This window comes from Rosa chinensis, chromosome 3, assembly GCF_002994745.2.
Source record: "Rosa chinensis cultivar Old Blush chromosome 3, RchiOBHm-V2, whole genome shotgun sequence".
In the NCBI taxonomy this organism is placed as follows: domain Eukaryota; kingdom Viridiplantae; phylum Streptophyta; class Magnoliopsida; order Rosales; family Rosaceae; genus Rosa; species Rosa chinensis.
This window is the reverse complement of record NC_037090.1, coordinates 20,300,369-20,370,294: the sequence shown is the minus strand read 5'-3', so window position 1 is coordinate 20,370,294 and position 69,926 is coordinate 20,300,369. Positions and strand designations below refer to the sequence as shown.

Sequence of the window (69,926 nt, the reverse complement as noted above, 5' to 3'; positions counted from 1 at the left end):
GCAACCTTTGATGCGCGCCACACGGCACTCTTCTTCACGAGTCAGGTTGTAGCGCAAGCCCACTGCAAAACAAGGATAAACGTTAGCAAGGTTCAAGACTAAGCACAACGTAAACCGCCAGCATTATTCAGCGGAGACCGACAAACCACCTCGGATAGGTTGGAACTCTGACTTAATCCTAAACGCCGGTTCCCCATCATTGGATTCCGCCTGGTATTCCCACCCCGTCGTGGCAACGCAAAATGTGTCCCGCCAATACGACATAGAATCCCTCAGGTTCTCTATCAACTTGGGGGCTCCCTGGAGGCGACTTAGGTTCACTTGGCCTCCGCAGCCCTGACGCTTCACATACGTCAGCTCATAGAAATGCAGCACCTCCGCCACGGTTGGTCCCTCACAGCCGGACAACCGCCACAGCGAAGTCATCGCCAACATCAATCGCCACATGTTGGGGCAGACTTGCCCAAAGGCTAGGCCGAACTCGCACACCAAGATCTGAAGACTGGGCACGAGCGGTAGTGTCACTCCCTGGCGGAATATTGCCTCATGCACAGCGGCAAACCCCCGGGGAAGAATTGAAGCCTTTTCATCCACCGTCGGGGGACGCAATTTAACCGCGCCGGGCAACCGAAACATCCGCTTTATCCGGTTGACATTGGCAACGGTCATCCGCCCTCCCGCCTCGTCAACAGGAATCCCATCCGGAAGAACCCATGCCGATTCGGTATCCTCCCCTGTCGCATCTCCCCCGTCAGCGGAGCCACTCGCAGCGCTATTACTTGCCAACCGCTCCTCACGCCTATTCTGAGCAGCGGCAGCCTCCCTGGCCCTAAAACTCTCGGGGCGCGAAGCACGACCCATTACTACTTCCCAGGGTATGGTTTGTAGCGGCTCGATGTCTAGCGGTTCTGGCAGTGAGGTTCCTGCACGGGCAGACGGACGCAACGAGTCAATAAAATTCCTATCCGCCGCGCTGAACGACACGTCAGACCCGGAATCCTCACTGCTCGAAATCTCTACGACGCTAGCCATCCCAAACCCTAAAACCCAAACCGGTCAGTTTACACAAGATCTAGCCTCTACCTATATTCGTTTAGTGCAAAAACATCAAGAACAATTACCCAGAAAAATACCAAAACAAGAACAAACGCACACTCAACCCAGATTCGACCATCTAGCAAAACCCAAAACCCCAACTCTCTGTCAAACACCATAACCTCCCTCAAATCTCTCTCTACACCCTCAGAGAACACCAAAGAAGCAAGATCACACCATTAACAGAAATAGCAAAACCCAGAAACCACCATTGCAGATTCAATGAAACAGGAAAAGGATTCGAAATACCAACCTCACGTCGAAGCTGTGGCATGCAACTCGTCTTCACTAACAGATATTTCGTCCTCTCGAGTCCGACAGCTCCACGCAAACCGGGGAATCTTCTTCGCAATTCACAGACGAACAAGACTCGAAGGAGGCGACTCAGATTTGAAGATTTTCCAGAAGTGTCGAAACTCGCTGAGTTCCCCCCCCTTTATGTCAACATCAAGCAATCCTGAGCCGTCCGCTAGAAAATGACATCACGTAGCAACCGTACACGTGTACCACGTCTTCACTAACTCCCCAGATTAACCGAGGCGTCGCCTCGGTTATGAAAGCCATCATTACTCGCATTAATGACGAGAAGACGGCTAGGCTTAGGAGACAAGCCTCAAGACGCTAACCCTCTAGGAGTTGGCCACGTGTCAACCGTCGTCTCCTTTAGCTTCCAAGGGAAGTAACCACTTGAGAAGAAAACCCCCAACCATTGGAAGTCTCCGCTGAGCGAAACCCCGCCAGCGGATCTTCACTTGTCATCCTCCAAGTGGAGTCTCCGCTGAGCGAAACCCCGCCAGCGGATCTTCACTTGTCATTCTCCAGGTGACGGAGTCTCCGCTGAGCGAAACCCCGCCAGCGGATCTTCACTTGTCATCCTCCAAGTGGAGTCTCCGCTGAGCGAAACCCCGCCAGCGGATCTTCACTTGTCATTCTCTAGGTGACGGAGTCTCCGCTGAGCGAAACCCCGCCAGCGGATCTTCACTTGTCATCCTCCAAGTGGAAGTCTCCGCTGAGCGAAACCCCGCCGGCAGATTTTCTCACTTGTCACCTCCCAGGTGACAGTCCACTGAGCGAAACCCCGCCAGCGGAACTTCTCTTGTCACCATCGAAGTCTCCAACGGAACATTCTCTCGTCATTCGGTAAACGGGGCGTCCTCCGCTACACAACACACCGCTAGCGGACCCCCTTTCTCATCTGACAAGCTGCGTACTTTATTCAGCGCAATACCGCTTAATAAAATACCACCAAGCACGTCTACTTGACGCTGCTTCCGGCTACATCTAGCGGGGGGACTTCCGCCAGCGGCGGATCCCGAGGCCACGCCTCTGACAACGCCGCCACGCGGAGTTACGGTCAGAATGTCCCTACGGGACACGGGGACTAGTCAACAGTCTACGACGGCCCTGATCAGGTACGTTGACCCCCGTCACTTGGGTGCTAATATTGGGCTCGCAACCCAACACCCTCTGCTCCGTGCAGCGCTGCTCCGTGCAGCTCCCCCTCAACAAACAATAATAGCGACCATCCGGAGGTCCATCTTAGCCGGGGAGTGGGGGACTCCCTGGGGGGCCTAGCAGGGGCCCACCCGAAACGGCACAAAGCGTTTGCTCAGTAAATCCATGGTTGACGACGCACTGACGCTAATTATGCTTCCGCAAAGTCTAGCGGGAGAAACGCTTCAAACCGCCGATCAACTCCCCAACCAAGATTGCCCTCCTTGACTGGGGATTTGGGGGACTTGTACATACATGTGCATTTGCAAGCATAATTAGCTATAATGAGCCACGCTCATTGTACCGCCAGGGGTACCAACGCCCACCATATGTGTGACTGGCGTAAAGACAGCTAGCCGGGTTACCGCCTGAGCCCCGGATCAACCCCAAAGCACCGCCGACGCGCCACCACGCGCCGTGGCAAGTTAGCATCAGAAGCTACTGAAACTGGGAACTGAAGCACATCAGTCCCACATCGAAAACAAGGAGAAGATCATCCTCTTCCTCACCTATAAAAGGTCCTCTCCTCTCTCCTCATTAATTACGTATTTACTACTCATTATTGTTATGTTGCCTATATGCGTTGACTGACTTAGGCATCGGAGAGTTGAAGACCGCCCAACGCGGTCTCCCTCTAACGCCCTGTCTTGTGTTTGGCAGCTAGCAGTAATCCTCAGATCGGCAGAGTAGCGGTCCGCCCGCCGGACCAGCGTTAGACCAAAGTTTGGCTACCGCCAGACTTTTGAGCATTAACAGCTATGGAATGCTTTAATCGACGGATTGATATTAGTAGTGAAGTTTGACTTGAATCTAAAAAGAATTGGAGATGTTAATTTACGTGGGATTTTCGGGTTTCAGTTTAGAATCGAATTAAGTGTCGAATGGTTGTTTACGGAATATAATTTTATACAGGACGAAGTACCGACCCATCGCTCAACGAGGATCCTTACGCTTGGGTGCCACGTTAGCCGTATACTGTGAGTGGACTTTTGATTTTAGGTGATGCATGCAATATTGTTTCGTAATTAATTATTACGTTTATTTATTTGAAAATATAAATTGATTTATCTCGGTTATAATTTCAGAATGATTTTTGGCTCTAAGTTTTAAAAGGATATTGCGAATTTCGAAATAAAGTATGATTTGCAATTTATTAATGATTTTCGACTAATTATTTTCCGAGGTGGTTTCCGAAATTAAATTGTTGTCATTCGTCGATTATGAGATTTCTGAAAGGTTTTCGAAAATGGGATTTTCGAGAGAATTTTATTCATCTATTATTCCTCACCTATTGGTTTATGAATTCGAGAATATTTTGGCGTGCGGGTCCACGTCATTGGAATATGTATTTTCTCGTGAGATATTGGGGAAGCCTTACTGATTTTTGATTTTCGTATGATTTTAACCCACAATACCTGGGTCGTCATATTTATTGCTAGCTAGCCTATTAATACTCATCCCTGCTTACTATGTGTTCGTGGGTGAGTAGAGCAGAGCATGGGATGCTCCATAGTGTGGGACACTCCGACCCGAGCCTGGGAGGCTCCCTTATTTGTATGGTGAGAACTTCTTCCCCATATTTGATTGATACCTTCAGCTAGCGGGGCTAGCTCGATTTCTTTTGACCAGCGGGGCTGGAATGTTTTAACGAATTTTCGTGTTGCGAGAAATATGTTTTATCCACGTTGCATGCAACAAGGTTTTTAAAAGATGAACATGTGGGAAAGTATTAAAGCTTTACTTTCATTCGAATTATCTTATTTATTTATTTTTGTCCACTCACACTAACGTGTTTTAAATTACTTTCCCATGGGCCATTCGATTTCAAATGCCCAGTTTGCAGGCGAATTAGTGGAGGTCGGGCGTACATGGCATTTGAGGCATAATTGTCACTACTTCCACATTGTAGGATCCCTTGATCTTTTACTCTTCTTTTTATATCCTTGTGTATTAGTATTGCTCTGATAACTTTTGGGATTAGTATTGTTAAGTTGAGTTTGGTGTTTTGTGAGAGTGGAGTTGTTGTGATTTGAGGAGCAGGGTGGCTCCAGAAAAATAAGGATGAGTTATTAGAAGTGTGAATATGTTTTCACAGATTTTGGGTAGTCCATTTTAGGGGTGACTCTGCCGAAAATTTGGTAGAGTTATTTCTAAGGTGGGCCCCACAGGGCCACCTCGGATTTCAAGGTGAAATTCAGGGTTGATCCTGTCACAAGAACTCCCCACTCTCCTCCCTACTAACCGAACCAGTTATGGGTGCGTCATTATCAATGACATCCATGAGCTAACTGGGCCCAACCCCTAACCAACTATACCACCCGTTACCTTGAGCTACAAAACCTGCCACTTCATGAGCAGCCATATTAGCCACTGATAAACCTGAATGAGCACACAAGATCATTTTCACAAGAGCAAAAACACAGCAACATAATCAATACAATCAAGTGAACTACTACTGAAGACTTTAGAACTTACCAGATTCATGAACTACGGCCATCTTCTTGAGCAATAGGAATATATGTCAACAAATAAGCTATTCAACAAAATGAGCAGCTAAGCAACTCCAAATGGTCTTCTGTTGTTCTCTGATTTCAAGCACCTTCTATGGGGCAGGCCTTAAAGCTTTTGATTGCAGAGAGAGCAGGGACCATTCTACACGTATTTATACAAGCATGACTTGAGCCTTACCCATAAAAGAGTCCAAACACACTTGTAGTTTATCTGTAGAGTTCTGTATTTATCATATGTTGCTAAATGATAATTAAAGCTTATCAAAATAGATTCCTAACCATATGAGTGACATACCAATCTCATTAGGTATCTAGGTAGATTATCCATACATATTTCCTATTATCTAGATATGTTTTAATCAACTTATTATTTGCTCAAGTGTAGATAATGTTAGGCCACAATATTTTACAATCTCCCACTTGGACCAACATTATCTACATAACAGCTGAACCAAAAACACATTTCAGAAATAGCCAAAGTGTGCACTGAAATATATAAGGCTTCAAAATCCATTCATTTCTGTCAAAAAACAGTAATCAATACAGAACCTGGAAATAAATGTGCTCATATAAACACACTTGTTCCAGATCACAAGCATCAATCCCTACATTCCACATGAACTTCAATATCAATATGACAAGATCAAGTGACAATGTATATCTATCTGCAAGTATCACTTGACCACAGTCCAACTTAAAATTTTGAATATCAAAACATAATGCAAACTTTTTTATACTTAATACCAGTGGATTATAAGTTTGCTTCTTTCTGAATACATATGCATTTACCAATCCACCTGACAACTATAGAACTGATAAAAGTAATATCAATCAAAGTTTCATGACAAAATTAACTGTAAGAAGTTTCTGAAAAATACCTCAACTTTATTCATTTGATCAAATCATGAGTACACGATATTTTTCGAACATGAACTATAATCAGAAAATCAATAATGAAAAAACAAATACAAAAACTGAAAACTGAAAATTTAATTTTCTAAACTTTTGCTCCCACTGAAACTAGGAATTCAAACTGGATAGGATTCCCATGTTCTCAACATGTTGCTTGAAGGCTGAAACTGATAAGGCCTTGGTAAAAGGGTCTGCAAGTTGTGCTTCAGTGTTAATACCAACTATGTCAACCTCTCCATCTTTCACTCTCTTTCTCACACTATAAAACTTCAAATCAATATGTTTAGAGAGTTGTTAGACCTCTTGCAATTCTTGTTGAAGAACACTGCAGCTTCATTTGTCACAGTAGACTCTCAACTTCTCATCTACAAGATTTCTCAAAACCTTGGTTTCTAGTAGAAAATTCCTGATCCACAACCCTTCACACACACCCTCATATAAGACTATTACCTCTGCTTGCATTGTGGATGTAGCTATCAATGATTGTTTCATTGTTTTCCAAGCTACAGCTCCATCTGCAAGCATGTAGACATACCCACAAGTAGACTTCATTAATGCAGGATAGTTTCCTGCAAAGTCTGAGTCTGTATAACCCACAAGTTCAAGCTTCTTCACACGCTTATAAACAAGCATGTGGCTCTTGGTCCTTTGTAGGTACCTTAGTACCTTTTTACCAGCAGTCCAATGCTTGTGTCCAGGGTCTCACTGAAATCTGGACAACATTCCTACAGCAAAAGACAAGTCTGGCCTAGTACACACTTGAGCATACATGAGACTGCCTACTAACCTAGCATATGTTATCGACTCCATCTCAGCTTTCTCAACACTGGTTTTAGGACATTGATCTTTATTTAGTTTATCACCTTTAGAAATTGGAACTTCCCCAAGGCCACAAGTAGACATTTCAAATCTTTTGAGAATCCTTGAAATGTAAGCTTGTTGAGATAAACCCAACAGTCCTTGCTTTCTATCTTTCTTTATCTCAATTCATAATACATAAGAAGCTTCTCCTAGATCTTTCATATCAAAATTTTTCGACAGAAAAGTTTTGGTATCTTTAAGCAATTTTACATTGCTACTAGCAATGCAAGGAGAATATCATCTACATATAGGATAAGAAAGATAAACTGATTTCCAACAATTTTCAGATAAACACATTCATCAACCAAGTTTTCAGTAAAGCCAAAGATGCCACAACAGAGTCAAACTTTCTATACCACTGCCTAGAGGCTTGTTTTAGTCCATATATGGATTTCTTAAGTTTACAAAATAATTTTTCATTTCCAGTTTCAATGTAACCTTGTGGCTATGCCATATAGATCACTTCTTCCAGCTCTCCATTTAGAAAAGATGTTTTTACATCCATTTGATGTACACTACAACATGAAGCATTTTTTCTGATGACTAAATTTGGTCGGAAAATGCATTTTTTGGTCGGAAATACATATTTCCGACCAAAAAGTTCCGTCGGTGGTGGTCGGGAATATTCTCGTCAGAAATGCTCTACTACCGACCAGTCGTCAGAATAACAAGCATTTTCGACCACATTTTGCCGTCGTTGGTGGTCAGAAAGATTATTTTTTCCGTCGAAATATTCCGTCAAAAATATTTTAATACCGTCAAAAATACATAATGTAAACGACGACATATTATTTCCGACAACTTGCTTCGTCAGAATAATTATTTCTAACTAAAATATTTTATCATTATTGACCAAAACGTTTGTCAAAAGTAATCATTTTTGTCATCCAAGAAATAATTAATATTTTAACAAAAAATAATAATAATAATTCCAACGGGTTGGAAATGAGTTTCTGACCACTCTTGGTTATCAGATTTATTTATTTTTTTAATTTTTTTAATCTTTTTTTATTTTTACGTCCAACTACCAAAAATAATTTTTGGAAGCATTCTTCTTGAATAAAAATATATATTAAAAAGAGAAATATTTAAAGAGTACAAAATAAAGAAGATTAAGCTACATTTGATTTGAAACAAGACATTCATCATCAAGTCTTACAAAATAGGAAAAGTCATAACAATAAGCGTAAAACTAGTAGGGAATAGAACATAAGCATACAGTACTTATTTAATATTAGCAAATGACAATAGCCTAAAAAATGACAACTCATAGATTTGGACTTTTCACAATAGCCTAAAAAATGACAACTCATAGATTTGGGATCAAGCTTTCCTGAATTGAGATTGTAAATTCTTGCCTCAGCTTTACAACCCTAAACATGACAATGATGCAAACTTGGTTGCCTACCGCACCACATTTCAAATGGTGTCTTATCCACAGACTTGCTAGGAGACCTATTGCAAAGGTAGTTTGTAGTTCTTAAAGCTTCTCCCCAAAGCATTTTAGGCAAACCAGAAATACACATCATACTTCTCACCATATTCAATAGAGTTCTATTTTTCCTTTCTGCCACACCATTCTATTGGGGATTATAAGGTGTTGTATATTGAGCCTTTATACCTATTTCTTGTAGATATAAAGCAAATGGACCCTTTTGTTGTCCTTGCTCAGTGTACTTACCATAAAATTCTCCCCCTCTATCAGACCTCACAGTCTTAATTTTCAATTCCAACTGATGTTCTACTTCAGTTTTGAAAATTTTAAATGCTTCAAGAGCCTGTGATTTTTCTGATAAAAGGTAAATGTAACAATACCTGGAAAAGTCATCTATGAATGTAATGAAATAATGGTTTCCACATATTGTCTTATGCTTGAAAGGTCCACATATGTCTGTGTGAATTAACTCTAACAGCTTATTGCTTCTGTTAGCTTTTTTCTTTCTCAAGTTTGTCATTTTTCCCTTAAAACATTCAATACAGTCCTCAAGGTCTGAAAAGTCTAAATTTGGAAGTATTTTATTCTTTATGAGTATTTGCATTCTTTCTTTTGAAATTGTTCGCTCAAAAATTGTCTCGGCCACGTGTCACTCGGCCGAGGTCTTCTTCGCTTACACACGTCCTTCTGGCTTGGTGACATATGCGCGGGCGTGCCAACTAGCGGCCGAGAGGCCAAGCGAGGTTTTGATCTAGGTTACAGAGTTTGCGCTGATCTGACTTCTAATCAGTCAACCGTGGGCCAAGGAAGATCGATCTCGGCAGTGGGATTTTCTCTGCCTTGGATGCAAGGACTTTACACGATTCAATTTTGCTAGCCGGAGTGTTCATGTTGTGCAACTCGGTGAGTGAATGTGAAAGTGCGAGTGATAATTGATAAATCTATAGGATGCAGATACTCACAAGTCATAGTAAAAACAAAATCAAAATATAAGGTGTTACCCTGATGCCTTGATTCAATACGAGTCCGGACGAAGAAACCCATGAACCCTAAAAACTTGTTTATATGATTTTCTTAATATGATTTGTGAAAAAGTAAATGCAGGAGAGTAGTTGCAAAGAAATCAAGTGCAGGAAAAATAAAATAATGGGCAAGGAATTAACAAAATAAATATGCAAGAATGGAAAGGAAATACAAGAAAAATACCATTAAGTAAAATAATTCACGAGAGATATTGTAAATTGATAGTGCAGAGATGCGATAGAGAATTTGAGAATGTTGAATTTGTATTGAGCTGTTGTGTTTTTGGTCGTGGACTTCTAACAACGATGTCTACAGCCCCTTTTATAGTACATAATCAAGATAATAAAACAAATACAATCTCAGCTTTAATTGTTGAGACTGGATTGATTACAAATTAAATTCTAAGAATAAAATTCCTTTGATGTGCATAACTGATGATCAACCATCATGACTCTTCAATGCTTATTTTTTTAACGGCCACAATTAGTGTTGTAACGTCTCTGAACGTAGAATTTGGCATTTAATTAGTAGCTTTTATATGCTCATAATGTCATGTCATCAGCGTCCCTGACCAATTGAAACGAGCATTGGATAGGACTTTCTCAGTCACAAGTAAAACATACCTCGACTCAAGTGAGCCGGACCTCGGCTGAGGTGAAGTAAGCCAGGCCTTAGTTGAGGTGAAGTGAGTCGGACCTCGGTTGAAGCGAAGTGAGTCGGACCTCGGCTGAAGTGAGCCAAGCCTCGGCTGAGGTGAAGTGAGTCGGACCTCAGCTGAGGTAAAGTGAGTCGGACCTCAGCTGAAGTGAGGTGAGCCGGACCTCGGCTAAATACTTATTATATCACGGCCCATCATGACCCAGTCCTGCCTCTTGTGGGCCCTAGCTTAATTATCTGCTACGTGGGCCTTGCCAAATTTAGGTTCAAACAGAAATATGGCCTGGTCTTCTATGCCATAGGTAAGCTAATTTCTCATTGAAAATTGTTCTTTTTACACCTGTGATGGTGTATTACATGAGGTGTTTTTACTATTTTCAACAAGTAACACATCTTGTTGAGATATAGAACAATTCAATTTCCAATAGTCATTCAATATCACACCAGAACCAAAAGTAGAATAATTCTGTAAAACTAAAGGATTTCTGAAAATCTTTATTCCACTTGAATCAATATAAAAACAGCATCCATTCCTAACCAAAAGACTAACTGAAAGCAAATTCCTCTTCATTGAGGGAATGTAAAAAACATTGTCCAAATAAAGAAAATTTCTAGATCCTAAATCTAGCTTCAAAGTTCCTACTGCCTTGACTCCTACTCTCATCCCATTGCCAACGCAAACATGGACTTCATCATTTCTGGGCACCCTCTTCCTTATGAATCCCTGCAAAGAATTCGTGATGTGTAAGGGAGAGCCAGAGTCTAACCAAAAAGAGTGAGGTTCAATGTTAACAAAATTAATTTCCAAAGAAAAGGTTTCTGAAGTATTTAAAGAATTAATCTTACCCTTTTTAACCAACCAAGCCTTAAAACCTGAGCAGTCCTTCTTCATATGTCCCATTTTTTTGCAAAAATAGCGCTTGAACTTAAAAGGCTTGTTAACTTTGGAAACTGCAGTGTTACCAGTAGGCTTAACTAGAGTCTTGTTGACCTTAAGTTTGTTTTTCTTCTTCTTAGGCTTTTCTACCAGATTAACAGTGGATGTGGGTTCTCTCTTCTTCTCCAGTGCAGATAGCTATGAGCTCATCTGTGGTCCAGGTGTCTTTCTGAGCATTATAGTTGGTTTTAAGTCCACTAAAGGAATTTGGCAGAGAATGTAGTGCAACATGCACCACTTGGCTATCATTTATGCCCATCAGTAACTCCCTGAGCCTAGCATTAATATTGATCAGCTTCATAATATGTTCTCTAACTCCCCCAAACCCATTGTACTTCAGCTCATGAAAAGACTTGGTCAGTCTTGCAGCCTCAGCCTTCTCACTTTCCTTAAACTTCCTCTCATTGGCCTCCATGTAATCAGTAGCCAAATCAGGTTCTTCTATACTACCTCTTACTATGTCAGACATGGTGTTCCTAATGGTGTTCTTGGCCATTCTATTTGACCTGTGCCAGGCCTTAAAAGCCTTAACTTCCTCAGCTGAACTCTCATCAGTTAATGCCTCAGGTTCATCTTCATGAAAAACTAGGTCTATGTTCTCATGCATCATCATGTAACGTTCTACCGAGTCTCTCCAAGCTCTAAAATTTGTTCCAGTGAGCCTCAAAACATGATTAAGGTTCATGTAGAGGTTTCCTAATGAGCAAAAGCAAAAGAAAAGCATTGTGAGTCATTTCAGATCAAGAAAATTTCAAAAACATATGGTTCTAATTGAGTGAATCTTGCATTTATGTGTTAGTTCTTAAGCAGTTCATAAACACACAAAAACATACAAAAACTCAATATGACCAGTAACATATATAGAAAAACATAATGCCAACAAAGTGCCCCAAAACTGAAATTCATATAATGCAACACCTTTATGGCAAAAGACAAACTATGCCAAAGTTTCTGAATCTTTACCCCATAACTATTGAACTCAGGTTATCCAGAAAGACAATCAACATCTTATGACAGTAGAAGAGTCTTTAAGTATCAAAATATGAATTCAAAACTATGTGTAAAGCTGTTTGATATTTAAACTATGCATTTAACACTTCTTTGGAAGACATGAGTAAGCACAGCTTAAAGAACAAAACACAAGTTATAGGAAATCTGACAAAACTTGCTAAAGCCAAAAATTGCAGAAATATGAGGTCTTCTTTTATCTTAATCATTCCATGTAAACATCAACAGGTGATTGCTTTGTGCAACATGTCTATTCATATTTACCAAAATTCTAACCTCAGTAAAGTTTGTTCATAATTCAATTCAAAAAACTATTCCAGATTCTTTGAAAAGAAATTTTACACATCCTGTAGGATTATCTTAACAAGAACAGAAAGCATGTAATGGGAAACAAAATTCATCGCATGTATTCTTATCTAGCCACAGATTCAAAAACATCAAAACGTGCAAAATTTCAAGCATACCAATTCACAATCATATATTGATCGATATGCACACCATTGCTTCAATTTCACCAAAAAAAACAAAAAAAACTCAAGAGGATCACAGAAAAGTAAATTTCGTCCGGTCCCCATCTACACTATCCTATGCGCACGTCGGGAATGCTTCTAGTGTTCTTGTGCTTTGCAATAACTTAAACAAGCTCTGAATTGAATACAGACTTTCCAAAAGGCCTAATCTTTGCATCTTTAACCCAACAGCATAAAACATCAGCTGAAGCAAAACCAAAATATTCTTGAGCCCTAAAATTCTCTTGATTTCCAAATTGCACGATGTGGTTTAGAATCCACTTTGAGTCTGTAAAGACTCGGGCGCTTGATCAAACTCATACCAAAACCAAAAGAACTGACCGTCATGAAGGAGATCGATTTCTGAAGCCTTTGTGGTAAGGTTTCTGGGTCGGGTATGGGCCTGGGCCACGCAACATGCAAAACATGGACCAAAAGTTTTTTGTTTTGTTTTAACGTAACAGCCAGAAAATTTTAGTTCAAACAATGCATATTGATTTTCCGAATTGATTTATGTTTGTGAAAAGTAAGGCTCTGATACCATTTGATAAACCTGAATGAGCACACAAGATCATTTTCACAAGAGCATAAACACAGCAACATAATCAATACAATCAAGTGAACTACTACTGAAGGCTTTAGAACTTACCAGATTCATGAACTACCGCCATCTTCTTTGAGCAATAGGAATATATGTCAGCAAATAAGCTATTCAACAAAACGAGCAGCTAAGCAACTCCAAATGGTCTTCTGCTGTTCTCTGATTCCAAGCACTTTCTATGGGGCAGGCCTTAAAGCTTTTGATTGCAGAGAGAGCAGGGACCATTGTACATATATTTATACAAGCATGACTTGAGCCTTACCTATAAAAGAGTCCAAACACACTTATAGTTTATCTGTAGAGTTATGTGTTTATCATATCTTGCTAAATGATAATTAAAGCTTATCAAAATGGATTCCTAACCATATGAGTGACATACCAATCTCATTAGGTATCTAGGTAGATTATCCATACATATTTCCTATTATCTAGATATGTTTTAATCAACTTGTTATTTACTCAAGTGTAGATAATGTTAGGTCCACAATCTTTTACAGCCACCCGTACCACATGATGGATCCCTTGAATCTCCAAAGCACCCAACAGCATGCGGATCCTTTCCACTAGCAGTCCCTCATCAGCAAGACATTCTTCAAATCCATTAACTAACCTTACAGCCTCCAGACAATCCGTCTCCACCCATAGGTCTCTCCACCCACGCACTACTGCCCATTCCAAACCTTTTAGAACACATAATAGCTCTGCAGCTCGTGGTTTTAAACTCCCAGAAATCCTCTCACCCATAGCTTCCACAAGCCTTCCTTCACTATTTCGACAAATCTAACCAATACCAACTTGGCCCCCATTTGCCATCACAGATGCATCACAATTAAGCTTTAGAAAGCCATGCATGGGTGGAGCCCACTTGCCTCTACTTTCTACCTCATTTTCACTCATGCCCAGCTGACCATTATTATGATTAGTCTCCTGTAGAATGCCAGCCCAAATGGAAGCTCCAATATCATATATAATCTGTGCAGGTCGCACCAACTCCCCAAATTGAACAGCATTTCTCTCCTTCCAGTTATACCATAATAACACGACTAGAATGCAAATAATACTTTTTTCTGAAGGGGAATGCAATTCATACTTAGAACCTCGTGGATTGTGAAGCAACCCAAAGTGGCATCAACAATACTATATTCCATGAAAATCTTCACAGCATATATATATTATGAGATAAAAGCATTGTTCTTGCTTACAAATTGAGGACTTTCATCCATGATTTTTAACGATTTTATTAATGTAATTTATAAGTATAGGGATAAACTTAAGCATCTCAAATTAGCAAGATAGGATTGCATAGAGTGAACAAAAATGGAATAGCTTTTTGTTTCTTTATCTCCAACCCTATCCACTCCAATCTCTCCTGTTCATCCCACATTGTTTCGTGAAATTTAAACACGTGATCTCTAATTATATAACCTCTATTTATTTATTTATTTATTTTTCTTTAAATCTCTCAAAAAGGAAATTCCTCATTTGCCACGTAAAAAAGTAACCTTTATAACCGTCACAAAAGAAAGTTGACAGAGGGACACGTGGCACCAGCCCACCAAAAATTCTTTTTTCACTCTATGTTCCCAGCCTTGGTTTTGAGCCGGCTACAACAACAATGGCTGCTCTCTCTCTCTCTTCCCCTCCAAAACCCTAAACCCTCAGACCACCTCTCATTACAGCCCTAGGCGCCTCTCTCTGTCCATACCTAATTGTATATAGTTATATATACAATTGGGTCTGGGAAGACTCAGGTTCTTGTGCACTGGAGACGGTGGTTGAAGGATCAGGTGCCTCCAGGTGAGCCCAGAATCATGAGAAGCCTATTACAGCTCATCAGAAATCGCTAGATGTAAAACAAGTTAGTCGCATATCTAACAGAATATATATATATATATATATATATATGTCCGCTTCTGTTATCTGCTCTTTAGTTTGGAGTTTCTCTTTGAGTTACCTCTTTCTTTATATAAAGGATTTTTCGCTTCAACAGTTTCTGGAGAATTGGGTGACTGACAATATGATACCCGAACTTACAAAGTTATCAAAGTAATACCAAGACTCAATTTTTCATATCAATGTGCTACCTACATCAATTTTCGGTCACGGCGCTATCAATCCTGACTACGTGTGACGCACATGAGTCCTGAAATAAGGGCAAAAGGAACTTTTTCACTCCTCCACCAGCCCTTCTTCCCAGTTGAATCAATTCCTCCAACCCAATCACCATCTTCCTCTAGTCCTCAACACCACCTGATAATAATAAATCATTATTTCCCTCCATCAAACCCACATCACCTCCTCCCTCCCCAACATCCCTCACCTCCTTCCCCGGAAAACAAAAAAAGTATATAAGTTGATAGAATATGGTGTTGTTGCCCCAGCAGAACCGAGACCTCGACCGACTGAGCAAACACCATGGCGGCACCTCCAGACCTTGACCCATCCTCCTCCTCCATCTTCTCCCACAAAACTCTTGCCTCCTAGACAACACCGTTTTCTACGCCATCTTCCCCGACTCCCTCCTCAACTCCACCACCATTGCCTCCTCGCTCCAATCCTTCTAGATATGAGAAACATACAGAGACATCGTTTCCTTCAGCGCGGCCCTGCAACTCCTCTGGAAAAGTCGACGCTTTGTCGGACCAAGTACTCAAAACATCGTCTAGTCCAGCTTCAGCATTAGCCCACACTCTGAATCCACTCCTTCGTACTCTTCTCCTTTGGAGGCAACTCCACCACTGCTAGCTTCTCTATCTTCTTCTTCTTCTTCTTACCGACAGAAGATGGGGCCGATGGAGCCGGAACGGATGGCTGAGATTTGTTGAATCTGGGCAAGATTTCAAGAACATCGATGGTTGGGAAACTCCACCAGTTCATCCCGCCAACATTTCCTTCATCCTTTTCCCCCAACCCTTTTTTTTTTCCTTAATTTAAAGAGGATCAAAGGATTTCACTTCTACCCCCAACCCTCTTCCTCCTCCCCCACCGCCACATCATCGCCATCCCCATCTTGGTCTCCATCACCGTTGTACTTATCATCGCCTCCGCCTAGGCCTCATCAAAAAGCCCGCAGATCAAGTGGGCCGATGGAGGCCCACCGGCCCTGAGGGCTAAAAGCCAGGCCCGGCCTGTTAAAAAGCCCGCCTCGGTGGGTAGTAGGCCGCCCAGCCAAAAGCCTGCAAAAACTCGGCCCCGTCCGTAAAAGCCCGTAAAATATTTTATATATATATATATGTGTGTGTGTGTGTGTGTGTGTGTTTATATATATATATATATAACTTTACTCAGGTGCGGATATCCGCACTGAAGCAAAAAGGTACGGATTTGCCATTTTTTCCCACTTTCCGATCATATTTTCACATCTTAACCGTTCAATTTTTAGTTCATAATGTATAGATCATCTCTACAAAATTTTAGCCAATTTGATGATCGATAAGGTATCCAAAACTGCAATTTACACGAACGGACTGAATCTGTCGAACCGGAACCGTTCATATTTATAATGGTAAATTGCAATTTTGGATGCCTTAACGATCACCAAATTGGCTGAAATTTTGCAGAGATGATCTATACATTAGGACCTAAAAACTGAACGGCTAAGATGTGAAAATATGATTGAAAAGTGGAGAAAAACTGGAAATCCGCACAGAAGCAAAAGGTGCGGACATCCGCACCCAAGAAGGGCTGTGTATATATATATATATATATATATATATATATATATATATATATATATATATATATATATATATATATATATATATATAGAGAGAGAGAGAGAGAGAGAGAGAGAGAGAGAGAGAGAGAGAGAGAGAGAGAGAGAAATTCAGTCACCGTCCCCAAACTATGCTGCCAAGGCCAATTTGATACCCGAACTCTCAAAAGTATCAATGTGATACCCAAAGACCTATTTTGACATTAACGTGATACTTCCGTCCAAAATCTCTGACGGTGCCGTCAACTTGATGACGTGGCAAGCACATGAGTCCTTAAAAAAATGAAATGACCAATTTACCCTTTTTTTGTTAATTTTTTCTTCTTCTTTTCATTTCTTTTTCTTCTTCTTCTTCTGGGATTTTTTTCCGCCGCAAGCTTCGCTCCTTTTCCTCCTCTCAAGAAATCAAAGAAAATGGCTTCTGCTTCTTCTTAAACCTCAGTCTCCTTCTTCTTCTCTCTCCTCTCCTTCTCCTTCGCCCAAACCATCACCAACGCTGCCAAGATCCTCTACAATTTCTATCTCTTCTTCCTTATTTCTCATCCAATTTTGCCATTGATGAACACCTCTACAGCTCCACCTCAACCAAACCCACTGCAATTCGATCTTCAAATCCATAAGGAAATCCACCTTTTCTGCACTTTTCTTCTCTTTTCTATCATCCCCTCTTCATCTTTTCTGTCTTTTTCTCCTCATCTCTTTCTTCTCTTTTCTGTCGGCCATCCTCATCTTTTCCTCCCTATTCTCCTCACCTTTTCTTCTGTTTTCTTCTCTTTTATGTCATCTCCTCCTCTCCCCAAAATCAGCTCACTTCACACAGGAAACACACTACACTCTCTGCTTTCTTGGCGATGAACCCGGCGGGGTACAGCCTAGCAGAGATTTGGCCGTTCGGCGGCGAGCCGGGCCGGTTGGAGGAATCGACGGTAACGGAGCAGAGTGGTGACGGAGCAAATTTGGGTGTAAGTTGTAGATTTCAAACTGGTTTGTGATTGTTTGTGCAAATTTGGTGTTGGAATTTGGGAAATGGATAGCTTTTGGTGTTGGAATTTGGGAAATGGATTTCTGTTTGATGGATTTCTGTTTGAGTGGTGGAAGAGGAAGATGGTGCTGGCGGGATACCAAGGACGAGGTCGCCCTGAAACCGATTAATTGAACAAAAGAACACAAAGATTAATCGGCCAAAAGAACATAGAGGAACAGACAAAGAACCAAAATAACCCGATCTGTATTAACCAAAAGAACCCAAAAAACACAGCAGAACAGACAGAGTCCAATTTGTCTTCGTTATTTTTGATCCCTCAATTTAATTTTCTGGTTCCAAAAGAACTTGGCGACCTAAGATTTAGCGAAGACAAATCTTCCAAAAGAACCCAAAAAAAAACTTGAGGAAGAACTTGGCAACCTAAGATTTAGCCCTCCTCAATTTAATTTTCTGGTTCCGTCCCTGAGTTGGTGAACCTGTTGCTGGAGAGATGAGCTTTTGGACTGAGGAAACCGAACCGTTATCAAACCCGAAGCTGCCACCGAACTTGTTTTTGGAGAGATTGACTTCGACTTCGTCCGGCTCCTCTCTCCTCCACCGGCTCTGACCAGTACTTCGTCCACCTCCACCTCAGCTCTCCGACCCAGAGTCTCCTCCTTTTCACCGACATCGGCAGCGATTCTCGCTACTCCGACTGTTCTTCATAAGCCACAAACACTTTTGATAAAAAAAAAAAAAAAATTTCTCCATTTCGACTGTTCTTCATAAATCCAAAAATCCATTCCCAGTGATAGAAAGGAGAGAGGATCAGATTGGGAAAGGAAGAGAGAGAGAGAGAGAGAGAGAGAGAGAGAGAGAGAGAGAGAGAGAGAGAGAGAGAGAGAGCTCATCTGTTTTGCTTTGTTTTTTTTTTTTTATAATTAATTAGTAAAGAAAGACAATTTTACCCTTGCCACGTCATCAAGTTGACGGCACCGTCAGAGATTTTGGACGGAAGTATCACTTTGATGTCAAAATAGATCTTTGGATATCACATTGATACTTTTGAGAGTTCGGGTATCAAATTGGCCTTGGCAGCATAGTTTGGGGACGGTGACTGAATTTTTCTCATATATATATATATATATATATATATATGTAGATATGTGTGTGTGTGTTTATAAATATATATATATATATATATAGATTTATAAATACACACACACACACACATATAGATTTATATTTGTGTGTGTGTGTTTATATATATATACACACACACACACACATAGATATATATTTGTGTGTGTGTTTATAAATATATACACACACACACACATATAGATATATATATTTGTGTGTGTGTGTTTATATATATGTGTGTGTGTGTGTGTGTGGAAGTTCTTATATTTCTATATAGAATATGTGCATTAGTGCATATATATATATATATATATATATATATTCTATATATCGGTTGACCAATTCGATCGGATTCGAAAATATGGTGAAATTGACTAATTTTTTTACCACACTCATAATTTATTGTAATAAACTCATCCAACGGTCGGTTTTCCCATTTTATTTAAGTTGATAGAGGTTTCTCTTTGGAGTGGATGATATATAAATATAAGTTTATAAGAAAATATTATCTTTAAAGATTTATTTGTAAATAAAGCCCGCAAGGCCCGCCCCAAAAAAGCCCGCAAGGCTTAGCCTGGCCTGGCCCGAAAAAGCCTGTGAGGCCCGCATTAAATGGATGGGCTTGGATCCTTCAATTTACAATAAAGCCCGACCCAAGCCCGCTACCAATGGGCCGGGCCGGCCAGTTGATGAGGCCTACCTCCGCCGCTGCATTTTTATGGGGCGGCGAGATGTGCACGGATTAGCAGGTGCGGCTAAGGATGGTGATGATGAACCTAGATACTGTGTGGCAGTAGCAGTTCTGGTGGAAGTGGTGGCGTCAGATGACGCCGTTCTAATCATCGGGACCAAGACTTGGGTGTCCACCGAAAATGGAGGGCCTAGGTATTTTGGGCTTTGGAAGAACAATGATGTTTAGGGTTTTGGATTTGATCTGTTTCAAGGAAGAAGATGATGAATAAGAGAGAAAATTTAATGAATTGAGGGCAAATAAGTTTTTTTGCCTCATTTAACGAGTCATGTGCGTCACACGTGGTCAAATTAATGGAGACGTAACGGAGAATAACCGTAGGTAGTACGTTGATACGAAAAATTGAGTCTGGGTATTATTTTGATAATTTTGTAAGTTCGGTTATCATATTGTCAGTCACGCAAGTCTCCAAACACTGTTGGTGCAAAAGATCCTTATATAAAATTATCTGTATACAAACATTGATTATTTTCAAGACAAATCAAGGTTATTCTGATTTCTGAATCAAGTATGGTTTCAGAGAAGAGATTCTAGAGAAAGTTTTACCTTTATTGATACAAAACAAACGAAAAGCTCTCAATTAGCTACTCTTTGACTTCAGAATAGTCAATGCACATTAAGAGATAAACTGAGACTGGTCACAAATGCTCTTCGTCACTAGTCATTAGATGTTCTGGAGATATCAAATTCTTCTGGGACTCTAAGACCCAGAGTATTACTGGAATTGATTGTTAAAAGGTGAAACATCGCCTGTTTGTTAATTGTGTGTGATTGTATAGCAATTATTTAAAAACTTCATGATAAATCATATGGTTCTATTAGTCAATTTTAGCTTTGAGATTTCAGGATTCTGTAGAAAATGTGGTTTTCATAATAACTACTAGGATGTAAGGAGACCTATATGTTTATCTTTGCACATTCTCTACTAAAACCAGTATTTCTTCTGAAACAGGGAGGATGCACTGTTAAAACAGAATGTGAAGTATGTAGTGAGGGACATGTATGAAAATTTCCCATGTAAGGGCAACATTGGCAGAAAAAATAGAAGATGGCGTGTCTACTTTAATGAGATTGACTATATAACCTCTGATTTTGTAATCCTATCAGGTAACAATCAAAAGAAGTAGTTATCTTCTCATAATTTTGATTCTGTAAATCTGTATGTTCTCGTAAATCTATACTTGGTTTTCTCAGCTGGAGTTTTTGGGACAACTGAGATACTCTTCCAATCACAGATGAGAGGACTGAAACTTTCAGAAGCACTTGGGTCTGGATTCAGCTGTAATGGGAATACTGTGGCTTATCTTGCTGGAAGTCCAGCACCATTGGGTGCTTATGGATTAGACAGAAAGCAATTGTTTAAGACTCCTTTTGAGGAAAGGCCAGGGCCATCCATCTCTTCAGCTTACATGCACCTCTTCACTGGGATTTACAATCCAGGTTCGTACACTTATATATTATACTTAATTGAATCTAGTTTTACATTCATGTTAATCGTATTACAATTATCTATCAAAATCTATAATGAGTATAAGCGTATTCACTTTGGAGTTAATTCTTGTTTATATGGTTTCTGTTTGAAATTTTATTCATATCCATTAGTAAACTATTGAGTGACGACTAACATGGCTTTCGCACAACATGAGGGATGTATTTATTCCCTGGAGTATGGACTCCCCAAGCATACATAAATGTTAATTTGATCATATAGATAATAAGATATTTTGTACAATGGAATCAACCAAACTCTTATGTAGTTTCTGTTGTCACAGAGTGCCGTACTTCCGACAGCTTATCCATACCTGCTGTTTAAAGGGATTACAACGTATGGGTGGCCTGCTGGATACTGGTTCTTTCATGGGATTATAGACAAGATAAAACATATCATAGGCTTCAAAGCATGCCAAGCAATGGTCCTTATTGCACTGGGATATGTTGAGAGTGATGCTAAGATCACACTAGAAAAGGGAACAAACAAAATCTGCTTCACTCCACCTCATGATCCCCTTCTCCCAAAAATTAAAGCTTTTCAAAAGCTCACTAAGAAACTAGGAGGACTTCGATCTCTTCATGTCAAAATACCGAAGCACAGCAGTTCATCTTTTAAGTGGGTAAAATGCATCATCAGATCCTTCACATGGTGTTGGCAACCCCGAGGCAGGATATTCTCATGTACAAGAAAAGAGAAGGCCTTGAATCTGTTCTTAAAACTCCTAATCAAGATCCAGAATCCTTCATTGATAGGAAGGCCATTAATCGCCAGAGATCATTGGTCACGGTTAAAGAAACCATGAGAGGTTATATTGGTGGTATGCCATGCACAGCTTTTCTCATAATGAAATGAACTCTCAGGACCAGATGGGCTCTGCTAAAGAACAATTCTTAGGTTCACTCGTAAGGTGAATGAGCATATTCACCCCTATTGTTGATTAACATACTTTTATTTAATAAATTTATAATCCAACGGTCCACATCTTAAATTAGCCTTTAAAGATCATCTCTGTAAAAAATCAATCGAATCAAAAATCGTTTAATTATCTAATTGAATCAAACAAATAGATGGTTCTAACACTTGCTACCATTATGATGAACCATCCATATATTTCTTAGAAATGAATAACTGAAAGGTCTTTAATTTGATTGATTTTTTACAAAGCTAATCTTTGTATTAAGTTATACAACATGAATGGTTGGATTAGAAAATTATAAAGTTATTATGCGTTAATCGACAATTGGGGTGAATATGCTATTCACCATAGGGGTGAACATGCTATTCACCATAGGGGTGAACCTAAGAATTGTTCTCTGCGAAATGGAAGTTGGGTAATGGAAAATCTCATCCCCTTCTAAGAGGGAAAGTTGGAGGGCATGTGGAAATGATATCAATACCTAAGATCAGATCAAATGGTCCAGAAGAACCCAGATCAATTGACCCATTAACCCGCGAGCGTAACCCGAAGATTTCTACACCATCCAGCCACTTCCTGGCGTCACGCAGGTGGTTGAAGATTCGCCTCGTCGTCGCCGATCTTTCTCTGACGTCCAACTCTACGTCTTGGTATAATGGGATTTCAATTTCAATTCATGTTTGGAGAAGTTGGTATTTGAGGTTGTCGGCCAATTTCAATTTCAATTCCAATTCGATCTTAATGCATGTCTATTAATAGTCATCGATGCTTGGTTGTGGTTAAATTTCAAAGGGCTAAATACTGACCAACATCGATTCAGTCCCTCAACTTTCAATTTTATCAAAAACACCCATGCATTATCAAATCTTATCTAATAGGTCATTCCGTCAGTTAGAGCTGTTAACTCGCTGATGAGGCATGCCATGTCAGATCGTGTGGGCCCCACCTATTAGGCAAAATTCTAAAATTGCCCCTCCTCCAAGTCTGAGTCTCCCTTCGCTCAGGCTTACTATACCTCCGCTGTTACTGCTCCCTCTCCTCATTACTACCTCCGAAGTGTTCTACACGGTAGGTGAGAAAGACCACCAAGCCAAACAGACCCACTCCGATTCACTTGCGAGCTTCATCGACCCACAAACTCTTAACCAGCTGATTTCCAAGCTCAAAGACTTTCTCGGCGACTCCATGGTGCGCTACGCTGACAGCCAAACGGAGATGCAGAACTCGTCGCTGACCCAAATCTACCACCAGGGCTCGGCGGACTTTGGTGACCTCCACCAGAACCAGGATCTCAAGGCGATTACTGGGTTTCAAGCCTTTCAGCTAATTCAGCTAATTCGGGCTCCGAGTGGAGGACTTGTCATCCATGGCCAGGGATCAGCTCGCTTATGCCGAGTCTGCAGGTCACTCGGTTGAGTCGATTGGGAACGAGTTGGGTTTCTTGAGCTGTGGTGCTACGAACAAAAGCAATGCTTTGTCTCTTAGGGTTACTAATGCTAATACTCAGACCTCGAATCGTGGAAAGGCCATTGTTGTGGTGGACATTGATAGCACTACGAAAATCTCTGATACTCTTGGGCAGAGGACTTCAATTTACAGAGGAGTTACTAGGTAATTAATCTTTCTAGGTTTTCTACCTGTTTTAATGTTCATGGCTCATTTGGTTTTTTTTTTCTGTTCTTGGTAAAATAATATGAAAAATGGATGCATACACTAAGAATAATAATATGGGGTTTAATGAAGAACTGGGTCTTGGGCCTTTCAATCCCTTGTTTGACTAAATTTTTTGAGTGTGATTAATTGGTTTAATTCAAGGGTGAAAGATGAATGCACCAGTTTGAAAGGAGGAATATGACTATTGGGTCATATTCATGCATAGTACAAGGAGTCTCTGAGTTTTTGACTCTGAAATATGATTTTTGTATTTGGTTGCTCCAGACATCGTTGGACGGGTAGATATGAAGCGCATCTAATCTCAACGGTCAACTTTCTCTCCCCGGTGTCGCCCTCGTCCTCCTCCTCCTGCTGCACTAGATCCCACCCCTCTAGCCATCGCACCACCAGCCTCACCTCGTACTTCCTCGTATTCAACGGCGGCCACGGTTGCCACTTCATCATCTTTGCCACCATTCCAATTCAATTGGATCAAATTAGAAAAACCCAACCCAAATTTGGTCTGAAGATTTGATTTTGATTTGAGAAAAAGGCTGTTATTTTGGGTATTTAGAGAGAGAGGGGGGGGGTGTGGGTTTTAGAGAGAGGCAAGGGCATGATTGAAATTTTTCCTAATAGATGGGACCCACACGATCTGACATGGCATGCCTCGTTAGAGAGTTAACGGTTCCAATTGACAGATTATTAACGAAATAACCTATTAGATGAGATTTGATAATGCAGGGGTGTTTTTGATGAAATTGAAAGTCGAGAGACTGAATCGATGTTGGACTCAAACTGCAGGGTACTAAACAGTATTTAGCCCTAAAAAATTTGTGAAGTTGGAAGTGAATCAAAAGATTGGGTCGTCTTGGTTGATTAAGAACAAAGAGGCTTCTATTTTGGTTCGTTTTGTTGAAGGCTTGAAACAGCAACACGCAGCCCTACTGAAATGAGAAGAAGAACATGTATCAATTTTAGACGGGACATTTGATGTAAATTTTTGAAAACGTGAAGGATAATTTTGATAGTTTGTAAAGTTTCATTTAATCTTCCGCTTCCTCCATTTGGTTTCTGCAAAAGCGGAAACGAGAAACTACTCCGAACTGCTTTTGATTTTTTGCTGTGGCAAGAAGCGCTTCTACTCAAAAGCACAAATTTTGAAGTTTACCAAACAGCCTCAGTTCTCCCCAGAAGCGTTTTTGGACCAAAAGCAGATTTCAAAAGCAATGCCAAACTGAGCCTAAGTAAGGTGGCCTTGGAAGAGCCGTCAATTCATTGTTGGTGTGGATGGTGTGGTATGAGGGAGAGGTGGAGGTAAGATAGGGGAAGAAATGGAGATGGCAAAGAGAAAACGTTTTGGAAGTATAGTGTTAAAAAGTTCCAAAAGAGATGTAAATCGCAAATTGGGAGGTTCAATTTCTTTCCTTGCCTTTTGAGTTTTTTGTTTTTTGTTTTTTTTTAAATTACAAATGGTCACTTAATTTTTCTCCATCCATCCGTCCATTCAATACTTCCAAGCTAGACTAATGTGACAACTAGTTAAGGGTCAGAAGAGGAAGCGACCAAGCGTTCTGACAAAACCATACCACCATGCATTAATTCCTAGTTGAAAGTCTTGAGTCTTGCTTCATTTGACGCTATTATACTAAACCAATATGACAACTTGTTTAGCGTCTAGGGAAAAACTTTCTGCCAAGACTTCTCGACTGCGGATTAGTCTTTAATTGAAAGCTTTGGGATGATTCGGTAAAAAATAAATAAATAAATGGTGAGGCAACACGTGAACAGTTCACAGTGAACTCACTACGATAGGTGTTTAATCGCACTTGTCTAGTGATTTGCGTTAGCGGATCCACTATATGCTTACATGGCACGAATTGATTGGCCCTACGATCAACCCCTTCTCGCCAATCATTCCCGCCTCGTAGAACAGTTCCTTCTTGGGATCCTATCTAAACCTCTTCACTCATTCACCACCAGTAAGCTCGATCAGCCATGGCCACCACTGCTGTGAATATGAAGCTACTCCACTTCCACTCCCCACGTACCAATCCCCACGCGCCATCGTTCTCTCCACTTCTCAACAACACCGCCACCACCACCAGCCATGCCTTCCCTAACAACCTCAGTTTACATTCCGCCCACCACTCCCACCCAAATCCAACGGCGGTGGCCAAAGCGGCGCTGGATAAGGACAGCCTTGTGCCCTCCGACGACGCCGAAGATGGAGTCTTGCTTGGTACCATGAAATTACCTGATGATACCGACTTTCCCAGATTCCAAATCTTGCTCTTCCAGGTACTAGTCGCTTCCTACTTCAGACTCATCTACTAGTATTGACCTAGTTATTGTTAATAGTGTATTCTATAGAGCTATCATGTATTTAATAATAAAACTGTAAACTCTACCATCAAAGCTGGAATAGCTCAGTTGGCTAGAGCGTGTGGCTGTTAACCACAAGGTCGGAGGTTCAAGCCCTCCTTCTAGCGGCATTAATTTATTTTGTTCTTTTTCTTCAGTGACTTTAATCTATGTGTTGTTTTTAACACTTGAACATTAAACTATGTGTTTATTTAACAGTGGGCTAACAGTCTCTGCCAAGGAGCAAATCTACCGCTTGATATGCCTTTGAAGGTACTCGATCATTATATCAAATTTGAATACTTCTTCCATTTATGTACACCTATAGTTAGTTTGGGTACTATATAATTATTATTTTATGTTACGTTGGGTTTAGGGTGGGTGTTGGTCATTTTTGTTGTACTGACATATTATTGCGAACATGGAACAGGTTGACAAAATTGCAGGTGGGACTAGATTGGGTTTCATTACAATTGGGGATGGGGAGACGGAGGTCATTGGCTACATTGATTGCTTGGTTTTCCCTCCAGAAGGTGGTTCCGGTCCCATTTTTCGAGCTGTTAGAAATGGACGTTTGAAGGATCGGGTCCTTCCCGGGGAGCCCAGGATCATGAGAAATCTTATGCAGGCTCTTCAGAAGTCGGTTCAAATCGCTAGAGTGTACTAGTCTAAACAAGTTTGTTCATTATGACTTCTGTCGTCGTTGTTATATTTACTTTCAGTCATATGTAACACATATTTTATACTTGTTAATTAACTCCAATAAACAAACTTATTCTTAAAGTTTGGCTGCGGGGGAAACAGATCAGTTAGTCCTTGTTGCTGACCAAATATTAAAATGCAGCAATCATTTTTGAGCATTTCATGTGATTTCAGCAGAGTAGGTATTCTTTATTCAGTTCTAGATGTTGGAATTGGCCGTCCCAGGTTAATCAACTTGTTGATTGTGAAAAAGTCTTGTGCAAATCAGAGAAAGCCTACACGTTGCGACAATTCAACGTCGACTAGCCGCTGTTACCATGCATATGCTTCTAGAGGACATACATTTTTTCTGCAGATATAGTATCTTATTTAAATAGGAGCATGTTGGCAGGTAATCTTTTTCTTGAATAAATTCATTCATTATTCAAATTAATAAACGAAGAAGTTTCTTTAGCGCGTATAAAGAAGACATTCACATTCAGAACCATGCATATATGTATTCATTACTTGCCAAGTCGGAAGTACACTCAGATAAGGTATCTTGAAACTACAAGTGAAATTTTGTCACTGCTTCTTTGTACATGCTTTTTTTATTTACTACACCCTCACCATAGTTCCCTCCATTGTGATCTTTTGAATAAATACAAATACAAAATCAGACCAGACTTCTTGATCTGTGATTTAAAAAAAAATGGAGGAGCAAGCAGAGGTAGAAAGCAGTTTTGGACATGAAAGTTATGATGCAGTTGTTGTGGGGTCTGGTTATGGCGGTTCTGTTGCTGCTTGTCGGCTGGCTATGGCAGGCGTAAGGGTGTGTCTACTTGAAAAAGGCCGGAAATGGGAAGCGCAGGACTTCCCAACTGACAGCTTCAAAATCTTATCGGCTGTGAGGATGGAGAACCAGAACCTAGGTGTTAGCTATGGACCAAAAGACGCTTTATTTCAGGTTAATTCTCTCTTCCTGTATTTCTTTTAAGCCATGGTTCTTGGGATATATCTGTTGCAATATTGTACTTCACTGTGTCTTTTCTTAATGCTTACCATTGTAGATATACTATATAGTTGTACTAGAAACATGTAATAGTCTTCCCAAAACCATAGACCTTGTGACTCGTATGTTAAAATATAGAGACAAATGACTACATAATTGTGAGTGAGACGAATTAATATGCATCTGTTACTGTAGGTGTACGAGCAAAATGATTCTCTAGCAGCAGTGGCTTGTGGGCTTGGTGGTGGTTCACTAGTGAATGCTGGAGTTATGATGCCAGCACCTGTTCGTGCTAGACGGCATCCAAAATGGCCGAAGGAATGGGAAAGGAATTGGGGTAGTAGTGAAGCTTCTGCTGCAGACATGCTGAGAATACAAAGCATTCCCGTCAAGTTTCCTTCCGCGAAAATTTTGGAAGAAGCTGCTGATGGAGTGACTTTTGACACTTCAATAAAGCTTAGTGTGAATTTTGACATTGAAGAACCAACAACAAATGGAACGAAGCGTCCACAGATGGGTAGCTGCTTAGCCTGTGGAAACTGTCTTTCTGGATGTCCATATAACGCCAAAAGTTCCACTGACAAAAATTATCTTGTCTCAGCAATCCAGGCATGTCTCAAGTCTTTTTACTTGTAATCTAATATATCCATGAATAGTGTAGACCTGTAGTTATTGCATGTCAAAATTTCTTCTGCCATTATCAGTCCAGAGGTCGAGGTTACCAATGAAAATGATATTGTTATTGTTATTGACTTGGATGCTACATACCATTTTTAAAAAACTTGGGTGATAAAGCCTAAAACGGTATGAGTCAACGTTGGCTTTTCTGTTCCAAAATTTTGTAGCATCGTAGGAAATAATATCAAATAATATCCATTTAGATGTCGATAGATGTTCTTGTTTAAATCTTAATCTAACCTGCTTTGCTAAAACTAGTGTTTCTTGTGAAACAGGCTGGATGTATTGTCAAAACAGAATGCCAAGCGCAGTATGTGGTTAAAAACATGCATGACCATTTCCAACATAAAGGAAAAAATGGCAGGAGATGGCTCGTTTACTTGAATGAGATTGACTATGTGACCTGTGATTTTGTGATCCTATCAGGTAAGAAACAGTCAAAGTTTGTATGTTCTAGAAATTCTGATGATGACAAGATGTTAACTAGTTCTAGATTTTGTTCCCAGCGGGAGTTTTTGGCACAACTGAGATACTCTTCCAATCACAAATGAGAGGACTGAAACTTTCAGAAGCACTTGGATCCGGATTCAGCTGTAATGGGAATACTGTGGCTTATCTCGCTGGAACGCCAGCACCAATCAATGGTTATGGATTAGACAGAAAGCAGGTGTTCACAACTCCTTTCGAAGAAAGGCCAGGGCCATCAATTTCTTCATCTTTCACTTCTTCACTCGGTTTTACAATCCAGGTTCATAATCTACTCTTGATTGACTTTAGTTTTCTATTTTATTTTAAATGATGCACCATACAAATATCTAGAAGAAACTGTAGATTCACAATTATTGAGTCAGGTTCATTCTCACTTTAAGGTGGCTGCTATGGTCAAGCTATATTACATAGCTACTAATTTGGCTTTTGCACATCATAATTTTTGTAAATACAAGGGGCAGAGCATACGCATATGTAATTATAATTACACACACACACACACACACACACACTTTTCATACAATGAATTCATCATTTTGTTCAAACTCTAATGTCCATTATCACAGAGTGCTGTACTTCCAATAGCTTATCCATACCTGCTATTTAAAGGAATCACAACATATGGATGGCCTGCTGGGTACTGGTTCCTCCATGGAATTATAGATAAGATAAGACACATTATAGGTTCCAAAGCAAGCCAAGCAATGATTCTTATTGCAGTGGGACATGATGAAAGTGATGGTAAGATCATATTAGAGAAGGGCACCAACAAAATCTGCTTTACTCCGCCTCAGGATCCCCTTCTCCCACGAAAGATTAAAGCTTTTCAGAAGCTCACTAAGAAATTAGGAGGACTTCTCTTCATGTCAAAATACCGAAGCACAGCAGTTCATCTTTTAGGTGGGTGCAATGTGTCTTCAGATCCTTCAGGTGGTGTTTGCAACCCCAATGGACAGGTTTTTGAACCAGACTCATCCTCAACAGTGCATCCCGGCCTCTACGTGTGTGATGCTTCTTTGATCCCATGTTCTGTTGGGATAAATCCATCTCTTACCATCACAACTGCAGCTGAGCACATAAGTAAGAACCTTGTGCAGGAAGCTCTGAAGTACAAGATCAACAATGGTCGTGAATGTGTTGTGAAAACTGCTGACCAAGGTCAAGAACCCTTCATCGAGAAGAATGTTATTAACTGTCAGAGAGAAATGGTCATGGTTAAAGAAACCATGAAAGGTTATGTTGGGGGTATGCCATGCACTGCTTATCTAAAAATGAGGATGAATTCTCAGGACCAGACTTTCTCTGATGTAAAGTTGGGTACCGGAAAATCCCATCCCCTTCTTAGAGGTAAAGTTGGAGGACATGTGGAAATTAGAGCCTTTGAGAAGGATGATTTACATATCATAGATGGGAACGTAAATTTGTGTGTAGTTGATGACAGAACTCCATACACACAGTATATGCAATATGATTTTCTTCTTGCAGCTTCTACTGGTTCAAGGTATGTAATATTTGATAAGATGTTTTACTGTTTTCCTTTGCCAGGATACTCAGAACTAAACATCCACAAATGTGATGCAGATATATTCTCAAGGGAAGAAAGATAATGAATCCATATTTCTTTCCATTATATGCTTGGAGGGAGATGACTACACTGCATGTTACATTAGAAAAAGTTTCTGAGGAAGACTCAAAGGATGAGAAGGTGGTTCTCAAAGGGGAGCTTCATATTTCGATGACAGAGCTTCTTAAGAGCATCATAAGCCTTCAAGGAAACAATAGGGGAAGGTTTATGTGCCTCCTCTCAGGGTCTTTCTTAAGAACTTATTTCTTGCCAATACCTCGAGGGAATCAGGGGGATTTAGTTCTGTCAGAAGATAAATCTTATCCAAGCAGCACTCTCCATGAAATAAAAGCAGGTAACAAAATTTTAAATTCCTGGGTGAAAAACCTGCAAAAATTCAATGAACATATTCTTTAACAGAAAATGGTAGAGGACCAAATTTGTTCACCGACCAAATGATGTATCAGTATACTCAGTTTGGTTGGATACAAATGAGGGTTTTGAACCACCTCTTATTTTAACAAATGAAACAGCACATCATTGGTAAACAAATTTAACGTGTGTAGCAATGCCAATTATTTAATATCTCAGCATTCAACTATCTTGGAGTCCATGATATCATTTAACTTCTAAACACGAATACAACAAGAAATAATATCCTGAATTTTGTAAAATAGGATTGATTCAGAATTTTGGATTTTCACCTTGAAGCTGAGTAGTGATAGATTGGATTAAAATATGTAGTACACACAGCGTAAGTAGTATACTTGAACTGATTATCTGATTTAACTATTGAAGGACAACCTGATTTTAGAACAGTGTGCTATTTCTTGTAACTTTCATTCTTGCTGCTACTTGAGTTCTTATTCCAAGTCCTTCCCACATATTATACAGAAGATGGATTCACCATCAGTTGCAGACAATGGAAGTCAAAACTTAAAGGAGATGAGAAACTTAATCCGGTTCTCCTTCTTAATGCATATGCTATTGAGAGTTTCTGGCTGCCAACTGAGCCGAATGACTTGGTCAGAACTTTAATTGAAGAAGGGCATGAAACATGGTTATTGAATTCGAGATTGCACCCTCTGAATCCTTCTAACGATTTTACAATTGAAGATGTTGGAAAATTTGATATCCCTGCTGGTAAAACTTCTCATAGACTCACATTGTATCTAATTTTTTCTGATCCTATTGTCTGGTATTAAGCGTTTCCTTGCTCTGAATTTCTTTGCAGCAATTAATAAGATCCTTGAAATCCATGGACGAAGCACAAAGGTGCACGTAGTTGCACACTGTGTTGGAGGCTCAGCCATACACATAGCTATCATGGGAGGTCATGTCTCTGCAACCCATATAGCTTCTCTGTCCTGCACCAACTCGTCAATGTTCTTCAAGCTTAATGCTATGTCCACATTCAAAATGTGGCTTCCTCTGATACCGGTTAGCTCTCTCTCCTTCTCTCTATCACAATTAGGATCTGTCTCATGTTTGAAGAAGAATAGTAATAATTAAGCAGGAAAGTTATTCATTAAAAAGGGTGATTCTAGAAAATATACAGGTACTATTGTGAAGATGATGGGAAATATGTATGCTAGTTTATATCAAGGGGTGGCGGGGAAAACAGCAAGAAAATCCACTCAAATAATGTAAAACCATAAGAAGGAAATATGTTAATGATGCATTCATTATTCTTCTAGGGTTTCACAAGTTGGAGCATGACAAATCCAGCTATGCTCTAACAAAGTTTGGCTAAAACTAAAAAAAACAAAAGCTTGTTCAATTCTTTCATTGCTCGAGTCTCAAGAGTTCTTTACATGCAGTTGTCAATGTTCATACTTGGAAACGACAAGACACTTCCTCTTTTGGAAACATCAAATATCAGCTCCCGGCACCGCCTCCTGAAACTGATAGCTAGCTTCATACCTCGGACTGAGAGATGCACCTGCTTTGAATGTGAAGTTTTCTCTGGCGTATTTGGAAATGCATTCTGGCACGAAAATATCACCCCAACCTTGCACCAGTGGTTGACCAAGAAAAACGCGACAAGGCTTCCTATGGCAGCATTTCCCCATCTCAGAAAGATGTCCAACTCTGGTTTTATTGTAGACAGCAATGGTTGCAACTCATATTTGATCCATCCAGAAAGAATGACACTCCCAACGCTCTATATATCCGGTGGGCGATCTCTCCTTGTGACTCCTCAAACTTCTTTCCTAGCTCATAAGTACATGAAGTTGCACCAGCCAGGGTTTAGACATGAAAGGGTAGTTGTGGAGGGTTTTGGGCATTCAGATTTATTGATTGGAGGAGAGTCTCACAAGAAGGTGTTTCCTCACATTTTATCTCATATAAAATTAGCTGAACAAGGAGAGATTCATGCCAAAGGAAAGAAGTACAGTAAAGAGGCCTTGGATCGGGAAGATGATCAATATTATGAAGGCAACTTTGGAATATTTGGAACTTGGTTCTCTCCTTTTGTGGTTATCATGTTGCTGTTTATCTCACTTTCTTGGTTGGTGGCAGTATTTTTCTGATTGCAACAGGAAAAGTATTTTTGACCTCCTTGTCAAAACCCCAGTATTCTTAGGGTATAGAGCAAGACAATGTCTTGAGATAGATGTGTACGTACAAATGTGAGTATTTGATGTAGGTCAGTGCACTGCCATACTTGCCAAATTTTACATTAATAAGATTTTTTTTAATTTGAATGTGAGTAATAAAAATTTAATACCGATATCCGGATTGTAATTTTAAACTTTGGAATGAAACATTTTTACCATGTATTGTAAAATGATCCTCATTGACAATATATGTAGCTTTGGGTGGTACCATGTCATGTTGTGCCATCGTGTTACATCAATTATAATACCCTCTTTTCCTTCTTATTTTAGAGGAGTTCCTATCTTGTTATACTAATATGTGGTTTCTTCTTGGCCTCGAAGTCTTAACATTACATGATTACAAGAATGCAAATCATAATTAGAACCTTGTGGATTGTGAAGCAACCCAAAGCAGCATCAACATTATTCAACAATACTTTATTCCATGAAAATCTTCACAACATAGATATTTTATGAGATACAAGCATTGTTCTTGCTTACATTGAGCACTTTCATTCATGATTTTCTAACGATTTTATTGATGCAATTTATAAGTGTCAGGATACAACTTAAACATCCCAAATCAGCAGGATAGGATTGCATAGAGTGAACAAAAAGGGAAATAGCTTTTTGTTTCTTTATCTGGATAGGGATAAAACATAAACATCTCAATGTTGAAACAACATTGTTGATCCCACATTGTTCCTTCATGTATTTAATTATTTTTCTTTAAATCTCCCAAAGAGAAATTCCTTATATGCCACGTAGAAAAGTAACGGTTTTAACGGTCACAAGAGAAAGCTGACCAAGGGACACGTGGCACCGGCCCACCAAAAAAGCCTTTTTGACACACTGTTCACAGCCATGGTTTTGAGCCGGCCACAACAATGGCTGCTCTCCCTCCTTCCCTCCAAAACCCTAAACCCTCAGACCACCTCTCATTACAGCCCTAGACGCCTCTCTCTGTCCATACCCAATTGTATATAGTTATATATACAACTGGGTATGGGAAGACTCAGGTTCTTGTGCACCGGAGACGGTCGTTGAAGAATCAGGCGCCTCCCGGTGAGGCCAGAATCATGAGAAGCCTATTGCATGCAACTCTTCAGAAATCGCTAGATGTAAAACAAGTTAGTCATGTATATCAGTTGTGATTATCGGGCTCTCTTAGGCACTTCAGCTATATGCTATTATTCCTCTTCTAGTAGCTAGATAGTTAATTGTTCCTATCCGACTAGTAGGAAGGGCAGCTAATTTCGAACTAACAGAATAGGTATGTCCGCTGCTGTTATCCGCTCTTAGTTTGGAGTTTCTCTCTGAGTTCCCTCTTTCTTTATATAAAATTATCTGTATACAATATATTGATTCTTTTCAAGCCAAATCAAGGATGGTTTCAGAGAAGAGATTCTAGAGTTTGTTAAGCAATTTTTATCTTTATTGGTACAAAACAAACGAAAAACTCTTAATTAGCTACTCTTTGCCTTCAGAATAGTCAATGCACATAAAAAGATAAACTGAGACTGGCCACAAATGCTCCTCGACATGCTAGACAACAGCTAAAGGACCGTTTAGCTTCCCCATCTTGCTGTTAATTTATTATACATGTGCTGTTTCTTGGGTCTTCCATATATGACATTGAAGAGATCTGGTTATATAGCCTAGGAGCATAGTTCTATGTATTGGTTGTAAATTTTGTCTTAACTGGAATCATTGGCATCTTCAAGCTAAACAATGAATTATGTTTGTATCACCCCTATAATAGAAAACCACACCACACTAGAAAGCAAAAGATTATATTCTTCTGTACTATCTATTTTGGCAGTATTCTCATCTATAAAGGTATGTTGAATCTAAAACTGAAATTCCCCAACTGTATATTTTATATATCATTCCTTTCGTCCTTGTACGGTTTGGACTATAAATGGAAAATTAGCCCAGCATTGTTTATCTGGGGTTTCAAAGAAAATGGAGAAACAAGCAGCTGTCGAAGGAAGTTTTGGTTATGGACAAGAAGATAGTTATGATGCTGTTGTTGTGGGTTCTGGATATGGTGGTTCTGTTGCTGCCTGCCACTTGTCTATGGCAGGGATAAGAGTATGTCTGATTGAGAAGGGCCGGAAATGGGAATCTCAGGATTTTCCAACTGACGTCTCCAAAATCCTGCAGGCTTTTAGGATGGAGAACGAGAACTTAGGCTTTAGCTTTGGACCAAAGGATGCTTTGTTCCAGGTTATTCTCTCTTCCTCTGTTTACTTTTCAGGCTGTTGTCTCCTTATATACAAATACTGCAGTCGAAACTGTTTGGCAATATCTGCTGCCATATTCTCTTTCATGCTTGTATTAAATCCCACTAATCAAGGGATATTCCATTTACGTTATGCGATACTTGTGTTGATACTTAACTTGCTTGCTACTGTATATATACCAGATAGTTGTACTAAAAGCATATAGCACTTCTCCCAAATCTATAGGCAATTGTGTTTTTGGATTTGGGAGTTTTCAAGGCCCAAGACTCAATTCAGGGAAAGGAATATTGTTACCATACAATTTGAGATCATTTTCTGTGGTCAAATCATATGACCTCAGTCAGGTCATCTGGAATCAGTCAAGTGGAGTTGAAAGCCTGACCTAGACAAGTGTAGATTCTAACTATGGTGTTTGTGAAAACCTGATATGCATCTTTGATAAAATTGTAGGTATACGAGCAAAACGATTCTCTAGCAGCAGTGGCTTGTGGGCTTGGTGGAGGTTCACTAGTTAATGCAGGAGTTATGATATCAACACCAGTCCGTGCTAGACGGCATCCAAAATGGCCAAAGGAATGGGAAAGGAATTGGAATAATTGTGAAGCTTCTGCAGCAGCCATGCTGAAAATACAAAGCATACCTGTCAAGTTTCCTTCTGCGAAAATCTTGGAAGAAGTTGCATATGGAGAGCTTGGAGAAACTTTCGAGACGTCAGTTAAGCTGAGTGTGAATTTTGATATCGAAGAACCAATAACCAAGGGAATGAAGTCTCCACAGATGAGTAGCTGCTTAGCCTGTGGGAACTGTCTCTCTGGATGTCCTTACAATGCCAAAAGTTCTACAGACAAAAATTATATACTTTCAGCAATCCAGGTATGTCTTGATGTCTTTTGTTATCTAATATATTAATAATGTAAACCAAATTTTGTTTATTTCACCAGTCTCTATTTATTTATTTATTTATTATTATTTTTTTTTTAGAATTTAATTCACTGGTCATTCGATGTTCTGGGGATATCAAATTCTTCTGGGACTCTTAGACCCAGATTATTACTGTAATTGATTGTTAAAAGGTGAAACATCGCCTGTTTGTTAATTGTGTGTGACTGTATAGTAATTATTTAAGAGTTTCATGATAAATCGTATGGTCCTATGAGTCAATTTTAGCTTTGAGATTTCAGGATTCTGTAGAAAATGTGGTTTTCATAATAACCACTAGGATGTAAGGAGACGTAGATGTTTATCTTTGTACATTCTCCACTAAAACCAGTATTTCTTCTGAAACAGGGAGGATGCATTGTTAAAACAGAATGTCAAGTGAAGTATGTAGTGAGGAACATGTATGAAAATTTCCCTTGTGAAGGCAAAATTGGCAGGAAAAATAGAAGATGGCGTGTTTACTTTAATGAGATTGACTATATAACCTCTGATTTTGTAATCCTATCAGGTAACAATCAAAAGAGATAGTTTGTAATCCTATCAGGTAACAATCAAAAGAGATAGTTATCTTCTCATAATTTTGATTCTGTATGTTCTCATAAATCTATACTTGGTTTTCTCAGCTGGAGTTTTTGGGACAACTGAGATACTCTTCCAATCACAGATGAGAGGACTGAAACTTTCAGAAGCTCTTGGGTCTGGATTCAGCTGTAATGGGAATACTGTGGCTTATCTTGCTGGAAGTCCAGCACCATTGGGTGCTTATGGATTAGACAGAAAGCAAGTGTTTAAGACTCCTTTTGAGGAAAGGCCAGGGCCATCCATCTCTTCATCTTACACCTCTTCACTGGGATTTACAATCCAGGTTCGTACACTTATATATTATACTTAATTGAATTTAGTTTTACATTCATGTTAATCGTATTACAATTATCTATCAAAATCTACAATGAGTATAAGCGTATCCATTACTTTGGAGTTAATTCTTGTTTATATGGTTTCTGTTTGAAATTTTATTCATATCATTAAGTAAACTATTGAGTAACAACTAACATGGCTTCGCAGAACATGAGGGATGTATTTATTACCTGGAGTATGGACTGCCCAAGCATACATAAATGTTAATATGATCATATAGATAATAAGATATTTTGTACAATGGAATCAACCACACTCTTATGTAGTTTCTGTTGTCACAGAGTGCCGTACTTCCGACAGCTTATCCATACCTGCTGTTTAAAGGGATTACAACGTATGGGTGGCCTGCAGGATACTGGTTCTTTCATGGGATTATAGACAAGATAAAACATATTATAGGTTTCAAAGCATGCCAAGCAATGGCCCTTATTGCACTGGGACATGATGAGAGTGATGGTAAGATTACACTAGAAAAGGGAACAAACAAAATCTGCTTCACTCCACCTCATGATCCGCTTCTCCCACGAAAAATTAAAGCTTTTCAAAAGCTGACTAAGAAATTAGGAGGAATTCTCTTTATGGCAAAATACCGAAGTGCATCAGTTCATCATTTAGGAGGGTGCAATGCATCATCAGATCCTTCACATGGTGTTTGCAACCCCGATGGGCAGGTTTTTGACCCAAAGTCACCTGCCACAGTGCATCCCGGCCTGTATGTATGTGATGCTTCTTTGATTCCATGTTCTGTCGGCATAAACCCATCTCTTACTATTGCTACTGCAGCTGAGTATGTAAGTAGGTACCTTGTGCAGGATATTCTCATGTACAAGAACAGAGAAGGCCTTGAATCTGGTCTTAAATCTCCTAATCAAGATCCAGAATCCTTCATTGATAGGAAGGCTATTAATCGCCAGAGATCATCGGTCACGGTTAAAGAAACCATGAGAGGTTATATTGGTGGTATGCCATGCACAGCTTATCTCATAATGAAAATGAACTCTCAGAACCAGACGGGTTCTGCTAAATGGAAGTTGGGTAATGGAAAATCTCATCCCCTTCTAAGAGGGAAAGTTGGAGGGCATGTGGAAATGATAGCTATTGAGAAGGACAATTTACATATCATAGATGGGAATGTTAATTTGTGTGCAGTAGATGACAGAACTCCTTACACACAGTATATGCATTATCGCCTTCTTCTCGTGGCTTCTACTGGTTCAAGGTATATAAAAGTTTATATGATCTTCTTTCTTTTCCTTTTTTCCAGAATTAAAGATCAGTAATCGTTGATGCAGATATATTCTAGAGGGAAGAAAGATAATGAACCCTTATCTCTTTCCCGTATATGCTTGGAGGGAAATGACTACACTGCATGTGACATTTGCAAAAGTCGCAGAGAAAAAAAAGGATGAGAAGATGATTTTGAAAGGGGAGCTTAATATTTCCATGATAGAGCTTCTTAAGAGCACTATAAGCTTGGAAGGTAACAATAGAGGAAGGTTCATATGCCTCCTATTAGGGTCTCTCTTAAGAACCTATCTCTTGCAGATACCTCGAGGGAGCCATGAGGATTTAGATCTGTCAGTTTATCACAGGAAGTCTTATCCAAGCAGCACTCTTCATGAAATACAAACAGGTAGCAAATTTGAGTTCATTTTTTAGAAGCCTGCAAACTCAAATCTACATTTAACATGTCAGCATTAAATGTGCAGTCTCTGATTATTTATCAATTATTATTCATACACAAAAAAATTCCTGAGAATTAAATGAAAGAGCGATGACCCACAACTTTGGATTTTCACCATACTATTGATGATCTGACTTAAAACTTTTAATGGCAATCTGATGGAGCTCAATTTTATTCTTGCTGCTATATGAATTTGTACTTTCACATCTCCTGAATCCTCGTATATTATGCAGAAGATGGATTCCTTATCAGTTGCAGACAATGGAAGTCCCACCATATTTTGTCAAAACTCAAAGGAGATGAACAACAAAATCCAGTCCTCCTTCTTAATGGATATTCTACTGAGAGTTATTGGCTGCCAACAGAACCCAATGACTTGGTAAGATCTTTACTCGAAGAAGGGCATGATACATGGCTTTTACAACCAAGATTGCACCCTCTGAATCCTTCAAACAACTTTACGATTGAGGATGTTGCAAGATTTGATATCCCTGCTGGTAAAACATCATAAACCTCTACTCTAATTGTAATTAGTTGAAACTGGTCCTATTTTCCTTCAATAACCATTTCCTTTCTTCACTCTACCTTTCCAGCAATTAATAAGATCCTTGAACTTCATGGACCAAGTGCAAAGGTGCATGTAGTTGCACATTGTGTTGGAGGGTTATCCATGCACATCGCAGTCATGGGAGGTCATGTATCTGCAACCCATGTAGCTTCTCTGTCTTGCACTAACTCTTCAATGTTCTTCAACCTTAATGCTTTCGCCAGAGTCAAAATGTGGCTTCCTCTGATCCCAGTGAGCTCTCTTTTTTTCACTCAGATTAAAATTTCAGTGATATTTTAAGAGGGAACCAAAGTGAGCAGTAAACTGATTATTGAAAAGGGGAAGAATTAAAAAGAAACAAACGTACAGGTATTAACAATATGCAGGATACTTTGTATAACAAATAGAGGAGAGAATATAAGGAAATTATACACTCAAATTTTAGGAATCACTAGAGGAGATTATATATTTTCTCTAAGCTATGCTAAATGAAAACAAAGTTCCTAATGCTCGGAACTATTCTAGATATAGATTTGTCACAATGGCAGCCACACATTGAATCATTGATTGATGCCTCAATTACTATTTGTTTATGACATTTTTGGTTCCAGTTTTAACTCAAGTTCAAACTACATCTTTCCTGCTTTAGCCTTAAAAAAGTTAATTTGGATGCAGATATCGATGTTCATACTTGGAGAAGACAAAACAGTTCCTCTTTTGGAAGCATCAAACCTCAGCTTGCGGCACCACCTCCTGAGGCTTACAGCCCGCTTCATCCCCCGGTATGAGAGGTGCACCTGCAATGAATGTGAAGTTTTTTCCGGCATGTTCGGAAATACCTTCTGGCACGAAAATATTACCCCCACCATGCATCAGTGGTTGAACAAGCAAAGCTCAACAAGGCTTCCTATGTCGGCATTTCCCCACCTCAGGAAAATATGCAACTCTGGTTTTATTGTAGACAGCAATGGTTGCAGCTCATACTTGATCCATCCAGAAAGAATGGCACTCCCGACCCTATATATATCAGGCGGCCGATCTCTCCTTGTGACTCCTCAGACTTCTTTCCTAGCTCATAAATATATGAAGCTGCACCAGCCTGGCTTTAGACATGAAAGGGTGGTTGTGGAGGGTTTCGGGCATTCAGATCTATTGATTGGAGAGGAGTCTCATAAGAAGGTGTTTCCTCACATTTTATCCCATATTAGATTAGCTGAACAAGGAGAGATTCATACCAAGAGAAACCAGTGCAGTAAAGAGGCATTGGATTGGGAAGCTGATCAGCTCTATGACGGCAGCTTTGGACAATGTGGAACTTGGTTCTCTCCTTTTGTCATTTTTTCATTGATTTTTATGTTGCTTTCTTTGTTACACGTATTGGTTTTATGATTTGATTAATTGATTGGCAACAGTTAACAGCGTCACTTGGTGGGCATTGGTATCAATCCCAGTTTTAGCGGTCATTGTAGTGCACCGGCAAAGAAGTGTCTTTGGACATGTTGGTTGTCAATTCACTACTGCGTGTGCGCATATATGTGACTGGAATAAAGCTCTCAGTGTTGTAAATTGGAACTTCTAAATAAATTATGTAGACACATTCACAATCATTTGGTCTAGTGACATAAATCTCTCATATGTATGTAAGAAATTCCAAATTTGATCTTATTGTCAATATCAATATATGTGACTTGCATCCGTTTCATGTACATAACTTCTTTTTTTTTGTGTCTGAATATACACGATTTTTTGAATACTTTGGAAGTTTGGGACAAGGGGAAAAAAATATTATTAGAAGAGAGTTCAAATGGTTCTCAGAGTGGAATTGTTAAGTCATATTCTTAGTTCTAACAGATAAAATTTCATTCATTTTCACGTCTTAAATTTGATTTATTAAAATATATATATATATATATATATTTTTTTTTTTGTTATTTGCTTCCAATTTGAGAGGAACTTAATGAAAGTGGGTGAGTTTAGCGGGCAAAATTAACAAAGATGAAATCCTCTCAAAACTATTCAGTAATTTTGAACTACTACGTGTTTGTGGTTTTTATTTTTATTTTTTTTGAAGTAATGGTAATTTCATTGATAATAACGTATGCCAAGAATGTCATTACATATCCACCCGCTGACACATAACAATGGCCAGAACAAGGATTCGTGGAGGAGCCACAGTGGTACATAGGATAAACCAACTATATTTGAACTTATCGCTCACTTAAAAGCGAACCTATAAGCTATGAAAAACATACCAAATAGACAAGCAAAACTACACTCGTTAGGTTCCTAATACAAGAAACTTATTGTAATTAGACAAAAAACTAATAACATAGGTTTGGTCCAAGAGCATAAACCTTAGCCCAAATTAGAATCTAATGGGTTAATGTGTCCTTGTATTGATGGTGATTGGTCTTCTTTTTTATTTTATTTTTTTCTAATATAAGCGTGTTAGAATCATAATGGTCGAAACTACAAACATGTGATATTTCTGAATTGAACAATAATTACTCAAAAGAACTATCATAAAATACGACTGTTAGTGCGCACAAATACTTCGGCAGTCCCTCAGCACCTGAATTGTACCTCTGAAACCAAACTGGCCGGCTCAGGTCAGTTCTCCAGTTCCTTTTTTTTTCTCCTTCTTCTGAAATATCGAAATTAATCGTCTACTATATAACCTTAACAAATATCGAAAATAAAATAACCGCGTAGCGGCCGGCGGCACGGTACTTGCCACGGAGACAAGTAACGGTCACCAACTTTGTTGGCAGAGTGAAACGTGGCATTAACCTCATCCTCCCTTAAAAGATGCTTCCACCGCCTCTCCCAGATTCCTTCCTCTCCTTCACTTCTCTGATGTTGAGCATAGCATAGCAGCTCCAACCATGGCTGCTTTCTCTCTCTCCTCCTCCTCCCCTCCTCCTCTCTCCCTTATTCCTCGCACCTCCTCCTCCCATGGCAGCAGACGCCTCTCCCTCTCCAAATTCCCCTCCTCCTCCTCCTCGCGCCCCAGAGTCTCCCGTTCCTCTTCTTCTGAGAAATCCTCCCCCGGCGGCGATAACGTTCCCAGGTGCGGTCTTGAATTATGTTCGAGAATTGTTTCTGTTTTGTTGTTGTGAGAATTGAAAATGATCAAGTTTTGGTGTCTTTGTTTTTCAGCTCTTTTTGTATCATAGAGGGGCCGGAGACGGTGCAGGACTTTGTTCAGATGCAGCTGCAGGAAATTCAGGACAACATAAGGAGTAGGCGGAACAAGATTTTTCTGCTCATGGAAGAGGTCTGCTCATCAGTTTCTTCAATCTTCAATTTTTCAAGAAGAGAGGGAATTTTTTTCTTTCTTTGTTTGATGTAATTCGTTTTGTGTATAGCTGAGGAGATTGCGGGTGCAACACCGGATAAAGATGGCGAAGGATTTCAATGAGAGTGGTGAGGAAGAGTCCAATGAGATGCCTGACATTCCATCATCCATCCCTTTTCTCCCTTCTGTGGTGAGTTTGGTAGTTTCAATTCAAACTTGTACTTCGCGTTATCATTTGCAATTTAGCTTGGGAAGTTTTGGGATACTTGGCTGAGAAATCAGAACTTATGGGTTTAGATAGAGACTGTCTGTAAATGTAATCGGGTCGTAAATGACAACAACTAAACGTGTCCCATGAAGAGGTTGATTGACGAGATTGTTAGGATTACTGGGATGAGTTTTCTGTTTGTACTGCATATAGTGGAAACAAACAGCATTACCTTGTGTGTTTCTAGAGAGGAAAAAGAGAACCACAGAGAATTCTTGTGAGTGAGTTCTGTGGTTCTGCAAGCATTTAGCATTTTGTTTCAGGCTTTCAGCTAAGATTGTGCAATTTTTGTTGGGATGTAGACACCAAAGACTTTGAAGCAACTCTACCTCACAAGCGCAACATTTATATCTGGGATAATTGTATTTGGGGGCCTTATTGCACCGACGGTAAGTCTGCAACTATGCTTCTTTTTGCACTGCTCCTTGCAATTTAGTCACTATTTGAAAGTATCACTTCGTTTACAGATTTAGCAAATGACAGAAATAATGGACATGAACCACACATGGTGTCCATTCATGCCATTAGAGTTACTTAAGCTACTTCATAGTTGATGACCGTTAAGATGAACTAAAGGAAATACCGCCGAAAATACTATGAAATTGATGTTTCTGTTTCTTTTGGAGAGGAAATCCACTTCTACTTACTCTTCAAATATTCTGCGGTGATTCTACTTTGATGGTTCTCTAAAGTAGATTCAATTGAGCCTTTAGCATGGTGGCAAATGTTCCTCTTTTTTAAGATGGGCATTTAGTGTCTGAAATAGGAACCTCAATTTGGAAGCTGAAAAAAAGTTAAATGATCTTTACTTTTAACAGATGTTAAGTGTCTCAACTTTTTTTCCGTGGCAGCTGGAACTTAAATTAGGCATAGGAGGTACCTCATATGAAGATTTCATTCGCAGCATGCATTTGCCCATGCAATTAAGGTATCTGCAGAACATGCTTATTTCTAATTACAGCCAGGACTTTTATCAATATGAAGAACAGATTTGCTGATATTGTGTCCTAAAACTTGTTTTATTTTGTATTCAGTCAGGTTGATCCCATTGTGGCATCCTTTTCGGGTGGGGCAGTGGGTGTCATTTCAGCATTGATGTTGATTGAAGCTAACAATGTTGAGCAACAAGAGAAGAAAAGGTGCAAGTATTGCCATGGAACTGGTATGTGCCGATCTGTTTCATATACTAGCATGCTCTTATGGCAATAACACTATGAAAGGGAGAAAAAAAGTAAAGGTCTTAAATTCTGGTTTTTATGTTTTTGGGATTTCACGAAGTTTCTTGTCCCTTTTATGATCCCAAATGTTATTTCCAACTTATAATTGGGTACATTCATTTATTAAAAATTTATTTTCTTCCTACGTATTCTTTTTGGTGACGCTTATTGTTCTGTTGTTCCCTTTCTTATAATTGAAATTGAAAATCGTGTCTGATCATGCATGAACAGGGTATTTGGCCTGTGCTAGATGTTCTGCAAGTGGTGTATGCTTGAGCGTCAATCCTATATCAGTATCTAATGCATCTGACCACCCTTTGCGAGTGCCCACAACTCAGAGGTGTTTAAATTGCTCCGGTGCTGGAAAGGTATGGAATGTATTACAAGTTGGCTTATATATGAATCTGAATTAGCATGTTGAAGTTAAAGAATCTGCACTGCAGCATCATATTAATCCCTTACCGTTAGCGACGTTGGATAAGTATTCATATTCGTTCTTTGTTTTGCCAATATTGACTGTACACTCCATGTTCATTCTAGGTAATGTGCCCAACATGTCTGTGCACCGGGATGATGATGGCGAGCGAGCATGACCCACGGATAGATCCATTTGACTAAGGCAAACTGCTTATCAACTTTAGCAGCAGTGTTTCATTCCCTCGTCAATGTAGTGTATCATTCCCTTGTCAATGTACCTTGGGAATAATATTTCCACTCCAACCCTTCTTGAAAGCCAAAGAACAAAAAGTATATAAAGTAAGAAAAAAAAATGATTGAAAAGAGCTATGATCAACACGAATTGGGCGTTTACAGGCTGCCTTCTATGCCAAGTTCCATAGCTCAAACTGTTCTTGATGACAGAGACAGCCTTGCAAGGCCAACGAGCTGTGGTTACATCAGGCTCAGTGGATTTATTGTGTGTTTTTATGTGTTGGGCTTGGGCCTTGGACCCCGTCGTACCAAAAAATAAATGATTTATAAGAAAATAAGGTAATAGACATATCTTCTAAATGTCTCCATTCTTATTGCTGTTGATGGCTTGGTTATAAACTATTTACGTAAGCTATGAACCATTGATCGCCGGTGGTCTGTTTGGTGACTTCCTTTCGAGCTTGTTCAAAGTTAATTGAAATGAAAATTTTGGTATGTCTTCTAATTGTCTCCATAATTATTGCATTTTTGTTGGCATGATTATAAAGCAGTTTATATAAACAAGGAACCATGACCAATAAGAGATTGTATGTAGTTGAAAGTTGTCATTTTGATGAGATAATTACACGGATTGGGAGTTTGGTTGAACCAAATGCATATTTAGACGAAAAGGTTGTTTTTCTTGACATAAGAGCACATAGATAACAGAGTAATCATACAAAATGCAAGTAGCAAGGGTTTCGGATTAGTTGAGGAGCATTCGAGTCGTGTAGGATAAATGGAGAAGCAACATCATTGTTCAACTGTCGACTAAAACCACTAGTAGAAATTTTATATGCACATGATCTGTTTAATAGATCCACCACTCCCAAACTCTACCGTCCGTGAGCCTCCAATTTGCTCTTTCCACAAGGCCTCAAATCCTCAATATACCACTTAGGCTGAAAGAAAATTAATATGTAATAATCTCACCAAGCTGGACTTCGTCGTCGAGGCAGTAGGGAATGTGTAAATACCAGATGGAACAAAATTGATAGACTTCGAGTAATGACAGTTATTCAAACAAGCAACAACACAAATAAAAGAACACAAGAATTGCTGACGCAGTGTAAACCTCTCCACTGAGGAAACTTCACTGCGAGGCTGTAGCCTACACGAGAATCAAATCCAATATGAATCAAGGTTGTTACAGATCACAAGTAGTGGTATTCAACTCAACCACATTGACTAGCAACAATGCTAACTTGCTCACAACTGTAAAAGACCTATTCTAAACAACTATGAAGTAATCTGTATAGATGAAGAAATCTGGACACGCCTTCAAATTCAATCTTGCCTTGAAGCTTCACTGATCTCAATCACATATGCAAGTGATGAATGCAGTGAACAAGTAGTATGATCAATCAATCAAATAAACAATGAGAGTTTTGTAAAACAGTTACTGCAGACTATGCAGCACAATTAAAATTCTCAATCTAAAACTCTAACTACCATAATGAAGTTTCAAAACCTTTTATAGAAGATAAAAACTCCCCCTCAATCCAATCACATTAATCACAAATTGAGATAAGCTTGGAAGGTTTTTTAAACACATCGTGAGACTCAACTAATCCTTACGGATATCATGTAACTGTCATCTCTAAGGAAAGTTATCTGATATGCAATCATAACCATTCTAAATGCAGATACGATTTCCTGAACTTCTTTCCTTAAACATTATAAGATAGCAATTAGTTTAGTCCCACAATATATGCATCAATCACATGCAAATTGATATGATATGCAAATTAAAAGCTCTCTAAACCTAGACCATATTTTCATAATTATATGGAGGAAAAAGAATCGTGTACAATCAATGCGTCTAACCCTAATTGATTCCTATTAGGAAAAATCTTTTTAACAAAAGATTGCCAATTAAAAAAAAACATACCTAAATCAATTAGGTCTTCAAAGGGATGTGTTTTAACTGTGGAAAATATCTTTGGATAATAAAACTTAAGAATATAAAGATACTTTCCGAAAACAAACTTCCTAAAACCTAGAACTGACTCGAGGATTGCAACACAGGTTGCAATCCCAATGCATATGCTGACTCATGAGATTCATTTACCTGTAACGTCTCTGAGATCAGTTTTAGGCCATTTTCCAGCTTCTTCAGTGATGAATTGTCATGATATACTTCCCTAGCTTTGTATGGGAATGCCAACAAATAACATGTACAAAATCTTGTACTTACACAATGAGGAAGGCCTCTGCGGGCTCACGTTAGAGTGAGCTGCGGTATTATCCATCAAATTTATTTCCTGCTTCCTCTGTCTGTCCTTATTGATGGTGACATGTGGTGCCAAGTCGTTTTTTCAACTCTAATAGAGAGTAAACAAAGACAAATTGATGTGGGTGTTATTTGAAAACCTATGCATCATATATTATATAATCCAACGTGGACTTCAACGTGCGACCACATCTGGTGGAAGGCCAAGACTCAAAACTCTGTTAGATTAAGGTTATTGTGAAAAATTAAGGTCCAAGTTCTTCTCTGTTTATGTGTTGACTCTCTGATCCAGAACTCTTTGCATTTTTGTTCTCTGATCAAGCAATTCAACAGAGAAAGGTACCTCTTGCAAATTAAATTCTTCTCAGAACTATACTTCCTCTTCTTTCATTAGTCCTTAATTGTCTTTGTTATTGCTTCACTCTCACTCTTACTCCATCATAGAATGTTGTAAACGCATACAGGATTTATAGTGAACCAAGGGAAGCAAGCTACATGGAACAAGAGGATCAAGATCGAAAGTGATCTCGAACTAAAGGTGGAAAACTTCAAATCTGGCCTAGATCAAAAGACTGGCAATTTGAATAAGTCTTTACTTTTCAAGAGATGTAATAAGGCAATTGCCACAGTATTAATAGTATATGTCATTGGTTTAGTTTTTCTTCAACTAGGCACATCCAAAGTGAGTATGATGTCTAGGAAAGTTTTGAGATAAGTGGTACTTAAGTGAGCTTTGCTCCACCGACATCTGTCTACTTCCCTAGTCATATTTATTTTGGAGTTACGAAAGAAGTCAAACTACTATCTTTATTTGACATTAGTTAGCTAGTTCCGGATTAGATTTTCTTTATGGTTAAGAAACAATGATGTACATTATTGGCTTATGAATAAAATTTCGAGTTATTTTCATTATGACTCCATTTTAAATTATGAGTATGTTCCTCTATGACTGCGATGGTTAGGCCATCAGGTTTAGTTCAAGGACATGGAATGACTCAATTCCTCTTGCCTAATGGCACCTTGATTACTGTCATACCCAATTGAGCTATTCGAGCCAACAGATTCCATGCAGAAACGCATACTGAGAACGGATTAGAGTTTCTTTGCATTACCTCTAATGATTGCTAACAAATGCGCATCTTAGAGAAACTTATGTGTCTCTCTAGTGGACTTTATGTCACCACTATTCGAGGTATTAAATCCAATAAAATTATGAGAGAATATCTCTTAGATTGAGACACATGTTGGCTTTGCCACTACAGGATAGGTCATCCTAGTCATGATATGATGATCCGTATATTAAAGACTTCATAAGAACATCTATTCTTTCGAGCGAAATTAAGCAAGAATCTATTAGCTCAAAAATTATCTCGGCCACGTGTCACTCGGCTGAGGTCAAACAGAATCAAAGGTTGATTCCTAGACTGAGTGTGACCGCCGCCGCCGTCTACCACTAGCCTAGGCCAGTGATGTCCTTATCCATGACGCTAGGGATGGTGCTCATCATAGTGATGAAGCCCTTGGTGATGTTGTAGTCACCAACTTTGCTTCCAATAGTGTTTAAGACGCTCAGGCCCAACCAAAATCCTCATTGGTTGCTTCTAAGGCCCCTCGCTCATTCTATAAAGCATGTTCCTTATGGAAATTAGGACAGAGACCATTCTACACAAAAAATACGAAAATAATCATTCTGTTTTTACATTGAATCAGAGGAGATTCTGTGGACTTATTCAACCAACTTGCGGACCATTTTACTACTTCATGATATTGGTTGACGTGCAAATATGCTGGTCACGTGTTGTACCATTGTCCACTTATAATGCTGCCTATGCTACACTACTAGCACATATCATATGGCGACGAACTCACTCTTTGGATCATTGCATTTAATCAATTTGACTTGGCAATGCTGGAGAGTTTACATCGAAGACTTTTTATGATTATTGCATATCATTGGGACCGATGTTGGACATCATATTCCCATGTACACATCCAAATGGCCTGGTCTTGCAAAAATGACTACTAAGGTAGCCCAGACATTAGTAATGTGCACCAATTTCTCTATATCCACTAGGGGTTATGCAATATTTCATACAACTATGTTAATTCGTCTATGACCCACTGCCACTCAATATATCACTGCATTACAGCTAGTGACTAGGTACAAGTATCTCGTACTTATGTATATTCAAGTGTGCTATTTATGTACCTATTGAGCAGCCATAACACACTAAGATGGGTCAACAGAGACGAATGGACATATATACTGGATATGAAGCTCTAACTATCGTCTGCTACCTAGAACCCTTGACAGGCGATCTCTTTACTGCTAGATTTTCATATTGTCACTTTGATGAAACAATATTCTCATCGTTAGGGGGAGATAAGAACACAGATATTCAACAGGAACGACAGAAATTATCGTGGTCTGTCCCCACTATGTCTCATCTCAATCCTCACTAAAGTGACAAGATCACACATATCTGCTGCAAACGTGCCTGCAATGATGGATGTCCCTACGAGAGAACGTAGTGCCACCCTACAAGAAGATAGGCATGACACCAACGCCATAGAGAGTAGCACTTTGGCGTCACAGGCCATGGCCCTAGCTAGGATGCATGGGAGGCCCGTAGGTTCGAAGAATACATTGGCATGACCCAATCCTTTGATCATCGACACTCAAAACCTGTCTCATGAGAATGTTCCGAATTAAGGTTATCGTTGTAGGACGCCTCAACTATAGAATCTATTCATGAGAATATAGAATATTTAAAAATTACACTAGTGTATATAAAACGTGGGATAGAAACTTCATCATGATTAATGATGTATTCGCGCATTTCATTATTCATGAGTTGGATTCTCTAACGAAGATGAAGGTTTTTCAAGCCAGTGATGCCAACACCTCCTAACATAAAACTTGTTGTCTAATGAGTTTTCGTTAGAAAGCGTGATGAGAAAAAGATATGGTAATCTCGCCTTGTGGCGCAAGGTTTCTCACAAACACCATGGAATCGACTATGAGAAGACATATTCTCTTATAATGGATGTCATTGCACTCCACTACCTTGTCAGTTTGGTAGTTTCTAAATAAACTGAACATGCAGCTTATGAATGTGGTCACTACGTATCTTTATGGGGATCTAGATACGAAATATACATGAAGGTTCCTGGTGGACTTCATTTATCCAAGTCAAGTGGCTTTAGACCACAGAGTGCATTTTCAATGAGGTTGAAACGCTCACTACGTGACTACTTGATTGGGAAGGGATATGTCAATAATAAACTATGCCTGCGCGTTTCTATGACAAGTTTCGAATTCTATCGCGGTTCATGTTGGTGACATGATCTTTAGTGGAAGCCCTTAAAGAGTTAAGGGAGATCGCTGAACACTTGAAATCCGAGTTTGAGATGAAGGATCTTAAGAGAACACGGTAATGTCTCAGTTTGGAACTTGAGCACCATGTTGATGGATGCTTAGACATTTTGACAATGTTAAGCCCTAAAGCACATCCATGATCATCTGTAGTCTTGATCCTAAAAATGATCATCTTTGTCCGAAGGATGATGACAAAGATGTGATAGAGGCAGAAGTGCCATACTTAAGTACAATAAGTGTATTATTGTACTTAGCTCAATGCACAAGACCATACATCTCATTTGCAGTGAACTTGTTAGCTAGACATAGCTATGCACCAATGCCACACCACTAGACTAGTGTAAAATATATCTTTCAATACTTGAGATGTACGATTGATATGAGCTTGTTCTATCCCTATAGAGAGATAATGGATTCAGACTCATTACACACCAGGAACACCACCAACAGGCCTGCGTCCTCCATCCCCATCCCAAAATGACATTAATTAGTGTTTTGGAAGGTTTTGCTGATGTTGGGTATCTCTCTAACACACACAAAGGTCGTTCCCAAATTGGTTATGTATTCACCATGGAAAATACAACGATATCTTGGAGGTCTACAAAACAGACCCTAATCTCTACTTCTTAGAATCATGCAAAGATTATAGATCTTCACGAAGCGGTTAGTAAAAGTATATGGATTAAATCCATAATTACGTATGTTCAAAGCAATTGTGGTTTGAAGTCTACCACAGATTAGCCTACAAGCACTTATGAAGATAATGCTGCTTGTTTTGAATAAATGAAGTAAGGCTACATCAAAGGCGACAACACCAAACATAATCAGCAACAACAGACTCTCCTTAAGATCAAAGTGAACTAGGTTCAATCTGAGGACTATGTGGCAGACTTGTTTACTAAGCCACTGCCTAAATCCACTTTTGAGAAACATGTTGGTAGCATCAATTTGCAGAAGTTATCCAAACTCCCATGGTCGTAGTCATTAGGGGGAGATGCAGACATCAGGGGGAGATGCAGACATCAGGGGGGGATGTGTACATGTATGGTCTCGAAATGTGAAGGGTGTGTTGTACTCTTCTTCTCCTTAAATTCAACCAAGGTTATTTTTGTCCCATTGAATTTTTGTTACTTGGCAAGATTTTTAACAAGGCAACGAGATGGGCACCGCGTTTGGTCGACACAAGGAGAAGTGTTTAAGGACACCTAGTTTGTGTGTTTGACCCAAACTCTATATATGTATATGATCAGTTGTAATAGGGTTAGTCTTACCAATATCTATGGAGATATTTCAATCATTGTATAATTCAGTTACTTGTAAGACGCAGATTCCTTGTTTGTAATTCTCTATATAAAGAGACTCCTATTCTCAATGAAAGAACAACTCATTTTCTCCAATTTTTGATTTCCTAAAATAACAAAGTGCATGTAGCAAGGATTTCACAGTAATACCATAACCATTTGGCACGACTGATTATTAGGCTATTTCATTAGCACAGTTGCTAATTCATCTAGGACTACAATCCACGAAGAAAAGGATGATTCGGATAGGTGAAATATACAATTGAGAAATATAACGAGGCTGCCAGTTAGGTGTGGTATAGCATCTCTGATGTCTCCACTTTGACCCCTAGGTCATTGATTAGTGTTGGCTTAGTCCCACTACAAACCTCATTAGGTGTGGGATTTCATCCAAACTGTACGTATTTGACTTTATCAAGTAGACTCTCATTAACATATAAGTTATAGATTGTTGTATCTCCTTTGGTTATGGGGTTTTCTCGTTCCATATCATTAGTTTACATCGAGCTACATGACTCAAACAATCTTCATATTGATAACATATGACTATTTCTTGCTAACAGTCATCCTTAAATTATATCATCATTTATTTTTCATTAGTACCAATTTTGATCCTACCTAGATTCACCTACTTGAGTCTTTAGGAGTGTCAAGACCTTCATATTTTATGTTTTAGATTGCATCGTTTTTATTTTCCAATGTGAGATTTTTTTTTTTTAATACAGGAGTCTCACAAACGCGACACCTTTTTGTCCACAAATTTAACAATTGTAATAAAGTGGCGTTTAAGAAATAAATATAGAATAAAAACTGAATTTTTTTCTTCTTTTTTTTAAATGAAAAAAAAAAAAAAAAAATCTCTACAGTTAAAATCTCTACCAAAAAAGAACGTGACTTAAGTTCTATATGTAATTTACTACAGTATATACCATGTGACGGTTTGGCCGAGTGGTCTAAGGCGCCAGATTTAGGCTCTGGTCCGAAAGGGCGTGGGTTCAAATCCCACAGCCGTCAGATTTTTAATTTTTTTTTTCTGCGTTCTACGTCTCTTTCCTTCTGTTTATGAAACGACGTCGCAGTGCTCGTCATTTTGCAGTACGTATTACTATTAAGCTGCTCCGGTAATTTCTTGAGCCAACAAACGCAGTTGATCCCCCATGGCCAGAACCCTCCTTAACAAACCGGGTTTTCAACACCTCCTGACCCGATTCACATCCTCACGTCGGTCACTGCAAACCCTAGCCTACGAAGAAGTCCGAGCTACCACCGCCACGCCCTACCACTCCACCGCTTTTGTACTCCACGGCCTTCTCGGCTCCGCCAGAAACTGGCGATCTTTCTCCCGCGCCCTCCTCTCCAATCTCTCCGATCAATCTGGTCCATTTTTCTCTCTCCTCACTTTTCATTAGTTTATCTCCATATCCATATCAGGGCACCCAATTTTGAATTTTTGTTTTATTGTATTTGTAGGATGGAGAATGGTGCTTGTGGATTTAAGGAACCATGGGAAATCAGCTGAAATTGAAGGTCTGAACCCACCTCATGATTTGGTCAATGCAGCCCAAGATTTGGCTAATTTGATTAAGTCTGAGAATTGGGCTTGGCCCGATGTTGTTCTTGGTCACTCCATGGGCGGTAAGGTGGCTCTGCAATTTGCTCAGAGCTGTGCTCGTGGCCACTATCGTGATTACGCTAAGTTGCCAAAACAGGTTTCACTCACACTTGTTGCTTTCTCTTTGTGCTGAAGTTGCTTATTTTTGTATAATTTGTGGTTCATTACATGAGTTTATAGAGCTTCATAGCAACCGGAAATAGGTAATCGTCAGAAAAACCGAAATGGGGAAGGTTTCGGCTAGATGGAAAATGCATGTGTAGCTTTTGTGGGATCACCAGTACTTTATGAACCTTGAATGTCATAAGCTTTCATAACCAATGATAAAGTAATATGTTAATGTATTTTAAATGCTGCCTGTTTCATGATTTGTTTACTTGCTTGGGTTTTCAAGCTTCAAAATGCTGGTTTTATCTAATGGACTGAAATTGGAACCGTAATAATGATTACTAGATTATTTTATCGTTTTGATATGATTCCTGCAAACAATAGGGTTCACTTGGCTGGTGGAGTAGTGAATTTATCTTTATAGATGGATAGCCAGAAGTGTGATTAAATGCTTGGTTCACTTGCACATTAAAAAGTTGTTCCCTTTTTTGTTTTCTCTGTGATCCAGAACAGCTGTGGGTTTTGGATTCTGTTCCAGGAGAAGTGAACCCTATACACAGTAATGGGGACGTTGAGAGAGTTTTGAAGACATTGCAGGGTCTACCTTCAACAGTTCCATCACGAAAGTAATGAACCCTTTCTCCTTTTGTTGAAACATGTGATTGCATTTGTGTGCTTAGGTGCATTAGTGGTCCTAAGTAGGTGGTGTTAGCTGGTGTTGTAGTGTTCTAAGTCTGTGTCTGGTGTAGTCCTTCTAGTGTTCAATATGTGTGCTAACCTGCCTTTAGGGATATAACTATCCCTGTAAGCGGTTAACTCTTCATAAAGAAAGCATATATTATAGTGGAGATGTAACCAAAAAGCCTACCTGCTTAATAATGCTGGTGCATACTCAGTTATTCACACCTAATCTACCCTCAGATTGCTTCCCTCAAGCAAGAGCCTAGAACTCGGTGTAGAATCTCAACTTGAAGAAGAATCTGGTTAGATTCATTGTAGGATCATATTTTATATGCCCTGCTACCCCTGCATAAATCTATTCCACATGCCCAGCTTGTTAACAAGTTCATTATGTGATAAACCTGGTTATTGGCTTCAGGTGGCTTGTTAATCATATGATTGAACTTGGGTTCTCAAAATCATTGTCAGAATGGATAGGCACCAACCTCAAGAAAGTTGGAGATCATGAGACATGGTCTTTCAATCTTGATGGCGCTGTGGAGATGTTCAAATCTTACGGGTAAGTATCTTATTGCTTTGAAATCAGTTTTCAGAAGTAGAAACAATGCTAACATTTCTGTCTTAACCTTACCTTACCTTACCTTTCCAGGGAGAAGTCTTACATACCTCTGTTGGAGCATCCCCCAAAAGATATGGAAATAGCTATTGTGCGTGCTGAGAACAGTGACCGTTGGGACCCAGATGTAATTCAGCAGCTTGAAAGCCTCGCTAGTCGGGAAAGAGATGGGTCGGAGGGGAAGGTTTCACTTAATGTTCTTCCCAAGTCAGGCCATTGGGTTCACGTGGATAATCCAGAAGGTCTTCTCGAGATTGTGGCACCTAAGATTTCATCCCTTTCTACTTAGCCCTAGTCAGGTTTTTGAGTTATCTGCCACAAAAGATGTATTGTGGATTAGCAATATCTTTCTTATCATTTTTGCTGGCACCCAGCAACTTCATGGAATGAATGAGGCTGTGCTAATAATATTGATACTGGAATTCTAGCATTGTATGTATAATCTTGAATTCTTGACAGTAGCAAAATTCTTGCTTGTAGCCTTACAAATCTATGGTTTCATGATTTCAGAGCTATTTTTCTTGTTAATTTCTTCTCCAAGAATATTATGCGGAGCTAGTTTTAATCCTTATACATTGTCTCAAATAAGTACCTTATAATAAGAATTCATTGAGGATCTTCTAGCTGAATTGGTTATACATTTATGTAAACCTATCACTTAGCCAGGGATTGGGCTTTTTATTTTTATTTTTTGGAAGAATCCGAGATTTGGCCTTATTATAAGATCTCTCCAATAGAATAATACCCTCCTATAAAGTCCTACCAATTGTTTTTTTTTTTTTTTTTTTCCAATAGATAAGGCCTACCAATTGTTTGAAGATGCCTATATAATTGTTTTATGACTGCTAGTTAATTTTAAACACATTAAACTTTCGGAGTTATAAAACATAAATTAAGGGACCAAATAGCCATCATCCCTATCATTCACCAGTGCTACTGAAATATAGTATTATTGCGTTACTTTGATGTTTGTTATAATATAAAACTTAGTGAAAAACAATATAATTTGAAATTGACCAAATTGTCATGTTAAGGTATCACCACAACTTCTTGTCTATCTTAAATGGCAGCGAAATGATATGTAATGACCATTCTAGTTTGAGTATTAATGACAATCATTTATTGATTGATTTAAAAAAAAAAAAATAGGAGGACAATTCTTTTTAAAAACTTAAATCAAAGAAAAAGAAAATACTAAATAGTGGTAAAAATACAGGAATTAAAGGGCAAGCAAGTCTTTTCTCAGGTACCAAAATCCGAAACCCTAGCTATATAAAGATGTAAGCAAGTGATAACCATCTCATTCAGCAGCAGCAGGCAAGGCTTTGCAAGGAGGGCTGTGCATTCAGACTTGTCCACCCAAATCATCCACTCGCCGCCGCCGCCATGGTAAGCTCCTCTCTCTCTCTCTCCCTCCCCGCTTTCAGTTCGTCTGCTTAATTCATTTCCAGACCTGATCTATGTGTTTTTCCATCGAATATTATCTGTGACTGTTGGCAAGAGAGTGATTACAAAATATACCAATCGAAAATTCTTTCTAGTTTTCCCGTCAACCAAACGAAGAGTCAATTAGCCATAGTTTTCATCTTTAGTAGTCAGATTAGTAAGGAATTGCTGTACTGTGAAGTTTTTTAGTCTTGGTATATTGTGTGTTAATCGGATTTAGTTTCTTCGCCAACCTTGAGTACAATAGGCTTTGGTATGTGTATGTTCTTTTGTCAATGTGAAAGGAATTTACTGCTTATATATTCAGTATTTTAATCTTTTGGGTGCTGCGTGATTACTGATTATATTTTCAAATTACCCTTGCTTATGTATCCATTGTCTATTGGATTTTGTTTATAGTCGAAGAGGAAGGTCAGAGAGCCCAAGGAGGAGAATGTCACTCTTGGACCTGCTGTCCGTGATGGAGAGCATGTTTTTGGTGTCGCTCACATCTTTGCCTCCTTCAATGATACCTTCATTGTAAGTTGTGCGTCTTCTTCTTGAATCTAACTGCAGTCATGATTTGCGAAGTTTGGAGTTGTAAATGAGTGTTTTTGTATTCTAATTGCAGCATGTGACTGATTTGTCTGGGAGGGAAACTCTCGTTCGCATCACTGGTATGGTGTTCTGTTCATCTCTTTGTTTACAATGGACTAATTTTGGGTACAGTTGGTTTATACTGAATGGTTTTGAATTGCCTAGTAAAGTTGAAGACTGCAATTGATTCCAGTGTTCTTTGTGAAAACCAGGCTCAATAAAAGATCTTTATGATTGATGTTTATCAATTATATTTTTTTTGTTGATTGATCTATATGTTCTTTATCAACCTTAGGATTGATGTTCCTTTTAATTTGGAGGAACAGAAACAATACATAATTGAGCTGAAGTTAAAGATGCAAACTCTGTTTTAAGAGGTTTATTTGACCTCTTTTAACTCTCAACATATGTTACTTTTTCTTCTTATATGAAGGTGGCATGAAGGTCAAGGCTGATAGGGATGAATCATCACCATATGCTGCCATGCTTGCAGCACAGGATGTTTCTACTCGGTGCAAGGTGAGAATGCTCTTATATAATGATATCCAATGAGGACATTAAATTATATGGTTCATTTTTGTTTCAAATTGTGGTCTGTAAAGTGGATGGTGACAGTTTATGTGTGGTAAACTGCTTATTGATTCTTAGTGATGATTTTTTAGGAGCTTGGAATTACTGCCTTGCACATAAAGCTTCGGGCTACTGGAGGGAACAAGACCAAGACTCCTGGTCCAGGTGCTCAATCAGCTCTTAGAGCCCTTGCTCGGTCTGGGATGAGAATTGGTCGGATTGGTAAGTCACTTGATGCATTAGTATTTCTGAGCCATCCAACCCTCCCTCCCTCATCCTTTTTTTTTTTTTTTTTTTTTTGCACTCTTGGTTAAATGTGTTTTTGTCTCTCTTGATGGTTAAGACTTCATGGTCATAATTGGTGATTTTGGAAATTTGGTTTTACTACTTTCTTTCTCGAGTGAACCATGTAGAGTTGGTTGAAGCTCACATGATCATTATGATCAAGGAACATATTAGTTTCATCCTTACTAGTTATTACTCTATTTGTTCCCCTCCTTTCCTTTTAAGTTTAATCTGGTTTGTTTTGCAACTCTGAAAGTGGTCATTAGTGCAATCCTTAATGTACTTATTTCTGTTTGACAGAGGATGTTACTCCAATTCCCACCGACAGTACTCGCCGAAAGGGTGGCAGAAGGGGTAGAAGGTTGTGATTTCTCAATTGTGAGGATTCAGATGTTGCAGCCGTTTCTTGCATATTTTTGGTTTCGGTGTTTAATTATCAGCCTCAGCTCTGGCAGGAATGTAGTTTTGTTGAACTCATGTTAGATTAATATGCCAGATAGAGAACTAGAATTTAGTTTGGTTGGTTGACTATTATCATTTTCAGCTTTACACAACATGCTTTATTGTTATTTTATAATGGATTTGTGTTTTGCTTATTTGTTTTTTTTATTTTAATTTTTTATTTATTTTTGTTTCTCGTGGTTTAGAGTGGACTATTTTTCAGGGCCTAGTAATTGGTATCTTGGCTTATTAACTTTAATTTTCCAAATTGCATTGGCATCGAACAATTTAACGAGGAATATTAACTGTGTTGGAGACTTAGAGTTGAAGCTAATACAATTGCAGAACCCGTAGTATAGTAATGTGCGTTATGGAAAATACCCAAATTTGTCACCCTATTCTGGATGCATTTTGCAGTCTTAAACCATTGGTACTATGAAATCAGCCAAATATAATAACAAATTTCCAAAATGGAGATGAACGTGTAGGAACTGTGTTAATGTTTGTGCATTGTTCTTATCCATAATTGAGAAGTCAATTGTTTCAGTTAATTTTTCCTTTGTTGAATGAAGGCGAATCCAATGTATTGATCAAAAGCCAAAATGACTATTACATATCATTTCGCTGTCATTGAGACATACAAGAAAATGTGTTAATACCCACAGTGGTACATAGAATTAGGTCACTCATTTGATATTAAATACATCGAAATTGCATGAATCTTCCATCGGTACTACTCCAGAAGATTCACTAGAGGAACAAAAGTGCATAACTCCTTAAATTACTAACCTAGAGTTCCCTAAAAAAGGAAAATAAACCAGCAAACTAATTAAATTGTAGCCCACAGCCCAAATGAGATCACCGGCCTAACAAGACCCAACAATGCTAACCTGACCCAAAAACAGCCCACCAGCAGCACTACGCTGGTGTGTGTGTGTACACACACTAACTGATAATATTACAATTGAGATTGCATGTATAACTAGCGTGCTTCACTTCTATTTGTGGTTATGGATTGCTAGAAATAAATCCGATTTAAGAGCAGGGCACTTTCAATCATTGTTCTTTGTCGCCTAATATCAGGGCATATATATCCAAGCGACTGGGTCAACTAGCAACAAGTCATATGCATAATATGATCTTCATATCTAGATGAGTTTTAGTGCCTGTTGTTGATTGCGACTTGCTACTTGTCGTCCCCCTGTTTATAAATTGATCAAGATTAATTTTTACGATGCTCAGACACAAGGGGAAGGTATTGGAGGCAAATAAGGCGAAAGCCATCATCCTAATGACTTGTCATATGGATGATTCACTCCAGTACGAGTATATGAATGAAGAAGACCCCAAAAGGCTGTGGGTCTCACTTGAAGATAGATTTGGCAACGTCCGTGACTCCCTGCTTCCTGACCTAGAAGTGAGATGGCATAGCCTCCGCTTATGTGATTTCAAGTCAGTTCTTGACTACAACTCAAAAGCACTTCGCATTAAATCCTTAATGGAATTCCGTGAAAAAGATGTCACAGATGCGATGTTGATTAAGAGAACTCTCTCTACCTTCCGCGTCTCTGCTGTGATGGTTGCTAAGAACTATCGAATAGATGTTACTGCAAGACGTATCGCAAGGTTTCATGAGCTCATTGGAGCTATGAATGTTGCTGAAAAGCATGACAACATCCTTGTGAAGAACTATAATTCAAGGCCCGTGGGAACAAAGCATATTCCGGAGTCTAATTATAGTCACGCCCCTAAGGGAGGCTGCCAAGATTTAAACCCTAAATTTAGAGACATTTCTGGACGTTTTGGTTCATATTCTCGCTCTAATGAGGAAGGTAAACGCCAAAATAGGCGAACACGAAACCGAAGAGGTCAACGTGGAATGAGAGAGGGAGGCAACGCCTCTGGTCATGTTGGTGGCGCCACCAACATTAAGAGCCATCCAAACGACGCTTCCAAAGAACCTCAATCAATGGAGTTTGAGCACAGAGATGTATATTCCCGATGTGGAGTATCCAGTCATTGAGCACACATTTGTAGAGCTCGTGAAGATATTGTCACTGCCAACAAAGCATATTATGAAGTAGGAGAAGCTCACTATGTGGAACAAGAAGATCAAGAAGGTGATCTAGAGTAAAAGGTTGAAGACTTCAAATCTGGTTGGGAGCAATAGATTTAAGTATTTAATTTTCCAAGAAATGTAATAGTAAATGTCATTGGTTTAGTTTGTCTTCCACTGGACTCATCCAAAGTGTGTATGATGTCCAGGAAGGTTTTGAGATAAGTGGTACTTAAGCACGCTTTGCTTCACCGACATCTCTCTACTCACCTGGTCATATTTATTGTGGAGTTACTGAAAGTTTGCATGAGCTAGAATTTGGATTAGATTCTCTTAATGGTTAAGAAACAATGATATACTTTGTTGGCTTATGAATAAAATTTCGAGTTCTTTTCATTATGACTCCATTTTGATTATAAGCATATTACTTTGTGACTACGATGGCTGTGCCATCAGTATTAGTTCAAGGATATGGAATACCCCAACTTCCCCTTGCCAAATGGCTTGATTACTGTCACAGAAACTCTCTACGATCCTAGGGAAAATCACACCCTATAAATAGCCAACGGATTCCATGCAGAAATTCATGTAGAGAATGGAAAAAAGTTCCTTTGCACTATCACTAATGATTGCGAGTAAAGACACATCTTAGAGAAACGTCTGTGTCTCTCTAGTGGATTTTATGTCACCAGTATTCGAGCTATTAAATCCAATAAAGTTATGAGAGAAGATCTCTTGGATTTAGACACATATTGGCTTTGTCACGACAGGATAGGTCATCCTAGTCATGATATGATGATCCATCTACTAAAGACTTCACCTGGACATCCATTCTTTCGAGCGAAACGAAGCTTGAATCAAAAATTGATTCCTGGATTATGTGTGACCGCCACCGTTGCCTCCTACTCCGCAGTCGCCCACCACCAGCCTAGGGCTGGCACAGTCCCTATTCATGATGCCATAGATGACATCCATCATGGTGATGGCCCCCCAAGTGATGCTGTAATCACCAACTTTACTTCAAATAACGTTTCAGACGCTCAAGCCCAACCAAAATCCTCATTAGTTGCATCTAAGGCCTCTCGCTCATTTTACAAAGCCCGTTCCTTAGGGAAATTAGGACTGAGACCGTCCTATGCAAAGGATATGAAAATGCTCATTCTATTCTTACATAGAATCTGTGGGGATTCTGTGGACTGATTGAATTAACTTGCGGACGTTTAAATATTTCATGATGTTAGTTGACACGCAAACACACTGGTCACGTAGTGTGCCATTGTCCACCTGTAAATGCTGCTTATACTACACTCCTAGCACATATCATATGACAACGGGCTCACTCCCCGGATCATCATATTTCGTCAATTGGACTTGACAATGCTAGAGAGTTTATATCGAAGACTTTCGATGGTTATTGCAATAGGACCGATGTTGGACACCATATTCTCATGTACACACCCAAATAGTCTTGCGGAAACGACTATGATGGTAGTCCGAAAATTGGTAATGCACACCTTATATCGCTTGGGGTGATGCAATATCGCATGCATCTATGCTAATTCGTCTACAACCCACCACCACTCAATCTACCTCTGCGTTACAGCTAGTGACTGGATACCAGTATCTCGTACTTACGCATATTTGACTGTGCTATTTATGTACCAATTGTGCAGCCACATCACAAAATAATGGTTCCTTACAGACGAATGGGCAACTATGTTGGATTTGAGACTCCAACAATCGTCTGCCACTTAATGCCCTTGCTAGGCGATCTCATTACTGCTAGATTTGCGGATTGCCACTTTGATGAGATAGTCTTCCAGTCGTTAGGGGGAGATAAGAACACCGATGTCCAGCAGGAACGACAAAAATTGTCGTGGTCTGTCCCCATTATGTCTCATCTCGATCCCCGCTAAAGTGACGAGATCACACATATCTGCTGCAAACATGCCTGCAAGGATGGACGTCCCTACGAGAAGACGTAGTGCCACCCCACACAGAGGTAGGCATGGCGCCAACGCTATAGAGAGTGGCATTCTGGCGTTACAGGTCATGACCCCAACTAGGATGCTTGGGAGGCCCGTGTGTTCGAAGGATACTTTGACACAACCCAATCCTTGGATCATTGACACTCAAAATCCGTCTCATAAGAATCTTCCGGATTATGGTTATCATTGGGGGACACCTCAACGTCAGAACCTATTCCTGAGAATATAGAGCTCTATGAAAATTACACTAGTGTACATGAGATGTGGGATAAAAACTCTATCATGATTGATGATGTATTCGCGCATTTCATAACGCATAAGTTTGTTGAGTTCAATGATATCAAACCATGCTCCGTTGATGAATGAATGCCAACGTAGAGAAAATTGGACTAAATGGAAAGATGCGATCCAAGTTAAGCTGGAGAATCCGACGAATAGGAAGGTTTTTCTAGCTAGTGATGCCGACACCTCCTAACATATAACATATTGACTAATGAGTCTTCGTTAGAATGCGTGATGAGAAAAAGATATGGTAATCTCGCATTATGGCGCAAGGCTTCTCACAAAACGCCCTGGAATCGACTACAATGAGACATATTCTCTCGTAATGGATTTCATTACACTTCACTACCTCATCAGTTTGGTAGTTTCTGAATAACTGAACATGCAGATTACGAATATGGTCACTACATATCTCTATGGGGATCTAGATACGGAATATACATGAAGGTTCCTGGTGAACTTCATTTACCCAAGTCAAGTAGCTCTAGACTATAGAGCACGTTTGCAATGAGGTTGAAACCCTCACGAAGTGACTACATGATTGGGAAGGGATATGTAAATGCCCGCGCGTTTTCATAACAAGTTCTGAATTCTATCGCGGTTCATGTTGGTGACATGATCTTCATTGGAAGCCCTTAAATAGTTAAGGAAAACAGCTGAATACTTGAAATCCGAGTTTGAGATGAAGGATTTTCAGAGAAAGTGATTATATCTCTGTTTGAAACTTAAGCATCGTGTTGATGGATGCTTAGGCGTTTTGACAAGATCAAGCCTTCAAGCACACCCATGATCATCTGTAGTCTCGATCATAAAAATGATACTCTTCGTCTGAAGGATGATGGCGAAGATGTGGTAGAGGCAGAAGTGTCTTACATAAGTACAATAGGCGCATTATTGTTCTTAGCTCAATGTACAAGACCGGACATCTCAATTGCATTGAACTTGTTAGCTACGTATAGCTCCGCTCCAATGTGACGCCATTAGATTGGTGTAAAAGGTATCTTTTGATACTTGAGATGTACGATTGATATGAGTTTATTCTATCCCTACAAAGAGATGATGGATTCAGACCTATCACACACCAGGAATGCCACCAACACTGGCCTGCGTCCTTTATCCTCATCCCAAAACAACATTGGTGTTTTGGAAGGTTTTGCTGATGCTGGGTATCTCTTTGACCCACAAAGGTCATTCCCAAACTAGTTATGTGTTCACCATGGGTAAGACCACGATACCTTGGAGGTTTACAGAACAGACCCTAGTTGCTACCTATTCGAATCATGTAGAGATTATTGCACTTCATGAAATAGTTCGTGAATGTATGTGGATTGGATCCATAATTACGCATGTTTGAAGCAATTTTGGTTTGAAGTCTACCACAAGTGAGCATACAAGCATTTATGAGGATAATGCTGCTTGTATTGAACGAATTAAGTAAGGCTACGTCAAAAGCGACAACACCAAGTGTAATCTGCAACAATAGACTCTCCTCAAGATCAGAGTGAACTAGGTTCGATCTGAGGACAGTGTGGCAGACTTGTTCACTAAGTCATTACCCAATTCCACTTTCGAGAAATATGTTGGTAGCATTGTTTGCCGAAGTTATCCGAACTCACATGACCGTAGTCATCAAGGGGAGATGCAGACATCAGAGGGAGATGTCTGCATGTATGGTCTCGAAATGTGAAGGGTGTGTTGTATTATTTTTCTCCTTCGACTGAGGTTATTTTTGTCCCACCGGGTTTTTGTTACTTGGCAGGTTTTTGACAAGGCAATGAGAGGAGAACCGCATTTGGGCGACACAAGGGGGAGTGTTTAAGGACACCTAGATTGTGTGTCTGGCCTAAACTCTAGGTTACTTGTGCAAGTTGTAATAAAGTTTATGTTAGAGATATTCTCAAAGATATTCGTAGATATCAAATCATTATATGATTATGTTTCCATGTACAACTCTACTTCTATGCTTGTAATCTTCTATATAAAGAGGCCCTATTATCAATGAAAGCACAACAAATTCTCTCCCAAATATAGATCCCCTAAAACAATTAATGATTTGTTATAAAATAGAGAGAAGATGGAGATAGAATAGTTGGGAGGAAGTAGAAGTATCTCATTCAGTCTCATTAGCCTCCTTTATATAGAGGTAGGGTTTACATCAAAGTACCTAACTAATGAGTATTTACATGGACATCCACATAGATAATAATATTTACAACACTCCCCCTTGGATGTCCACCAATGAATGATGGTATTGGACGCGCTTATTGTTGCCTCGTTAAAAACCTTGCCAGGTAACAAAAACCCAGTGGGACAAAAATAACCCTGGTCGAAGGACAAAAAGAGGATAACGCTCATGTGTCCTAAGTAGCATGCTTCTGGATGCTCCCCCTGATGAGAATCTCCCCCTGATTGTTGCAAGCCGCATTTATGTATGCGATAAGCTACATGTACCATGTATAGTAGTTTGATGTGTCTATCACCGAAGTGAGACCACGTGTGCTTTGCATATAGGGGCTCATCACAAATTTTCATACCTGCAAAGTTTAAGCAATAGCAACAAAACTAGACGATTTTCAATAAGCCTTACCTCATATGATAAGGTTAGAAACAATCTCATATGCTCAAATTTATACACAAAGTAATAGCTAAACAATATAAAGAAATTGACACATTTAACTTTGTATTGTTTAAAACATTGAAAAATCATCATGGCATACCTAGCCATACACATCAATATCTTTGTGTATTAATATGTCTCATAGAAGCTCTTCAAGAGCTCTAAATAATTCATAACTTTGCGAAAGTTATAATATGTTGCAACATTATAATCATAATTCGAATTCGATAGTGGTCTAGTCATAGTACTCATTAAGGCAATTTAGATCTCGTTGACTAGCTAGAACGAAATGAGTACATATGAGCTAGCTTTAGACTCTTTGATTCCATGAGTGAGCTTCAGGCTCTTTCAACATTTCATGGACTTGCATTTGAATCATTCATGTATTTGAATCCCTTGAGGATTTGATAAGAAATACACTTATTATGACACTTTGCTTTTGAGATTTTGCTTTTAGCAATGTGTCTTCATAATATACAATGACAAAGTGCCATAAATCTCTCATCAATATAATAGCTATATGTAACACTGTACTTATAGAAAATTGTCATTCATATAAGGGAAGATATTCATAATCTCATGTCTCTATAAATAGACATTGTGTCATAGTGATTTATCTTCACTTTTGATAAATACCCTTTTGTACCATGTAGGGTTAAAGGTCCAATTATTTCATCATGTTTCAATTATTCAATTTCATTGGAATTGCCTCTTTCCAATTTGGCCAATAATATACTTTGTCGACATTCATGGTGAAACGTGGTATAGCATCCATACAGCCCTTGAAGATTTTTGGTAGCTATCAAATGTAAATTATCATCGATGATCAACAATCATAGATCCCACACATTCTTATATGCATGCATTAGCTATAATAAGCTTATTGATATTGGGTACCCATGCCACTTCTGGGGCATACATTGTCGCTTCTAGAACAATCATCTCTCATAGATGAATTATGTAGCGAATGTGGATCTTTTTACTTATAATCTCATATAGAGCACTATAGGGCTTGTATGATCTTCCCTTTTTGGGAATTTAAAACTTTAGACCTGGTGGATATAATCCATACAAATTCACGCCGTTATTCAAATGACAGTACTCTTTCCTCCCCCCTAACGGCGGGAAGACTGTCTTATTTTGACCATGCTAAAAAAATGCGTTCAAAAATCTATCACTTTCTTTGGAGTGAAGATGTTCTTTGGTTGGTGGTGAACCCAAACCAAGATTTAGGTCAAAACATGCTTTGTTCATCAACCATATTGATTTATTATTGTATCACCAAGACATCATTTCCTAATGGCGTACTTACACCCTCTGTATGTGTAGCCATATTAGGAGCTGAGATATTATTTAATGACATTCTCTTCAGGAGAACCATGTCAATTGGATACATTTGCATCCCACAAATCAAATGGAGTCTACATTGTTTGTATTAATATGGTTGGTCTCTGGGACTTTAACCCAGGCAGATGCCTTTGCATTTAGCATATAATTTTGTCACTATCTTTTATCAAATCACTATCTTAGATATTTCCCTAAATCAAAATGAGACGGTGGATAAATATCTCACACCAATTTATGTCGTTCTTCAGGAACAATCTTTCTCCCCCTCATGGCAGGAGGATTGTCTCATTAAAGTGACAACTCGCAAATATGCGGTAAATAAACAATTTCCTTGTGTGTAAGGTTAGCAGTCATCAAAACTTGTATGTGATTCCACCCAACATGGTAGACAAAAGATGACGCAACTTCACATGCCAAAATAGTGTATTTGATTCAATGACCTTCTGATTCATGACATCATATGCCTTAGTTTACTGTAGAAAATTCGATACAGTATATATCTGATGGCATAAAGGCTTCTCCAACTATATAGAAGGTACTTAATACGTCACTATTTCAAATTTAGTACCATGATAATAGCTCATTCGGAGCGATAAATCAAGATCTACAACTCTTGATATAAATGTTACCTTATCTTTAGTAAACATCAATTGTGAAATATTGATAATTGCAATGGACCAAATTCATTTTGAACTGCTAGCCAAAATGATGTACTCGAAATTTCGAGTTAAAGACTACAATCCATAATGAGTAATTTTATCACGTGGAGAACCTCAAGTTATGTGTCACATATAAATGTGTAGTCATAAAGAAGAGGGACTTCAGGCCCTCATATAATTAGAGATCCAAGAAACTTGAGGTTTCAATTTTTTTTTCAATTTATAACAACCTCTAAAGGAACATCAGGTTCCTAGATAATCGGATTAAGAAACATTTAGTTTCAATGGGAACTCAAGAGGTTACAATAAATCTATGGAGTAGCACAATAGTGCTTTCAAGTTGCTTATTGTAAGCAAAAGACATCAGGGAGGTGTGATGATCTCAATGTTCTTATTAGTCAATGAAATTTAATTTGACTAGTGCCATTTTGAAAATGGCCTGATAAACATCCACCATATAGTGTACCATAGGTGACACAGGCCCAATTTTTAGTTTCCTCACATGTGTGGATGGTAGGGCAATATTTACATTGACTCCTGATTTCTCTCTTGCCATGATCCACTTCTGGTGACATTTCATGGTATAACCATGTCAATCAGCTTGCTCACTTTTAAATTGGTGTCAAAATAATCCCCTCAAAGCTTCAGGTTTGAGGTTGACCCATATTAAAACTTTGTGATAAATTGTCTATATATTCACTCGAGACATATGGCTCAAGTATGCACAATTAGAACTTTAGGTTCTAAGGTGGAATGCTTTAAGCAGACATAAAGAAGAATGTATCAATCGACATATGAAAATTTACTCAAAACTTCTAGTTCGAGTTGATATAAAGTCAAATAAACTATGAATGAAATATATGTGCAATCGAAGCTTCAGGTTCAATTTTTTTTTTCTATGAACTGCAAGTTCTAAGATTTCGTAATTTAAACTTCGGGTTCAAATAAATTTGGTGCTCTAAACTTCAGGCTCGAGGTGACTAAAGTGAATCTTCAAGTTCACTTTTAACTAATTTATATTTTATACTCAAAGCTTCGGGTTTGAGTTTTACTGTTAGAACTTCAGGTTTTATTATGAAATTTTGAACTTCTGGTTCAAAAATATTACATTCAATAGTCATATGTTTGAGATAAAGGGCTGCTAGCCCATATGAATAACAAAAATTTTTTTTAAAAGATAAGTACTGTAATGAAAGTACATAACATAATAGGAATATTGTAGGGAAGAAAAATAAATAGATAAATTATGCAATAAAATTAACTATGGAAACTTCTGGTTCCATTAATGAAGAAAATGCACAGAACTTCTGGACTGCCCAACTTCACAAAATGATAATTTTTCTTCGCTCCTCTAATCACACAAGGACATAATTTTATCTTGTGGAGAACGTTGCCTCTAGCTTTGGCCAAGTGTTCAAAATTGAACTTCAAATTCACATTATCATATAGAGGAGGGAACCCCAAAACCAAAAAATATGAGGAACTTCTGGCCTCTTATAATTATTGGGGATAAAAAAAATATGTGAGTTCATATATTACGTCGAGGATCTTCTGGCCCTCGTTATTGCATAAGTTCTGAAGAGCTTCATGTCACAATTTTCCAATTTACATTTTATGACCCTTGAAGAACTTCAGGTCCCCATATGACCAGAGATCACAACATGTGGTTTCGATCATTGTATAACTCTGAGGAACTTCTGGCCCTCGTTAATTGTATAGGCTCTGAGAAACTTTATGCAATTATAAAATAAGATGGTCAGATAAAAAAAATAAAAAATAAAGCAACCGATCAATATAACATATACCTGGATTGGGGGCTGAAGAAAAACCGTTCTCCATATTATCTTTGAATGAACATTTATTTTTTATTTTTTTATTTTTTATATCCCCAAAATTAAATTCCTATCCTCACATGACGGACGAAGCATTATGTTCTATCAACCAATTTGGTTAATAACTCCATCGTGTTCAACTGAACCTTGTAGATGTAAAAAGATCATCAGTAACATATATAGCATAAATTCAGATTGATATGCTGTAGTATTGAAAGATATATGTGTGATAGAGAAAGAACATGCAAGTCTGTTTTGCACGATTATCAAGTTATATATTATGTAAAGATAAACATGATAATACTCATAGAAGAAGTATTAGACTTGAAAACAAAAACAGAAGAAACGAATGTCATTGTGCTATAGATAAACATATATCTATAATAAATAAATATATGTATATTGTTTTAGAGAAACTGAATTTGAGAGGAATTTGCTGTGTATTCTCATTAATAATAGGGGCCTCTTTATATAGAGGATTACAATGCATAGAATCTCAATCATACAAGGAAAGTAATTCTACATTGTTAGCTAGGATTCTAGATCCATCTAATTAAATCCTATTACCACTAGGTCAAGTAACCTAGAGTTTGGGCTAAACACAAAACAGGTTTTCCTTGAATACTCCCCCTTGTGTTGCCCAAACGTGGTGCTTCTCTTTTTGCCTCATTAAAAACCTTGCCGAGTAACAAAAACCCAGTGGGATAAAAATAACCTCGGTCGAAGGGGAAAAAGAGCACAACACATCCTTCACGTTTCGAGACCATACGTGTAGACATCTCCCCCTGATGTCTGCATCTCCCCCTAATGACAACGGTCATGGGAGATCGGATAACTTCCGTAAACGATGCTACCAACACGTTTCTCGAAAGTGGAATCTAGGCAATGACTTAGTGAGCAAGTCTGCCCTACTGTCCTCTAGTTCAAATTGATCTTGAGGAGATTCTGTTGTTGCTGATTATCCTTGGTGTTGTCGCTTTTGACGTAGCCTTGCTTCATTTGTTCAAAACGAGCAGCATTATCCTA

At 39.0% G+C, this 69,926-nt stretch overlaps 8 protein-coding genes and 2 non-coding genes across 13 annotated transcripts; 9 read left to right on the top strand and 1 right to left on the bottom strand.

Moving 5' to 3' along the window:
* Positions 1–11,018: 11,018 nt before the first annotated feature.
* Positions 11,019–11,609, bottom strand: LOC112194265. Its single transcript, XM_024334515.1, has one exon. The coding sequence runs from the start codon at positions 11,607–11,609 to the stop codon at positions 11,019–11,021; it is 591 nt and encodes a 196-aa protein (XP_024190283.1).
* An 8,961-nt stretch (positions 11,610–20,570) lies between these two features.
* LOC112192162 lies at positions 20,571–22,192 on the top strand. The gene is made up of 3 exons (XM_024331745.2): positions 20,571–20,722; positions 20,810–21,055; positions 21,388–22,192. Exons 1-3 carry the CDS (start codon positions 20,614–20,616, stop codon positions 21,426–21,428), a joined length of 396 nt encoding a protein of 131 aa, XP_024187513.1. The 5' UTR covers positions 20,571–20,613; the 3' UTR covers positions 21,429–22,192.
* A 3,398-nt stretch (positions 22,193–25,590) lies between these two features.
* Positions 25,591–26,823, top strand: LOC112193740. The gene is made up of 3 exons (XM_024333970.2): positions 25,591–25,977; positions 26,260–26,313; positions 26,471–26,823. Exons 1-3 carry the CDS (start codon positions 25,675–25,677, stop codon positions 26,705–26,707), a joined length of 594 nt encoding a protein of 197 aa, XP_024189738.1. The 5' UTR covers positions 25,591–25,674; the 3' UTR covers positions 26,708–26,823.
* Positions 26,095–26,168, top strand: TRNAN-GUU. Its single transcript has one exon. It is a non-coding gene; the product is annotated as a tRNA-Asn (tRNA).
* A 137-nt stretch (positions 26,824–26,960) lies between the features above and the next one.
* LOC112193739 lies at positions 26,961–33,323 on the top strand. 2 transcript variants are annotated; one of them, XM_024333969.2, is made up of 10 exons: positions 26,961–27,278; positions 27,402–27,688; positions 27,929–28,342; positions 28,687–28,837; positions 28,918–29,159; positions 29,467–30,401; positions 30,482–30,819; positions 31,359–31,607; positions 31,699–31,904; positions 32,285–33,323. In XM_024333969.2, exons 2-10 carry the CDS (start codon positions 27,434–27,436, stop codon positions 32,996–32,998), a joined length of 3,504 nt encoding a protein of 1,167 aa, XP_024189737.1. In that variant the 5' UTR covers positions 26,961–27,278; positions 27,402–27,433; the 3' UTR covers positions 32,999–33,323. The 2 variants fall into 2 exon arrangements, with proteins under 2 accessions (XP_024189737.1, XP_040373128.1); XM_040517194.1 differs by having other exon boundaries at positions 26,961–27,688; positions 29,695–30,401.
* Positions 33,324–33,954: 631 nt separating this feature from the next.
* LOC112191810 lies at positions 33,955–41,010 on the top strand. Of its 2 annotated transcripts, XM_024331234.2 has the most exons (10): positions 33,955–35,293; positions 35,761–36,183; positions 36,598–36,757; positions 36,873–37,114; positions 37,449–37,883; positions 37,980–38,386; positions 38,460–38,800; positions 39,085–39,348; positions 39,445–39,650; positions 40,074–41,010. In XM_024331234.2, the coding sequence occupies exons 1-10, from the start codon at positions 35,030–35,032 to the stop codon at positions 40,785–40,787; spliced, it is 3,456 nt and encodes a 1,151-aa protein (XP_024187002.1). In that variant the 5' UTR covers positions 33,955–35,029; the 3' UTR covers positions 40,788–41,010. The 2 variants fall into 2 exon arrangements, with proteins under 2 accessions (XP_024187002.1, XP_024187001.1); XM_024331233.2 differs by having other exon boundaries at positions 37,449–38,386.
* Positions 41,011–42,112: 1,102 nt separating this feature from the next.
* Positions 42,113–45,283, top strand: LOC112193694 (protein ORANGE-LIKE, chloroplastic). 2 transcript variants are annotated; one of them, XM_024333922.2, is made up of 8 exons: positions 42,113–42,468; positions 42,558–42,675; positions 42,767–42,886; positions 43,267–43,353; positions 43,783–43,892; positions 43,999–44,126; positions 44,413–44,549; positions 44,722–45,283. In XM_024333922.2, the coding sequence occupies exons 1-8, from the start codon at positions 42,284–42,286 to the stop codon at positions 44,797–44,799; spliced, it is 963 nt and encodes a 320-aa protein (XP_024189690.1). In that variant the 5' UTR covers positions 42,113–42,283; the 3' UTR covers positions 44,800–45,283. The 2 variants fall into 2 exon arrangements, with proteins under 2 accessions (XP_024189690.1, XP_024189691.1); XM_024333923.2 differs by having other exon boundaries at positions 42,125–42,468; positions 43,816–43,892.
* Positions 45,284–52,718: 7,435 nt separating this feature from the next.
* On the top strand, positions 52,719–52,798 carry TRNAL-UAG. Its single transcript has one exon. It is a non-coding gene; the product is annotated as a tRNA-Leu (tRNA).
* Positions 52,799–52,881: 83 nt separating this feature from the next.
* Positions 52,882–55,329, top strand: LOC112192968 (protein ABHD11). Its single transcript, XM_024332933.2, has 5 exons — positions 52,882–53,161; positions 53,255–53,493; positions 54,018–54,130; positions 54,604–54,744; positions 54,835–55,329. Exons 1-5 carry the CDS (start codon positions 52,942–52,944, stop codon positions 55,088–55,090), a joined length of 969 nt encoding a protein of 322 aa, XP_024188701.1. The 5' UTR covers positions 52,882–52,941; the 3' UTR covers positions 55,091–55,329.
* Positions 55,330–56,057: 728 nt separating this feature from the next.
* Positions 56,058–58,274, top strand: LOC112192969 (40S ribosomal protein S14-3). Its single transcript, XM_024332934.2, has 6 exons — positions 56,058–56,190; positions 56,647–56,766; positions 56,858–56,903; positions 57,257–57,342; positions 57,486–57,615; positions 57,979–58,274. Exons 1-6 carry the CDS (start codon positions 56,188–56,190, stop codon positions 58,044–58,046), a joined length of 453 nt encoding a protein of 150 aa, XP_024188702.1. The 5' UTR covers positions 56,058–56,187; the 3' UTR covers positions 58,047–58,274.
* Positions 58,275–69,926: the final 11,652 nt, after the last annotated feature.

Excerpts from the sequence above, each read along its gene's own strand:
- LOC112194265 (XM_024334515.1), bottom strand. The coding sequence starts at position 11,609 with ATGAACCTTAATCATGTTTTGAGGCTCACTGGAACAAATTTTAGAGCT.
- LOC112192162 (XM_024331745.2), top strand. The coding sequence starts at position 20,614 with ATGTATGAAAATTTCCCATGTAAGGGCAACATTGGCAGAAAAAATAGA. Across the intron at positions 20,723-20,809 it reads TGATTTTGTAATCCTATCAG|CTGGAGTTTTTGGGACAACT; the intron begins GTAACAATCAAA and ends TGGTTTTCTCAG. Across the intron at positions 21,056-21,387 it reads CACTGGGATTTACAATCCAG|AGTGCCGTACTTCCGACAGC; the intron begins GTTCGTACACTT and ends CTGTTGTCACAG.
- LOC112193740 (XM_024333970.2), top strand. The coding sequence starts at position 25,675 with ATGGCCACCACTGCTGTGAATATGAAGCTACTCCACTTCCACTCCCCA. Across the intron at positions 25,978-26,259 it reads TCCAAATCTTGCTCTTCCAG|TGGGCTAACAGTCTCTGCCA; the intron begins GTACTAGTCGCT and ends TTTATTTAACAG. Across the intron at positions 26,314-26,470 it reads CGCTTGATATGCCTTTGAAG|GTTGACAAAATTGCAGGTGG; the intron begins GTACTCGATCAT and ends AACATGGAACAG.
- LOC112193739 (XM_024333969.2), top strand. The coding sequence starts at position 27,434 with ATGGAGGAGCAAGCAGAGGTAGAAAGCAGTTTTGGACATGAAAGTTAT. Across the intron at positions 27,689-27,928 it reads CAAAAGACGCTTTATTTCAG|GTGTACGAGCAAAATGATTC; the intron begins GTTAATTCTCTC and ends CTGTTACTGTAG. Across the intron at positions 29,160-29,466 it reads CACTCGGTTTTACAATCCAG|AGTGCTGTACTTCCAATAGC; the intron begins GTTCATAATCTA and ends CCATTATCACAG.
- LOC112191810 (XM_024331233.2), top strand. The coding sequence starts at position 35,030 with ATGGAGAAACAAGCAGCTGTCGAAGGAAGTTTTGGTTATGGACAAGAA. Across the intron at positions 36,758-36,872 it reads TGATTTTGTAATCCTATCAG|CTGGAGTTTTTGGGACAACT; the intron begins GTAACAATCAAA and ends TGGTTTTCTCAG. Across the intron at positions 39,349-39,444 it reads AAGATTTGATATCCCTGCTG|CAATTAATAAGATCCTTGAA; the intron begins GTAAAACATCAT and ends CTACCTTTCCAG.
- LOC112193694 (XM_024333922.2), top strand. The coding sequence starts at position 42,284 with ATGGCTGCTTTCTCTCTCTCCTCCTCCTCCCCTCCTCCTCTCTCCCTT. Across the intron at positions 42,469-42,557 it reads GGCGGCGATAACGTTCCCAG|CTCTTTTTGTATCATAGAGG; the intron begins GTGCGGTCTTGA and ends TTTGTTTTTCAG. Across the intron at positions 44,127-44,412 it reads CAAGTATTGCCATGGAACTG|GGTATTTGGCCTGTGCTAGA; the intron begins GTATGTGCCGAT and ends ATGCATGAACAG.
- LOC112192968 (XM_024332933.2), top strand. The coding sequence starts at position 52,942 with ATGGCCAGAACCCTCCTTAACAAACCGGGTTTTCAACACCTCCTGACC. Across the intron at positions 53,494-54,017 it reads ACGCTAAGTTGCCAAAACAG|CTGTGGGTTTTGGATTCTGT; the intron begins GTTTCACTCACA and ends GATCCAGAACAG. Across the intron at positions 54,131-54,603 it reads TCAACAGTTCCATCACGAAA|GTGGCTTGTTAATCATATGA; the intron begins GTAATGAACCCT and ends TATTGGCTTCAG.
- LOC112192969 (XM_024332934.2), top strand. Across the intron at positions 57,343-57,485 it reads ATGTTTCTACTCGGTGCAAG|GAGCTTGGAATTACTGCCTT; the intron begins GTGAGAATGCTC and ends ATGATTTTTTAG. Across the intron at positions 57,616-57,978 it reads GATGAGAATTGGTCGGATTG|AGGATGTTACTCCAATTCCC; the intron begins GTAAGTCACTTG and ends TCTGTTTGACAG.